We start from the raw sequence: 72089 nt of genomic DNA, 5'->3' as shown, positions 1-72089 counted from the left end.
CACGGGGGTCACCAGGTGCTGTTCATGTGAACCCCATGCGGCACAGGATTCTGATTAGGTGAGGACCATTATAATCTTTTACATTGTTGTTTGTTAAAGGTCAGTGGGTGCTGATTGGCTGAGCCTCACATAACTTGTAACTTTGTGTTTCTGTGTGTGGGTCCGAGGGAGGATAAAAGAGGGTGCATCAGGTGTGTGTGGATTCAGGAGAGTGGAGAATCGTGCGCTGTGAGCTGTGCTACTTGCTGTGAAACTGCTGCTGCAAATAAAGAGCATGCCGGCTATTGAACTGTGTCAAAACTGTCTTCTTTTTACGACAGCAGTTTCATCCTGTGCTACAGTACATGCCGTCGGTCTGGGCAGATTCCATCCAATCATTTTTTTATTTTTTTTTAACGAAATATTTTAAATTATACAAACAAAATGTGAATCAAGAGGTTTTTCATTTTCTGGTTTTAAATATGAAATGAAAATAATTGTTTGACCATTTCTGATATTGCTTGTTGTAATCAAATATCTGAAAAAAACTATGATAGTCCATTTATGAAATCTGATTTGCAATGCATGTTAAGTGTAGTAAGACCGTTGATAAATTAATTCTAAAATCAATTGTTATTTGATCTGAAATACAGTATTCAATTGTAACAAACAATATCAGAAATGGTCAAACAAACCAAAAACATTATAATTTGTTGTTATGTATTTAAAAATCGTAAAACGGAAAATCACAATGATTCTCATTTTTTTGACTTCTCTGCACAAAAACGAAAAACTAGTCAATTTTTCAATTAAAATTTTTTGTTTAAAAAATAAAAGATGTTTTTGCAGAATATGCAGCCCCAGTTCCCTGAAATGAGCTGTTTAATTTAGATGTATATATACTGGGGTGGGACAGAAATCAAGTGGATAATAAAGCTGGATAGATCAGATACTATTGTTGGACAGTGGATTGGCTTTAATCCCCAGCTGTTTTATGACCCAGGATACCGGTGTGTGAATGGAAATAGCAAAAACAAATATCAAAGCAATGAATCTAGGATACACCCTGAACAATCGTGTAGTACTGCAGTTACTCCAAGGATGAGGATAGCCAAACAGACCCTGAGCCCCTTAAAGGACTATGTGAATGTTCATGGTGTACTCTGTTTACAATGTTTGGAAAGGAAGTAAGTTTAAAGCTGTATTTAACAGTTGATATCAGATACTTTCCGTCGATCAAGTTCCACATCTGCTTAGCAATGCGAGATTCCAAAATGAGGCCCGGTATGAAAAATATTCACTCGGGACCACCAGCTATGAAAAGGTTATTAGATGCTAGATATCTCAAAGCGTTTTGTATTATATGTTTTAAGTTTTGTTATAAACACTATCCTATTTAGTCATACTTTAATCGAACATGGTTATATGCAGCATGATGTTAGCGTAATGAAATTGCCACAATACTTTGTGGCTCAAGGAGAATTGTTGCAGACAGCGTGTTGGATTTTTACTAATATGATAATTAGTTCTTATTCTCTGTAATAATTATTCATTTTTAATATATGTAACACATTGTACAACTAGAAGTATGGTAAACAGGAATTCAACATTCATCAAATTATATTCTACCATGACATATCAGATTACTGTATAACATTATTATGAGAAAAATGAAGATTAAATAACAATATATCAGTATATCAAAAACAGGACACGGGACCCCACCGAAAACAGGTTTTACAAAAAAAGCAGAGGTTTTACAAATTAATAATTGTAACAATGTCTTTCCAAAAACATACACACATGTTATACAGTTATAGAAAATTAACCTTATTCCAACACTTAAAACACACACACGCTTACACAGATTATACAAAGTGAACTGTATATAGAAAATAAAGCTCATTGCAACAAGGGCAGACAGAATTTGTTGAAAGTAAATGTTATACACACAAATGACAGTGTATGTTTTTGTAAATAAATTGGTGTCTCTGTTTTCAGTGCCAAAACATACAGTAGATTGAGAATATAATACTTCCTGGTCACTAAGGTGTAATGTGATACAGCACAAGTTTGTTTTGGCAACCTGTTTAAATCTGTCCCAGTAGAAATCCCCAGTCAGGTTCTGGGTCAAAGAGAGTGGACACGTTGCCTCTAATTCCGTCCTGGCTTTAAACAAACATCCTATAAATTATGTCTTCAGACATAAATACTAGTTATTTACTGGTGGTTTATATGGTTGTAGTTGGAACCAAAAGCATGCAAGTATGCATAACATATTTTTGTTATGTGAAAAAACAATGTATGCTAATGTTATGGGAAACTAGGCAGTAAACAGTGCAAACAAATTCAGCTTTTTGTGTGTTGCTATTATTTATTTATTTATTTATTTCATTTATATAGCACCTTTCATACCGAAGTATCACAAGGCACTGTACATAACTACATAAAAATAAAATAAAATACAAAATATACAAATAATAATAATAATAATAATAATAATAATAATAATAATAATAATAATAATAATAATAATAATAAAATAATCATTAAAAGCTAGCAATTATGTTTCATTAAAACCACTAAGATAAAAATGTGTTTTAAGTTTAGACTTAAAAATACCCACAGACCCAGCTTCTCTAACACATGGAGGTATTGTGGTGGTCTGTACATAAGAATCCGCTGGAGTATCATTAGAAACTTAAAATTGGGATACGATATATTGCAACGGAATTGCACTGACGGTGGCTTTTTTTGTTCTTTTTTCTTGTTACAGCAGGTGCCTGGGGTTTTGGGCTGACCCCTGTAGGACAGTGACCAGCAGGACAGCATTTGGGACGGGGAGAAGCTGGCCCTGGGTTTTGACAGGGCCTGTCTGTGTGGGGCTAATTTATAGCGATGAGGACAAGGGCGATTTTTGGCCTGGAATACAAGCCGGAACGGAAGGAATACAAGGTTGTATCTTTCTGTGCTATGGCCTCTCTTCTTGCGGTTGAGAAGCACTGGGACCCTCCTTGCCTATTTGCACAATTTAACTTGTTTTTAGATGGTGTTAATCTAATCCAATTGTTTTAGTAAATTGATATTTTAGATACTTGTCAATTAGTTGGCTGGGATTGTATTTTATTGTGTAAATTGATATGTTGATAGATTATTGTGGCCATTTATTGCAATAAATATTAAAGCTTACTTACCTGTTGTGGTACTTGGATGGGGTTGGTGTCACAGAATCTCAGAAAAACGTAGAGTGGAAAACGGAGGGGTTAACATTTGTACACAAAGTGTTTGGTTTATTGTCACCTGGTCTGCACTCTACCAGTTTTGTGCATTAAAGCACATGACACTACTTTCACATCAGGTCACCACAGCTGCTGTTCAGATCTGTTTCTATAACTGCTGCAGCAATTAATCTTGACTTTCTGGATTACTTCCTCCAAAAGGAAGTCAGTGCTGGGAGCTCCTGCAGCTTCTTTGAGTTGTCTGCATTGCTTTGGGAGTTGGTTCAGGGGTTTACCAGGAGTTAAGAAAATATTTGAGCTAGGGTGTTTTTTTTTTTTTTTTTTTTTTTTAATTTATTTAATATAGAGGTGCCCATGATAGGGCAGCTGTACATGTAACATGTACCAATTCCTGTTTCCCTTGGATCTCTGCCTAAGCCAAAGCAATTCTCAAGGGCCAACCCTGCCTGATTGGACACATATTAACTACATTTCAGGAATGCGTTCTTGCCTCCAGTGTCTTTAGGAGGTCATTACTGCCCACAGCATGAAAAAACCCTACTTTTCTTTCCCAGCATTTGATAATTACATCCTTGAGCAAAATTACAATTAGTTTCTCAGAAGTGTGTTATTAGGAGCATGTTTATAGGAAATTAAACCTCTATAGGAAATGTGGATTGCTGAAATTGACAACCGTTTTAATCCTATTGAGTAATGTTAATTTATAATGGTCAGCAGTGTGGAGTAGTGGTTGGGTCTCTGGACTCTTGACCGGAGTGTCGTGGGTTCAATCCCAGGTGGGGGACACTGCTGCTGTACCCTTGAGCAAGGTACTATATAAATCGCTCCAGTAAAAACCCAACTGTATAAATGGTTAATTGTATATAAGAAAAATGTGATATCTTGTAACAATTGTAAGTGGCCCTGGATAAGGGCATCTGCTAAGAAATAAATTTAATTATACAAACACTTCCATAATTTCTATGCTGTAATGGGTAACCTTATCTAGTAACTTGTGTACAATTGTAGCTGTAACGCTATGACCTTTCTCAATGCTTCCGTATTCAGGACAATGTACAGCAGGATGGGTACTTATTTGCATATTTTGAAGTTCTCACATGCAAGGGAAATAACAAATGGTACATTCAGGGTTAATGGAAATCTCAGATTTTATTCTGTTTCATTGGTTAATTCTGTGATGCAGGTATTACTTCAACTAAATCAACTCCTGACGATTTGTCATCTTTGGCCCTCTAGGTTTTTGATATCTGAGCATGGTGGCAATGTAAGGTTTTTTAAATTAAAGTAAACATGGAATTTAACTATTTATGCTATAATGATGCGACCAGACAATGCTTAACATTAAGAATATTTACCATATATTGGTTCCAAATACCCACATTGCATTCTATATTGAACGCTATTGTTTAGATACAATGCGTGCCACTAGTATTAACAGATAAGCAATTGATCAAGTTACCAGCACCCCTGGAGAGAGCCTCAGACTGATTCATCGATGGCTTGCAGTAAATCCTAGAGGGAGCGTCTCTGTCTGTGTATGCCTTTTAGGTCGTATTTATACTATAGTAGACTCAATACATATGTGACTACAGTCCGTCTTTTTATCTTGCTAATTATCAATAGAAATTATTCAGTTGTTACTCCATTCAAGTACAACCAACCATTATCTAATCTATTTTACAAGGTTACTGTGGTTACTTCTTTACCATATTTTCCTTCCTATATATTTCTGCACATTCCTGATCTCTCCAATCATTTTAAACTTAATTTACCTTAGGAAGTCCCCTCCAGCAAACTGGTATAACATTACCAAAACAATTCATTTCTATTCTACAGCAGGTACCGAGTACTGACTGCTGGGTATTCTGAAATTACACAAATTGGCACCCAACTTGTTGCCCACTTACAGCCCTTTGTGAGAGCGTGTTTCTCTTATGAAAACTTCAATAACAAACCAAAATGGATTCAGTTTAACAGGGGCCGAGTACCAGATTTGACTCATCACAGCATGTAATTGAGGTTTTTTTTTTTTTTTTTTTTCTACATCAAACCACCAGAAAACTATCGCCTAAAATACAGGGCCTAGCATAGCCAAAGCACCCAAACTATGCTCTTAGCTCTGTAGGAGAATCCAGTCTAGCTGGCAACAATATAAATAACCCCAATTTATAAAAGGGTGCTCCAATGACTGGAGTAAAGGATTTGGAGAAATTACAAAATCATGAAATTAAAATTTGAATATGGAGCACTTGATTCACTTAAAGAATGATTGGTTGATCTTATCCAAAGAAATATTTTCTTTGTTTATTACATTAACTTATTAATTATCAAAGCGCTGTTTCCCAGCTAAAAAGTGAATTGAATAAGCCCTAAGAGCCGAGAGACTGTAGTGCTGAGTCCCAGCTAATCCACTGATTTACTGACCTTGGGAAGCCACCTGACCCAGTCCTTCAGTCCCAGGTGTAAAATTAGATAGAAAGAGAGCCCCACTATAAACCACATGTTGTATTTATATTGAGTTATCATAGATACACAATTTATAAAAAAAGAAAAAAAAGACAAACTGATTTATCACACTTCTTAGTGATAATAAATTGAAGAAAAAAGACTATGCAAGTTGCATTTAACTGCAAATAAAACTATGTAATTAGTATTAAAATACAATTTTAATTTTAAGGTGTCCGCATGAAATATTATGTTAAATCATAAGAAGGTTAGTTTAAAACCCAGTTTAGTAACTACAGTAGCACCAAAAACAGGAAGTGAAAAAAAGGAGTAGGAGTAGGAGACCTTTTCTGGATGTGTCAGCAGTTGTAGTTGGTTTCCAGAGACCTTCTCAAGATACAATATCTGCCCTAAAATAAAACCCTGAATTCAAGTCAAGAACAAATCCTAGTTGCTCCCCTGATCTGAACCCAGCCGCTCTTTAATTCCCCAGGGGTGAGTTACTGACCATCTTATTACCAGTATTGTTTTGTTTGTTCTTCTTTATTGTAAATACATTTTTTTTTTAATTTGTAAAAATAAAACATCACAGAAAAACTGCATGTGAGGGAAGTGGTCAGACTCAAATGAGATAATTGATGGCCAATTTGAGTCTGACCACATGTATAAAAGAGGAGCTAGGAACCAGCTCCTTTGTTCCTCAGCTAGGATTAGTACATTTTGTTAAGCTGAGAAGCTGAAGTGGCAGTCTCCAACTAAAGGTAAAGATTTCGTTTTAGTTTATAAAAGTATATTTAGTTTAGTTAGGATCGAGTTCCTGGTGCAGGTAAACTTTGTTACGGGGAGTAACGCACAACCAAACTAGGCCACCTTTTATTTATCGCATTGTTTTGATCAATATTTTGGTAACTTTTTTTATTTGATTTTGCACACTTTGAAGTGCTCGTTTGAAGGAGCACCACCACCCCGAATGATACCATTGTTGGCAGCTCAGTGGTGGTGCATGGTATTGTATCCTGCACTGTTTTCTTGTAAAATAATCAAATCTGGACATCTGTGTTGGCATTATCAACCACAATCCCTCTTTCTCTCTCTCACTCTATCTCAGCGGACACATGTTGTAAGAAAGTGGATTCAAAGATACACATGTGTAACAGAAGCTTTATTGCTCAGGTGTTTGTGGAACTAGGTGTCAGAGTTAAAAGGATGCAGACAGGGCTCTGACCTTACAGTTACAGTGTGTTCAAAATGAGTGGCCAACTAACTGACATGAATGTCTTTTAAAAAGAAGTTCAACTTCACGGCTGTGAAAGTATACATAATGTGATGTAAAGTGATAATTGTACCAAACAAATTCTGTGAAACACTTTTAATAAAGTAGCTATTTTAAAATTGTGTTGGTAACTACACAAAAATTATTTTACACAACCTATTGTTGTGAATTTGGTACCATTTTAATTTATCGCTTTTTTTGAACATTCCGGAAATATCAGTACGTTTCAGAAATCTATGTAATAGACCTAGTATTTTGTCTAGTTATCGGATATCTGTATTGGTAGAGTGTAAGTGAGTTTAGGAAGAGAACAAGAATGTTGAAGAAGAGCACTATATCTCTGTGAAACTAAGTTAATGAAAACATATGTGTTTTATTTTGCTTCAAAGTCTCTAAATGACTGTTCATTGGAAATCACCTCCAAGTCTTACAAATTTAGTTTAAACACTGGATTTATTTTTATAGTAAATAATTGCTTTTGTAATGCACGTGTGCAATATACATGTGGCCTTGCAATAGGTAGTTAGGGTTTGGCAAAAGTTGTTTAGTGTGGCATTTGGGTTTCTTCAAATAGCGTGGTGTTCTTGTTGGGTTTAGTGGTATTGGTCACATGCTGTATAGATTATAGTATCGTTTTGGTAAAAATGAAAATACAGGAGAATTTAAATTAGAACATGCCTACATGCTCCATGTTATTACTGGTTAACTTGTAACTCCCACTGTAGGACCCACCTTTTAAGACAGCAATAAGCAAATAAAGTTAAAACACTTTCCCCAACTCTGCCTAGTTTAGTGCAATGTATAGAAAAAAAGTCTCTGGGGGGATTGAACCTAATTAATGACCCCCTCTGGTATGCTGTTCCAAACATTTTAGAAGGAAAAAATCAAAAGAGTTTGTTTGACCTTGACAAGCACCCATGTAAGGGACGGCACTCAGTCTCTAAATTCTATGTATTTTTACAAAACCCTGACATATGCTTTGAAGTAATTTCTTTAACTACAGGGTCCACTACGAAAAAACAAACACCAGATAAGTTTCACTTGAAATCTGCTATACAAAGCTTATGTTACTCTTAGTTTATTATAGTAAACTAGAACAAATGGACAAAATGAATAAACCTAACAATTAGCCCACGTACCATGTCACACAAAAAGCACCATTAGACCTCTGAACAGGAAACACAGCACATATATACAGTATTAAGTGACTGGAGCTGACACAAAAACAAGGTCCCAGTGTGGAGGCTTTGTAACATGTATGTAAACAAATCAGGCTGAAATATGTTCCTGGCTGGGATACAGAAAAATTCGGAAGACTTTCTGAGAAACAAACATCGTAAATCCACAAACTTCGATCTAATAAAATAATTATGCAACAGTTTGTTTTCCAATTGTCCTTTTTAATCATATGAACTATTAGCACTTTACAAAAAGTAAAGGAATTTAATCCAAGATTAATCTGGATCTGTATATCCAAATTTGGTGCATGGATTTTTATAAATGTAATAGTCATTTACAATAATGGGCCCAGCACTATATTATAAACCATCATCACTTTCAAAAAACCTTTTTAAAATCCTACTATGTGTGATAAGTACATTTCACTATAGCTGTTTCTAATGACCTTTTTCAACCATGGGAGCTGTATCTGAAACGACTCAAAGAGCCTACTTTTTCAAGCGATGTAGTTTTAGTGCAACTACTATTTCCCTTCTGCACCCGCTGCCTTTCAGATACTGATGGACCAGGTCTTACGCCCACATCGTGAATATGTGTTAGCGTATATTGACGATGTAGTTATTTACAGCTCCACCTGGCGAAAGCATTTGGCTAGGGTTACAGCCGTCTTTCAGTCTCTAAGGGTAGCCCAGCAGACCGCTAACTTGCGAAAATGTGTGTTTGGCAAAACAGAGACTCAATATTTGGGAATTATAATGGGGAATGGGCGAAACCCGTTGTCACCAAAATCCAGGCTTTGGTAGACGTGGCAATCCCCAAAATCAAGACTCAGGTGAGGTCTCTACTGGGGTTAGCCGGTTATTACTGAAGATTTATCCACGATTAGTTGATAACCCATTAGTTGACCTCACCAAAAAGAGTGCCCCAAATTCTATTAAATGGTCAGTAGACTGTCAGGGGACATTTGATATTATCAAGCAGAGACTCTGCCAGGCCCCCACTCTCATCACCCCATCACCTTCACTAAGAGATTCATCCTCCACACCGATACGTCAGATGTCAGTTTGGGTGCAGTCTTGTCCCAAAAGGTAGACGGAGTAGAACATCTCATCCTGTACCTCAGTAAAAAGATGCTCCCTCGGGAGCGCAACTACTCCGTGGTCCAAAAGGAGTGTTTTGCCATTAAATGGGCTACTCACTCTTTACGATATTACCTGCTGGGACATTCATTTGATCTCGTCACAGACCACGCCCCACTCGCGTGGTTAAGCACAATGAAGGACAGCAATGCCCAGATAACTCGGTGGTATCTGGCATTGCAGCCCTTCGTATACCACATGGTACACTGTGCAGGATAAGACCTCCAAAATGCGGACTATTTTTCCCGGGAGGGGGGAGTAATGGGAAAGGTAGATTTAGCCAAGTGTTCCTTTGGCTCCACTCTGAGCAGTGGGAGATCGAATGATTCTTAGTGTTGGATCTCCCCCACCCCAACCTGTGTGGGCGCTGAGGGAACAGAGTACCCTGGACTGGTTGGCCTGACAATTAATTTCCAGGGTTCGGCAGAAGTCGGACATCTAGAAAGGAGGCAGAGCTACGGTACACTAAACCATTGACCTGGAAGGTTAACAGCGTGGCATCCGCGGATTGGAGGAGCGGATGTGCTAGTTAACCAAGGGGTCATGGTTTACGGTATAAAATAGGGACGTAGTGATGTGATCTGTTCCTTGTAATGGTTATGCTATTACCGAAAGGTCCCAAGTTGTAAAACTAACCGTGAGTGTTTTTGTTTGTTTTGTCTGTCTAAAGTCTACTATTTGTCTTGTTTCTTAGACTAGACGGCTAACACAATCCGGAGCTGTTGCCCACAGCCAGCACAAAACCCGGACAACAGAGCACAAGTAACCGTTCACAAATAAATTGTACTTTCACCACCCGCACTGCAGCACTCACTGGGAGAGGTGACCGTGTTTGTGTTTGGTGTATTTGGACTTTGTTATTGTTTACGGGACTGCAACTCTACATGATTCCCTGTGCAATCGCTGTGTATTGCCAGTCCTCCTGTTTGTTTTCTGTTTGGTCATCAGACCCATGGAATAAAATGAAACAGAACTCGTTTTCACCCGTACTTTGTTGTCTGTCTTTTCATTGTTGGATTACTACACTGCACCTGCAAGAACCACTTACCTGCAAGCAAGTCCACAGGTGGAAATGTACGATTATGCACTTTGGGAACAGGGAACATTAAAATTAATTTACAGGTAACTTTAGATAAAACAAAACTCACTTGATTTAACAATTGGGGAAACATCTATATAATGTGGAGTTGCACTAATGTAAGGCATAACAATTGTGGGCTACAATCTGACCCTTCTAAATTGAGATTTGAAACAATTCAGTTCACATTTAAAATGATCAACAACCCAATGCTCCAAGAACAAGTTTGTATGGGAAGTGCTAAACATCTAAAGTGGAAAGGTTAGTAATGCGCTATCTGAAAGAGACTATGCGTGTCTGCATTGGCTTAATAAAAGCATCTACATGATTGTGCAGATTAATTCTTACTCAACATGTCAGGAAGGGTTGCATACTAACACAAAATCAGATACTTCCCAAGGGGCTACAGTTACATCCACTGACAAAAATCACATCTGTGTAAGGACATTGGGTCAGAATCCTAACCTTGTAAACCCCCTTCTGTTTAGTTTCAGCCCAACCTCAAGTTCTTTTTGTGTGTACAGTAGGTGCAGTGTTGTCTTTTCCTTTCATTATCCTGTGGATTTCAGATTTGTAAGTATTGCCATTTTCCATGAGATGCATTTTATTCCCCAAAGGAACATTGTTCATTTCTACTTTAGTATTGTATTGCGAACCCTGTAGGTTTATTATAATTTTCACTTCATATAGTGATCGTCCTACTGTCATAAATAACTTTGTATATAATTTTAATGATTTGTGTGCAGGTTGTATGTGATCAGCTCTTACTAAAATAAATAAACTATTCACTCTTAGATGAGCTTCCAATGGATCATTGTAGGGCACCATTATGACCAATCAGGAATCTATATGAATCTATTTAGATGGACTGGGTCATAATTTACACAACCACTATAAACACAAAAGGGATAGGTTGGCATATTTTAATGATAGAAACACTGTCATTTATTTATTCTATTTTAATCCAGCTGGGGTTTTCTCCAACCGGGTGATTTATAGAACCACTTATTAATTTTAACATGACAATATTGATTTATAAAATACAATGGAGTTCATTTTGCAATTTTTATTTATTTTTAGGACGACTGTATTAAGATCAGCCACTGTTGAACTTATTAAAACAGACCCCATTGTAATCAGAACACTTCTACTACCTCTGCATTTTACAACATAGATATAGAATATTGTTATTTTAATATCGCTAGTATTTTACTAAGACTATATTAATACTTTTGCTTTTGGACATTCCCATCAGATTGTACAGAACTGATTGGAAATGTAACCAGTACATAATTGAATCTGAAGAAGCCAGGCTCTGACCAGATGTTCTAAATCTGGTCCCCTTTTGAAGTCTCTGTTTATTTTAAGGCAATCTGGTCTCTTGAATATTGGGACTCCTGATGTTCTCTTCCTAAAAAAAGTTCAGAGATCAACACTAATAAAAAAATTAAAATACAAGACAAAACTTGAAGGATAAAGTTTGTGCTTCACATAAACATTCTTTGAAATAAAACAGAAAACATAATTTTAGCATATAAATTTTGTTTCTGTCCGTTTCCTAATTTAATAGATGCATTTCCTGTACCTTTTTATCACTTGAACTTGATTAGTCATTAAACTTTAATACAAGGGACGCCGGGCTTTTTTAAAGTTGAACATACAATGGTCAGGAAAACATCATTGAATTAATTGTCTTGGCTCATCCAGCAAAAAATATTACTTCGTTAACATAAACACTGAAGGCCTTGACCTTTAGAATGTTTCTTTGACTAGGATGTCTTAATAATACAATGTGAAACCACAGGCCTGTTTTATGTGGGACTTCGTTAAACTCTGAGGCACCACTGAGGAAGTATTGGTGCCATTGTTTGTTCTGGGAGAATATTCGACCTGAAAAAAGAAACAAGGACCAGGGGTCACAAATGGAGATTAGATAAAGGGGCATTCAGAACAGAAAATAGGAGGCACTTTTTTACACAGAGAATTGTGAGGGTCTGGAACCAACTCCCCAGTAATATTGTTGAAGCTGACACCCTGGGATCCTTCAAGAAGCTGCTTGATGAGATTCTGGGATCAATAAGCTACTAACAACCAAACGAGCAAGATGGGCTGAATGGCCTCCTCTCGTGTGTAAACTTTCTTATGTTCTTATGTTCTGTCCTGTTCACTATACATTGTGTATTCCTGTATGGCTCCTAAGGCTTCCATTCATTTAGATGTTCACTTTAAAATAATTCTGTGAGATGTTGGAAGTTGTGAGTAAAACTTAAGAGAAGTATTAGTCAGTAACTGAGTAGCATCTTAATGATGTCTGTTGTTACTAATAAAAGCATACTACAATTAACACGCGCAGCAGTATATCATATAGTTCTCTGCAGTTTAAAGGTTGACCTATTCAAAAGCTGGAACAACTTGAACAAACATTTATTAAATTAAAAATCATGTTGTGACTGGTTGCTTTACATTTAAAACGATTCACTTATGATGCACATATTTATTATATTTCCATTATGAATGACACATGTTTCTGAGTTTGGATGTGGGTTAAGTGTGAACGGAATGGAAGTATGGATATCTTAGCAGAAGAAACACAAATACTACGATAAAGACTCACAAATAGGAACAAAAAACAAATAGCTATTTATAAACACCAACTTAACCATGTAGCAGTTACTTTATTCATAACAAGTTTGACTGATTTCAGACTGCCATTAGCACTACCTCATGTTACCTCAAGTAGGGTAGCCCAGTAGTCTGTGAAATAATTCATAATGACTTCTTTAGATTACCATCAGATCAACAGAATAATCCATCTGTTTCAATTTGAATGTGATAGAATTTAAAATGTTTTATATAAGCGATAACTACACGGCCCATTGAGTTTACTATGATAACAATTTTCCTGTTGGATACATTCTGAGAGACAAGCATTCTGTATTAGCGAGGAAGACTGTTGTCTCCAAGCACACTCAATGCAGCATCTGGTTATAACTATTATATAATAGTTAAATAGATTTACTAAGAAATAGTCAACTTAACGGTAAGACCAAGCTATTGTTTACAGTGGTGTCCTAGACACAAAACAAAATACAAAGCCTTACAATCAATACAAATACAAAACAATCAGATAGAAACAAACACTCAAGACAGGGCTAAATAGAAAAACAAATGTATTTAGATAATAGTTTATTTAGATAAGATTAATTTGAAACCCTAATTTGTAAAGTTTAGCTATTCTGTCCGCAACAGTTTCATACAATAAGCACCTTGAGAGATAAACAAAATTAGATGCTCCAAGATTTTGACAACTATATTAATTAAGGACTTGCTGGGCTGAGTAACAAACAAAATATGATCTTAAACAGACTTTTGAAAAATCTGTTTCATTTTTGTTTTTATGTAAACATGAATCACACTTCTAATTACAGCAAAATACCTATCTAACCTAAAACTAGGCACTGATTAATTTGCTCCAGATGTTGGCTATTCTTTTCCCCATGACACTGCATTGTTTCAGTACTGATCACCCATATTAAAGATTGAATACTACTGTACCATATGTCAGAGAACTGCTGGGCTGGAGCAGGAAGTTGAGGAAGGTCTGTGAAAACTATGCCGAGAACAGTATTTTGGTGATTGGGTAAACACAGCAGCTGAGAATGAGAAGCATATGTCCAACATACAAGAAACACCCGACCCCCTGTGTTATATTTCACAGTTTAACCTTACAAAACATTTCTGCTTATACAACTTTCAAAAGCAGGACAGGGGAACAACTTACCATGACGAGAAACAACATGTAGAAGTTACCGGAGCTTTTAAATAAAAATAAAAAACAGCATGAAACCTGGAATCCAGTTTTTATTTATTAACTCTATTAAAATTCGGGAAGTTCAGACAATTTATCTCAATATCACACCTGTTGCACAGGCATCATTTATCATTGGATCGAGTCCATAACAGCAGACCAGACTCCACCACACCATCACAAACCCTGTCATCTCCCTGAACTGGTGATATAATGCCGGTGGGGTTATATTCCTCCGTGGCATGACACAAGATCACAAGTCACTGAATCAGGATGAAATGCATTAAACTGCATCATTCATTACTAGATCCTGCTGTGAATGTACCCCACATCCCAGAAGAAGAGTGCGCTGTTGGTCTCCAAGCATTTCCTTCCAAATAACTGCATGTGCTTCCCCATGGAATACTGTGGTGGATATCAGTTATCAGACATGGCTATACATTGCATTTTTAACAGAAGTGTATTTTTCCTGCATTGGTAATGGTTTGGGTAGTCACTTGTAAATGTAGATATTCTATCAAATATTAACATTGCCACTGTAATTTAAATGGCTACAGTAAGTATTATTCTGTATTACAGCCTTTGTTTTTAGCAGGAGTAGTGTGTGAGTACAGCTTTGAGTTGTATTGCGGAATAATCTTTGACCTTTCTTTTAGTTTCGCCTCTGCATGGTGCACATCCTGAATTAAAAATAACTTTTTTTATTTGTGTACTTCTGTGGTTGAAGTCTTTGCACATTTAGCTGAAGGAATAAACATGTTACTCTACTGATGACTCAAAGTAAACTGACAGAGGCCAAGACAGACATACCCAATAACACATTCATATTACTTTGTAGTGTATTACATTGTAGGACTGTACAATGATATATACTTCACTTGTGCATAAACAGTCCTGTTGTAGCACTTTAACTTATAATGCTGTCCAAAGTTCCATTATTCCATCCATCAACATCACTGGACGCTGCATCAAATGATCAGAATCATCATATGTCAAAATGCTGTTCCCTGATTGGTTAATGCATACTACGAATTCTAAGTCATTGTGGGAAAATAGAAATCCTTTGCTCCTTCCATAATACACAGGGCTCAACATGGTAACTAGCCATTAACACAACCTCATTCCATAAGACAAAGATTATGCTTTTTCTTATTATTTAAAAAATTTGACAATTTTGTTTATAGTAATTTCTGATTTTGAAACGGCACCAATTATTTGTCTGGCTGATGTTCCTCAGCTGTACTGGTTGTATAAACTGACATTTGACATTTGCACGCTGAGCAATAAAAACACATTAATCACTGGATGTGGCAGTGGACTAGAAGTGGAGCTTTTTTCATTTTCTTGACTATTTATTACTCTTTCCTTTTTCACAACAGGGTGAAATCTTTGGTAATATGCATGTAATTTGTCACTGTTCCAAATGTTTATTTGTTAATGACATGATAGATTTCCTTTCAATAGTGTGTTTGAGAGCTCTTTGTATATTTTATCCAAGGCTGCACAGGAATTCATGTACCATGGTGAGAGGATAGCGTCACGGCCCAAGCTGTTACCGACAGGAATTAGAGACTCAGAGACAGAAGCTGCAGTCTAAAGCACAAGCTCACATTTATTAAACACAAAACAAATAGAAAGGCACAAGGGCCAAAATAAAAGGCACAAAACAACACAACACAACACAACACAACACTCCCTCCAGCAAACAAAAGATTTCTCCTTCCTTATATATATATATGAGGCCACTCCCCAATTAGCATCAATTACCTAATTGGGGAATGGCCACACCGGTGATTGTTACATGGGCAGCAGTGTGGAGTAGTGGTTAGGGCTCTGGACTCTTGACTGGAGGGTCGTGGGTTCAATCCCAGGTGGGGGACACTGCTGCTGTACCCTTGAGCAAGGTACTTTACCTCGATTGCTCCAGTAAAAAAACCCAGCTGTATAAATGGGGAATTGTATGTAAAAATAATGTGATATCTTGTAACAATTGTAAGTCGCTCTGGATAAGGACGTCTGCTAAGAAATAAATAATAATAATAATTAACCCCATCCCTGCCAACCTTACATTCCCCCCTACACATGACAGACAGGCAGGGCTCGTGCCCTGCCACACATGGTTTATTAAAAGAAGGTGATGTACAATATGTAAGTACAGTATATGTAGTCCTTCTGATATACAGTTCATTATCTAATCTCATTCAAAACAAATTCAGAAATAAGATTTCATAAAACAGTTTTACATTTGTACCTGTAGAGCCCTCTTAAAATTCAGACAGATCCAGGTAATAGTAAATAGGCAACAGGGGGCGTCCACACTAAACAGTGGGAGTGGGAGACTAGCAGAGTGCCTGTAAGGTCCTTGCAGATTGGTTGGGGCACATGTTATCTTATAACAGGCTTATAACAGTAACTCTAATTATTCAATTGAAAACAGCGTTGGATCTAAATAGTTCTGTCGTTTAATGTATTGAAGAGGAAAATCAACATCGCTAACTTGTTTTATTGTTGTCCTTAAACTAAGTAAAATGCCAGGTTTGGTCCTGTTTTTTTTATAATTAAATAGTGTTAATGAGATCTGCCCTGGTTTAGATCAATGTAATAGACCCCAGTGAGGAGATTCCACCTCGGCATAGTTAAATATACCTGATTTACCTCTGTGAAGAAAGCTAGATCCAATAGGGCCTTCAATTAGTTGTGTTAATACTAATTTAAAAATTAAGTAAAAAATAACAAAGCTTATGTCACTATTTTATTAATGAATAATTTTAGCTCCCCATTTACATTGTAAAACTGGTATATGTAGAAGATCTATTCTTTATTCTCTTCATCAAGAAAATATGCACAGTTGGACGTTCAAGTGCTTTTTTGGCATAACTTCAGCTTTTTCCCAGCAAATGATGATTCACCTTTAAATAACCAATATGCTTCACTAAACATTTTACCAAATGTTTACATTACAGTATCTGGAAAGGCACTGAATACATGAAGCTAGAAACACACATTATATACAATTATCATTCTCTAACTTCTACTACAATATTAATGTAAACCAATGCAATCCACACAATAAGCTACCTTATCACTGCACTTTTTTATTTTCCTAATAATATTTTAAGAGAATAGATACAAAATTGATAAAAACAAGCTGTTGTGGGAAAAAAGAACAGATGATAAAACTAAACAAAATGATATTACATGTCAGGGTCTGGTCATGAATGGAAACTAAACCGACATGTGTTTGAACAGCCTACGCCATGTCTGTTATATACAAGGCAAACTTGCATAAAGTTCCTTTCAGCTATGTGTCACATGCCATTGACATAATCTCAGCATAACAATAAGAGAACCAAAGCTTTCTTAAACCTTCTACATAATTTGGATCTACACCAAAAAACAAGGAATGATTTCATTACATGTATTGAGGACGACATATAATTGTTTTAACAAAATTGTATTGGCGTATAAAAAACACCTTGCTGTTTCATAATTATCATAACTTCCAAACGTGAATAAATAATTGTATTTCGTATCAGGGTTCTCTGTATTATAAAGTTCTACATGGAGTTGATTATTTGGTTACTTCTCATGGACAAGGTCAAGTTGAATTGCATCTGCAATTTGTATTAGAATTGTTAAAAACATGTACCCCTTTTCCAAGTCTCTAATCCAGGGGTCTCCAGCCCTAGTCCTGGAGAGCTACAGGGTCTTCTGGTTTTCATCTCAACCGAGCTCTCGGTTACTTAATTGAACCAATTATTGGCTTAATTAGTCAAGATTAACATGTGTTCCAGATCTTTAGCCATTGATGATGTAAAGATACCTATGAAACCTGCAGGATTGGGGCTCTCCAGGACCACGGTTGGAGGCCCCTGCACACTATCTGAAACTGATGGAGTTTTTTTTTTTCTATGAGCTTTCATTAGTCCAAAAATAATCAGAAAAGCACCCTACACAAATCACATATTTTATTTGTAAACAAAAGCCTACACATTACATCAACACCCTGGATAGTGTGTGTAATATAGATTATTGTACTCTGCTTTGATATCCAGACAATGTGATGCTGATTCAGTAGTGCTTATTTATGTATTTGTCACAAGGTCATGGGCATGATTATTCCTTTCTTCTGACACGTATTCCTAAGTACAGATTTAATATAAGACACAACATATATAGCCTTAATTTGTGTCTCATACAGTTATTGACAAGCTGTGACAGGGCAGAAGCCCTGCACGTGTAGATAGTGTGTTTTGTTTGGCTTGTATAAATAAAGTTTATATACTTTGAATTTAAGTTTGTCAGGGATGGGGTTAAAAAAATCTCATCCCTGCCAAATCCATGTGAAGAATGGAGCCGAGGCTTAATTGAATTATGAACCGAAAACCTGCATATAGGATTGGTACCGTCTACTTGATGACTCCTTTGATTTGTAAATAATGGTTGTTTCTTTAATTTCCAATTTTGCGTCTTACCTTTCGCAGACAACAGGATGCAGTTCTGGGAGCAAACAAACTGAGTTCACCAATGAGTGTTGCAATAATCATAACATTGGCCAAGGATTGTGGCAAATTGAGAAACAATGTGAAACACAAAAAAACCCTGAACATTTTTTTAAGTTCTTAGCACTTTATACACAACTACATACATATACAAACAAGCATCTGGACACTTAGTAAACATGGCGGGAGGTCTGGCTTCATATTACATCATTTACTGTTAAGGAGTAAGTGTCTATGCGCTGTAATGTAATGCTAAGGATCTTAAGGCTATTTCAGTATTTTTTGTGATCACGCGACCCCCCTACAATAGCCTTGCGACCCCCTTTTAGGTCGCAACCCCCAATTTGGGAGACGCTGGTTTAGGGAGAAGACGGAGCAGCAGGTTGTGTTCCCTGTCTATGAGAATGTAGCTTGGGTGCTGGTTTTGATTTATTTGTTTGTTTAAAGCTTTTGTTTGTTTTGTTAAGTAATAAAAGTGTGCAAAAGCGCTGAATTGCGGTGTCCACCTTTGTGTTCACTATTTCTGCCGCGGGCCAGACTTGACCGCACGCCACTTTACCACAAAAGCCAATAAATGAAATGCTGTTTTTTTTTTCCTTGTTTTCTTTTTTAGGGTTTATTTTTCCAACAACGACAATTTGGAGTAAATAGCTTTCGAAAATTCCTTTAATTTCATATGGCTGTTGATGGATAAGATTGTGTCAGATGATTGGAATCACTGATAATGATCTAAGGCCCATGCAATCCAGAGAGTAGGCAGCATACTTGCATATGCCACTAGGTTGTTAATCCTTGATGATGTTCCATTGAATAGGTAGTTTAAAAACATATCAGGGACAGCACATTATATAAGCAGTGCTCAAATGCTTGGACTGTGCCCATGCATTCCTCAAGTCTTCCAGGAGTCAGCTAATCAGGGGTTTTAGGTCATGCTTGAAGTTTGTCTGGTGCCAGCTTTTGGATCTGATCTCAATAATGCATATGAATCCAAACATAATAGCCTTCAGGTATGTTAAAGCTTACATTTTCCATTTCACTTAAGCTAAACTGAGGTCTCCAAGACTGTAGTATGTTTAATATATAATCTAAAGCCATTTAAGTGAGACCATATGTAGAAAAACAATATTGATTACACATCCATGTCTGACAAACAGGGCATAAATAATAATAATAATAATAATAATAATAATAATAATAATAATAATAATAATAAAACTACCACTTGCAGACATGTGAAAGAAAGCCATATAAAAGTTTATGAAGCTGTATTCATTTTATTTTATTTTTCAATGTTTTCAATTGTAGTTTAGAAAGTTCAATTCCCATATTAATAATGCAGAATCCTTAGGGCTTCATTTGGAGACTCAAAAAGCTTAATTAAATAAACTATGTCTGGTGTGATCCTAGATGGAAACTAACTGACAGCAGTGAATGTCAAGTGTTGATAAACCAGTTGTTAAAATACTAAACTCAGAGAAAATGCAGATTATAAGCTTTAGCCCAGTTGACACAATGGCAGATCAATTCCCCTTACTTCCATTTAGAAAGGATCAGCTTGACTGTAAACCAGCTTGCAGACTGTAGGAATCAGTATTCACTGCACAACTGGATCTTTAAACCAGCACAAGGTTGGAAAATTGCTTGAGCACAGCCATTCCTTATTAGGGTTTCCATTATCGTCCCCTCTGTAGTTACTGGCTGCTATTAAATTAAGCTTACGTTTTAATAGTTATTCAAAACGTGGTTTAGAGCAGCCAGTCATGAAGAGTCTCAAGTGTTCCTCACTCAAGTATAGAAGTCTTGCTTGCAATGGGATTCGGACATCTCTAATATCCTGCGGGCATATGGCTGTCTGATATTTATGGTATGCCTTGGTCAAAAGCGAAACATCTGCAATTACTATTTAAAAGTGAATGAATGCATCTTAACATAGACTTCAAAAATAACTGGGCCATGTCTGTTCAATTGTGTGGTGAAGGAACTGCTGTGGAAGTTGGCCATTGGTGTTTTACTTGTAACAAAGAATGCTATGGGTCAAAGTTTTACATGGGAACCTGACCTCCTGCATAGGCAAACTGGCTAAGAATTGGAATTGTAAGCTGTGTTAGTCAGTTAATTCTCCACAAAATGATCTCCACGTGTTTTATGTGAATATAGAAAACCCCTATATGTCAGAGCCTGAGAAACTCTTCAGCTGTTTATGTTTTTGTGTTTAAAAGATAATTATATTTTAATTATATTACAATATATATTTTTACTTTCTGAGTATGCAAGTCTAAAGTTATACAAATATATTTGAATGCCATTACATGCTTTTTTTGGAGTATTGGTTTCCATGGAGTATTGGTTTCCAGGGAACATGGAATTTTTAGAAGAGCCATTTTACAGTGTTTAACACAATTTGACAATAATTCTGATCATTTCGTAAGTGTCCTAAAATATGTAAAATGTTAATCGGTATCATTACTCTTTTATACAGTACTTGTTACTCGGCAAATACGTAGTCAATACATAGTAAGCCCCTTAAAAAATATTTATTGCTAGTGTATAGCACCTGTCAGCTTTTCTGAAAAAAACAGCAATTACAATACAAAAGTGTTTCATTAACAATTATGGGCAATAAAATCCCCACACCTAGCATTGCTGTAAAAATCTGTTTTTTTCATGTTTTCGTTCTTCTAAAACAAATCTTGATCAAATTAATTAGGTTTAAGAGATTTTACTTCAACTCTAGGTGGTTGCTCAAGTCTGGTGCAGTTGGTAGCCCGCAGGAATAATACAGGAGACCACTGGCACCAATTCCCAGCTATGCTAGATTAATACATTTTGGGGTGCAAACATGACTTTTTAGTCCTTTGTAGGTATCCATAATAGATGCTACTTAAGGCTAGTGTACAATTAATTGCATCGTATTGCTAAGGGATAGAAAAGTCTAGACTAAAAGCAATCAGCTATCTGATGACAAAATACGAAGATAAGAAAAGTGTAAAGGATAAAAAAACAATTATTTCCGTGCTTTGCTAAGGGCTTCGTTATTTATTTATTTATTTATTGCAAACAGCTGCATTTTATGTCTAATGGACATAATTTGAAAAGTTGAATAAATGGTGTCACATAAATACCACACTGAATGAAGAGGTCTCTTAACCCCTCGTACTGTATGTTTTTTCTTTCCTATTTGGTCAAAGAGCTTGCCAGGGTTACTTCCAGCAGACCTCACAGCCTTTAGTTATAGTAGAAGGTTGCGTGAGGTTACGCCATAAACAAGACCTTCACTGCTGAAGTCTTGTGAACATAATGTATGGCTTTCATACGTGTTTCTATGGTTAATAAAGGCGATTTACCCACCCTTTTAAGCCGTACTATGCTTTGGCCACACATTTCCTATAGCATGAAGAATGTGTGTGATATGTGTGTGCTATGTCACATTCTTATGACAATGGAGAGAGAATATGAAGTTTTCTGAACTGCATGGAAATCCTGTCTTTGATGTATTTTAATGATCTAACCGGGATCTACATACTGTCATTTTAACTTTGTATTAATCTTTGACTCTGTATTAATTCCAATGGTCTATTGAAATACTGTGACAGAGAAAGAATGAATCTCGGTTATAAATCTCCCTCCCGACCTGTGAGTGCGCTGTGTAAAGGGAACAGTGTGCCCCGGACTGGATGGTTTGACAGTTCATTCCAGGGTCAGTCAGAAGTCGGCCATCCAGGAGCCATAGTATACCAAGTCATTGTCCCAGACGGGAAGCGATGTGGCAATCGCGGATTGGAGGAAAAACGATTGCACTCGCTAACCAAGGGGGCGTGGCTGAAGGTACAAAAGGGGATGTGGCCAAGCGAACTGCTCCTTTTTTACGGTTATGGACGAACCGCTGAAGGACTGTGATATACCGTGAGTGTTTAGTGTTTGTTTGTTTGTCGTACTAATTGTAAAAGTTTGTTCTTGTTATACAGCTAACACGTACCAGGAGCTGTCGCTAAAGGCCAGCACCAACCTGGTCAACACTGCACTACTGTTCACAAATAAATGTATTTCACCACTTAAAAAGTACTCACTTTGGACTTGTGACCATGTCTGTGTTCTGTGTGTGTATTTACTGTCATTATTGTTTCGGGACTGAACCCCATGGCCAGTGATTATTATTTACAGTTGTCAAGTGACTTTGGATTATAAATAAATCATCATTGCACCGTGAACGTTATTGTTTGTCACTACTTGAGCACCGCATCACCTCTACTCCTGCGTACTTCAAACCACTTTGCCACAAATACCTATTAACATTCATACATACAATGGAAATACAGTGAAATGTGGACAATAGAAAACTGGGTTGATACATTGTATAGTGGTGGTATTATAGGCCTTTGCCTACTGCAAAAATAAAACAAAACAAAAATACTGACACCTCAGCGAACCTGTGATAGTTACTCATGATGAAGGAGAGTTTGCCATTGTATGAACATTGAATTTTCTGAGCTATTTCTACTGTGAGACACAAACTGGACACAGAATTTGCTTAATCTGAGTAACTTTGATCTGAAAATATGACCACGCACTTCTCAAACAAGCTTCTTTCAATGTAAAATATATTGTGTACATTATATTTTGTGTTGTGTATAATTCTAGTGTTTGTTTATTGTTGCAATAATACAAAATATCATAGGTACTTCGAATCAATGTGTGCAAAGTTTTTTTGTAAACGATACAATATAAATGCACTTATAAGTGCTGATATTCAGCATGTCACATACAGTAAGATAAATCTTTGCGCGCCCCATTGGCTTTTAAATTAAGATATTAACAGTTTCCAAGAACTGAACACAGTTAAAGTAAATGTTTCAAAGATCAATAGAAGCACATGCACACCATTCACTTTGTATTTGTGCATTTCATAATAATGTATCCATATGATTGCAGTAATTGTACAAATGAATTGTCATTTTTGATGGATATACATGTTTTTTGGCTGTATACACATAGCAGTAAATATTCATGTTGGGGTGTGCTTTTCAGGTGTGCTTAAGTGGGAAACAATTACAGTAAATAAAACTCGGGTTACAAAAAACAATTTATACAACCAGCATTTGAGAAGTAAGAACACACAGAATCACAAAAAAAATAAATCAATAAATAAACAGTTCCAAGCTCTACTGTTGTAAAAAAATATCTCCATGGAGTTCTGATGAAGTTCTGTCTCCAATTATCCCCAATATGTCATGGTCAACTGTTTCATCATACTGATAGCCTTAATTTTGAATTTACAACCATGACGGGGGAAGTATGTTCCTGACATCCTTGTTACAGTTGAGGGGATATAAAATATACAGAAAACAGTGGTGGTGTTTTTTGTCAGGATTAACAGTTTTCATACATATCTGATTCCAAGTAACTCTTTACTGTAATGCATTACTTTAATAACCCTGTCCACACATGCCAACACAGTGTAAACAAAATTATGTTTATAAAACAGCTATGATTACACTTACACAAACATGTTAAATGCTGCATTTACATTGTTATGGCTTTATATGTTAACATATTTTGAAATGTTCTCTAAGGACTTCAGTAACTCTGCCAATGTTTAGCTGAATATATTAGCATGCTACTTAGTTTGATGGCTCACCTTCATAATGGTTGCATATGGGATATAAAAGTTTCAGAACACATTACTTTAAGTGGTACTCTGGAACAATCAATGTCATTATTTCCCCATTAGGGTTACATCACTAAATCATGTAAATGGGTGATGGTCCGAGAATTTCTAAAAATAATTGTTCAAAACAAAAAATAAAATAAAAGTCCCTACCATTTCATTTTGGAATACTGTGAACCGTATTCTTAATTTAAATTTAATGAAGATTACATGTATCACAACTACTAAATCATATAGCCCATTTCTTCCTTCAGTCTTCTGCATTACATTTGTTGAAATGTAATAGGACTGAAAAGGCTTGTTCGGTTTTGTCAGCAAGGTAAATACACTTACTTTGTAAGCAACAAGAAAAATCTTATCAGAAATATATATCTTCTAGACTAATCATAATAAAGAGGGTTGGATTCTTTATTTTATCTTAATAAATGCTATACACGCAGTTTCTTAAAATAAACATTGATTTCTAAAATTGGTTTGGCGGGAGGGTCTAGAAATTGGCCTCTGCTTTCTTTGGGTTTCGGAAGCCTCATAGATTGTTATTCATGTGCTTAAATAACCTTGGCTGGCTGTCTTGGTTTTCCCAAGATTCTATTGACCAACCAGCCACCTGTCCTCCAATAGCTTTAGAGGATTGGGCCTTGTTGAGCCATGGTAGAAACATGAAAGGAAATGTGTTAGAAAACTATCTTAAACCTTTCCTGCTTCTTGGAATTGCTTTTAGAATTAAATTTCAGGCAGGAGATGGAGATGATCCCTATAAGACCATTCTCATAAAGTTACTCAGAATGCACTGGACACAGGAAATTGGACCTGGGTTTTAACTTGAAACAGGACACTTTGGTTATCTATAGCTAAACTAATGGCAAACAGATGTAACGTTTTAGCTAATATTTGTCCTTTGTCTAAAGCCCATTTTGCAAGGGATTAAAAATCACAACATAAACAGGTGGCCCCTAAATTGTTACTGACATCGTTGAAATTTAGTCCCGTGTGAACAGTCCATTTCATTTTATCACAGATAATTCTCAGAGGCAAAAGCAATACCAGCCTTTAAAATAAACCATAACACAATATTAAAATTGTTACGATCTGTCCTGAGATTCTATAGCTCAGTAAAATGCTATAATTGTACATATCCAAATTGGGATGTGCGAAAATACAAAACATAATTGGCGACTCTTAAAAAAAATGGATGATTTGAACAAAGCATTTGAAAATATGTATGGAAATACATTTCACTCCAGGGACAAAACGGTTATTTGATAGGTGCCGGTAGCCTTTGGAAAAGAAGGTACAATTAAATAAAAAGACACTCAGTTGATACGCTTTGTTCTTCCTCCATCTTGCATTCATTGTTCATTGTTTACAAACCACGCACAAAAGCACTCTCTCTGTCCACTACATCGTATTTCATTTTGAATTTATCGACTTACCTTGATGAAAACTAGTCCACGTCTGGGATTCAAGGTTACAATACGTCCTCTGCTTTTGACTAACTCTGAGGACACGTGATTTTTTGTCCCCTGCAAATCATACTTAAGAAAGAATACCCAGCTACACATACTTAGATGACTTATTGGAATGTGTTATAAATGTATGGCATTGAAATGCAGTCTTTAAAGGGGGCGGATCCATTGTTTCTTGACTATGAAAAGTAAACCCATCACAAAATGAAAACTGGGAACACCTGGCTAATGATCTGGGCTTATGATTTATAAAACATGTTTGCTCTCTTATTGTTTTTAAAATAATTAGATGTGCAACTTAAATACATCAGCATGATGTATTTAAGTGCCACAAACAATAAATACATGCAGTATATTCAAAACACAATACTGACAGCTTTCTGTTGACTGCCCAAACCCTTCATGGCCCACAACTAGCTAGGGAGCGGCAGTTTCTGCACCTGCCCTCCGTGAGATATACTGCACCACCAATGTTAACAAATCAGTGCCTCTTCCCTGCTATCGATGAACATCAGTGGCATAAGGGTAATCATCAATCGCACCTGTCTCTCTCTTAGAGGTAAAGCCACATCCAAGGTTTGCCATTGATATATGCGTGAACTTGAACCATTAGCACAGACTGCAGGAAATGGAAAACAAAACGTAATAAACAAGATTGAAAGCGAAAATAAAATAAACCGTCAGCAAGTTTTAACATGATGTAAGTATGTTGCTTTTAATGGACATTGATCTTTGCTTTGTAATATGCATTAATATGATTGTAATGTTGTTTGATGTACCATATTTAATAACCCCAATTGCATTATATCCAGAACATTATGCACTATTGCTGTGTCTGTGACCTATGCTATTCCTCTGAATATATAGAGTGTTATTGATTCAACAGAAAGAAAAACATCTAAATAATTAACAGACATTTTAGCTATAAAATACTGGGGTACAAAAATCAGCAGGGAATACAGTACAATCTGCTGCAGTTTGTGACGCTCGCCTCCCTGATATTGTTGTGACATTTTGCTGAATGTTATGGCTGCCTAAGTACCAGAAACAGTACTGTACACTGTAACTTCAATTTTGATAATAAATATCTTACATGTTTTTTTTTTTAATCTTTTGCCGACAAATGCTTATATTTCGTATCAGGGGATTAAAAGACCCTTTGGTCTTCATTAGTTTAAACACAGTAACAAATGTACTAGATACATAGGTTGCAGATATTGCAACAAAATACAAAGGCCTAGGCAGCTTTTGGGTTCTTCTTTTGTTTGTGTTTTCTGTGCTTTGCAAACGTGGGCGTGGACCCTCATGACTGCAGGTTTAACTGGGATCCTTAGGACCAATTTAAGGGATTTATTAGTCCTACCCAAATTTATTTTAGTTTATGTAGAGAGAAGGTTCCTGAAGCGGGACCTCCCTTTTAGTGGGAGTAGTGCTTGGCCCGAGCTTGGACACCTTTTATTTCCTAGTTGTTTTTATACAATGTTTCATTTTGCGTTTTTGCTATTCATGTATTGCAATATAAATATCCTCCGCACTAGGGCTGTCATTGCTGGTACCCTAATGGCGGCCACCAACACTGCAACTGTCTGCTGTAAATAGATAAAACCTGGACGCCTGAGCGATGTTTCAAAGTCAAACCCTCTGTGTCTCTCGTTTCTCAACGGATACCCACACTGTAACAGGACACCCCTGTTACAGCGTCTCAGAGTTAGAGGACATTTTTGATCAGAAAACTGCAAAGCTGCAGTAGCTCAACATGGATTCTGTGCTGCGAGTGACACACACTCAAGAGAAATCATGTTACTTTCCTTTTAGATTAAAAACTACTTTTGTTTTTACAGTTTTGTATGTACATAAACCTATTTACACACTAGTTCCTTTTGAAATGTTTATTATATATTTTTTTCATTTTTTGAAGTAGTGCCTTTTATGTGGTAAGTTTAATTGTTCATTTAAATACTGCGTTTCGGCTGTGCAGATGTTTGATATGATGTGCTTGAATAAAACTTTTGGGTTGTATCCGATAGTTTGTCTTTTTAATATTCATGATTCAAATGTACCGTGATAATGATTGCCGTCTATGGTTGTAGGTATGAGTATAACCGCGGCGCTTCTAGTGTTAAAGCAGTCCATAAATGTACATTTGGTGTGTGTGTGTGTGTGTTTTGTACAGCCTTTCTGCTGGAAATTACATGAGATTAAGTCAGAAGAACTGGATCTTTACTGCTGAAACCTCGTGAGCCACAAGCACGATTCCTGCTCCGGTTTACATGGGTTTTTACAGCTATTTTTATCGTGAGAAAGCGATTGACCCTGCCCTTAAAGTGACGCTGCCAAAAGGACGTCCTTTTGCTGTTTCACTATGTATTCGCGTGACAATTTTCTCTGGAGAGACGATTTTCAAGTGCATGTAAACCCAGCCTATGTTGTGTTTCTGAAAGGAGAATCCACCCTCTAATCACATCCGTAATCAAATGTAATAGCCCTATCTCCTATGCCCCCTCGTCGTTTCTTTGTTTGGTCCTCCTCCTCTCCTGCCTCCAGCTTGCAGCGTGGCTTGTCCAGGGGGAAGGTGGCCCAGAGTGCCACTTGTCCTGCCCGTTGGCATCAATCGATATATATTACATCATAGTTCGGCCACCATATAGGGGCGGCTATCGAGCTCCAATGGACAAGGCCATGGGCCAAATTATATTAAGTTTCGTTATGGGTATTGCCATTTGTCAAAATTCAATAAAGAATTGTTCATTTCAGCCTTGTGGATGTCATCCTTTCTGAAATGAAAGGATGACTTGTGGGATATATAGTTACATAGCTGTGTTTCTGCATTAAACAGCTGTCGAGTTAAATAGCCCAAAAGGGAAATCAATGATTGTGGGAAATACCTGACATGCATATTCCCACACTGAACAAGAATGTTGTTCAGTGTTTCATTTTGATGAAATAGAATTAATTAGCAAGAGTTAAAAAAAAAAAGTGAATTAGCAACGTGCCCTACTAATGTTTCATAGACTCACATTCATTCACCCACCACTGCTTCTGAAAAGATGAACAAATAGTGTAAATATCACAAACTATTTGACTCGCAGTGACTTTGTAATGCGATACTAGATGCAACACAATGATGCAACATGCCATAGCCAATCAAATACCACGCCAGCCTATATTGTTAGTAGTAGTTTTTAAATGTGAAAATAACACTCTTTTCCATAAAAATGTTAATTTCAATTGCATTAGTGTTATTTATTCTCTTTACCACTGTAAAAGAAAAACATTATCTCCAAATCAGATATTCCATTACAAAATGTTATAAAACAAACTAATGCCATACCTTTGTTTATATTTCCAAGGATAAATGAAAAAGGTCCACTGTATTTTTACATTTTATTGCAATATAACCTACACGTACATCTATCTTCTCATAGCAGACAGATGTTCTGTGAATTCAGGGTGTAAACCTAGCTTTGTTCCCATCGGCAAGAAGTATAAATGTAACATATTTTGGGTTACCCATATTTATTACGTTTTGCTTCATGTTTTAAAAATGTTGTGTTTAACGTTTCATTTTGTGTTGGTACATCAACCAAGGTTTCCCTACAGGGCAAATGAATATTTATACAGTAGTCTTTGGTTAGTAAGGAAACATGTACAGCTGTAAACTAAGGGTTTAGTTCAACATATGGCTTGTACTATACATGAACTAATATATTTATTATTAGAATGTGCTCTGTTACATTAAGTAAATATTTTAATATACAGTAAAGTACAAGCCTAGTTACTGTATATAATGTAATATAAACAACTCTCTTTAGAGGCTCAACATCCGCTTGAGTGCTTTAGCAGATGTCAGGAATTCTTTTTTTTTTTTTGGTTTATTCTGATATGCAGTATAAAGGACATACAATGGGTTTCAGCAACATTGAAGAAAAAAAATATATATTATATATATATATACACTACCGGTCAAAAATTTTAGAACACCTCCATTTTTCCAGTTTTTATTGAAATTTACGCAGTTTAATGTCTCAATGTACTCTGAAATTAATGCATAGAACAAATAAACAATTGGACATAAAAAAGAAATCATGGAATCGTTTTGTTTAACAAAATTTAATCTAAATTTTTGACTCATCAAAGTAGCCACCTTTTGCAGATATAACAGCCAAAAACACTTGTGGCATTCTTTCTACAATGGAAATCAAATATTGTTCGGAAAGTTCTTCCCAACACTGTTGCAGAAGTTCCCACAAATGTGTTGCACTTGTAGGTTGCTTTGCTTTCACCCTTCTGTCGAGTTCATCCCAAACCAGCTTGATGGGGTTTAAGTCTGGAGACTGTGCTGGCCATTCCATGATTTGAAGCCTACCGTCTTGTTCTTTTCTTCTAAGGTAGTTCTGACATAGCCTGGAGGTATGTTTTGGGTCATTATCTTGCTGTAGGATGAACCCCTGACCAACTAGGCGTATACCAGAGGGTATTGCATGGCGCTGCAAAATGCTGTGGTAGCAGTTTTGGTTCAGGGTGCCACTCACTCTGTGCAAGTCGCCGACTCTGGATCCAGCAAAAGAGCCCCAGACCATCACGCTTCCTCCTCCATGTTTGACAGTTGGTGTCACACCGAGGAACCATCCTTTCGCCTACTCGACGGCGTACAAAAACCCTGCGTGATGAACCGAAGATTTCAAATTTTGATTCATTGGTCCATAAGACCTTCTTCCAGTCTTCAGTAGTCCACTGGCGGTGCTTCATGGCCCAGGCAAGCCTCTTTTTCTTATTTTGCCGTCTTAGCAATGGCTTTCTTACTGCCACTCGACCTGTCAAACCTGCAGCTTGAAGTCTTCTCTTCACAGCTGAAACTGAGACTTGCTTACTTCGACCAGTGTTAAGCTGTGCTTGAAGCTGTTGTCCTGTGAGCAGCCTATCACGCAAGCTGTTGACTCTCAGAAACTTGTCTTCTGATTCTGTTGTGGCTTTGGGTTTGCCAGACCTCTTTCTGTCAGAGTTTCCTCCAGTTTCCAAGTGCCTTTTGATGGTATAGGAAACTGTACTCACTGACACCTTGGCTTTCTTTGCAATTTCTCTAAAGGAAAGACCTACACTTTTAAGGGTTATAATGGTCTGTCTGTCTTCCTTTGTTAATTGCCTTTTTCTCGCCATTATGAGAGCAATATACTACTTCCTGCAGTACAATACTGTCCAAATAATGCTTAAGAGGGTGTAGTAACACAGTCTGTTCCAACACTGCTTTTATACAGACAGAGAGTTTGTAAGTAATCAACAAAAGTTGGGACACCTGTAGGAATTGTTAGCATCAACTTTCAAGGCTTAATTTACTTCCATTGCTGCAGAACAGCTGTAAGTTGTTAACCCATTACTTGTTCCCTGAAAAAGGCCTTTTTGTATAACTCTGAAATGTACATTATTTTTCAGTTTTTGGTAACCTAAACTTTTTTTTTTTAACCTCTGGCAGTTTACCGCTTACCTTTGTACCATTTCAGGTTATTCACTGGACTTGAACTACTTAAATTTCAATAAAAACTGGAAAAATGGGGGTGTTCTAAAACTTTTGACCGGTAGTGTGTGTGTGTATATATATATATATATATATATATATATATATATATATATATATATATATATATATATATTTTTTTTTTTTTTTTTTTTTTTTTTTTTTTTTTTTCAGGGTAATAAAACACACTGCTTAATACTCTTGAGAATTATCACTCCTTACTCAAACTGCATTGGGCAAATGTTATACTTACAGCATCACTTTTATTCCAGTCATCAGCTACAATATTGAATTAATGAAATATTTATTTTGGGTTTGTGAAAAACAATAAAAAGTTCTAAAGAATAGTATTTTAAAACAAAGAAAGGAGGTGGGCACCCTCAGTATTATGCACGGCCAGGAAAAGGCAAACAATGATTCTGCTCAAAGACATCGCCGCAGGGAACTGAATGCAGTCGCTTAATTAGTCCCAACAGATTTCTGTATGTTTTAAAAAAAAATACATATTTGACGTCTTCTCTCAGATTTATTGTCATAATGTACTAAGCATATCAACAAATGAGTCAGGCTGTTGGTACTGCAACCCCCTACTGTAGAAAATGTCATACAAACAAAATGCTTTAAATAAGGAAAAAAGAAAAGCAACATTGGTCATTACATATTTCTACCTTTTCACATGGTGAGTGCTGGGAAGTACCTGTGTAGTAGTTTCTACTCTAAGCGGTGGTCCAAACGAGGGGGGTGGTTTTGCTGATGGCCCTTGTTTAAACAGCTCCTTACTAAAAACATACGGATTTGCAGTGGAGTGAAAAATATAAAAATGGAAATCAGTATTATCTTATCAGTTGGACAGCTTAATTCTGCATCCTGCTTAATTCTCAGTAAGGTATCTCTCAGCACAGGTTAAGAGGGTTATTGACTGTAATGCCAACCCACTAACCTCCCACTGTACACAAACACACAGGTTAATACATTTTGGCACTGAGACTCAATATGCATTCTTTCGCTCTTGACAACCAATTAAATGCTTGCAGAAATAATTTTGGTTGTGTACTTTTTTCCCTTAGCAATGAGAAGAAATGCGAAGAGAGTTTAGGGTGGATGATTTGGAAAAAACAAGTTTAATTTTGTACTGTATACAAGACTGTTCTGTTTATTATTAAAATCTATCTACAGTGACACCAAATTCATTGTGAAAGCTGGATGTTTTTTTAAGCGAGGCACCAACTGAAAACAATAGATGAAATCTGTTCCTTGAAACTATTAAATATAGTGGAAGACTATTGCCCTATAGATTGAAAAAGCAAATACTGATCTTCTTCTAAAATAAAGTTTCTTCCATTATAAGTTGAAAACTGCAGTCAACATTTTATGAAACCTGCGATGTCAGAGCAGTAGTGTTTTGACTATTGATTGCTGAGTGACATCATAGGGAGAGGTTTTTTTTTTACTATTGACAATGGCCGGATGTGGGCAGTGCAATGCAATATAAGCAACTCGCAGAAAACGGTACTGAAAGCACACTCTGACTCACCCTGCACTCCATGCAGTGCTGTGACTGGGAGAGCCACAACTACTGTGTACATCTTAAAACATTGTGCTATTATAACATGTATGACTTATTTGGGGTGACCCAGGGGCCAGTGATAGAAGAATAATATTTCATTTTGAGTTTCTTAAAAATCAGGGGAAAAAATGCAGATAAAAAGCAGTTTACGGTATGTGTATAAGAAGTATCCCATTGAAGTCAATGGTGGCTTCAGCAGGAACACCCTTTGAAAAAAGAGGATTGCTTTAGTCATACATAGTGAAAAAGGGGATGATGGCTAGTGAGCAGTGTTTACTTTGGCATAAGGGTTTTTTTGTTCTTCGGAGCTTTGTATGGTGCTTTCCATTAAAAAAAAAACAATTCAAGTTGTTATTACTTCTTCCCTTTACCTTTGTTTGACAGTTCTCTGGCCCACGGTCACACATCATGTCTTTTATGCCAAATACATTACTAGTAATTCTTTATAGAAATCAGGAAGTTGGCACATACCAGATGCTTCTTGCCTCACAATGTGTGTATATTCTTGGTAATCCCTGAACAACTATAGGAAATCCCCAGTGAAATCAGTATAAACGGTCAGTGCTACACCTCAATATATACAGTACTGTAGAGAAAATATCCAATTACTGTATAATAAAAAAATACATCAAAAAATTAAATAACACACTGTTGTGTAATATTATTAGAGAATAGAAAATACATAGCAGTATTTAACAATAGTAACATATCGATATGGATCACTAACATGATGCCGGTATGCAGTTATAGGAGATCATTAGAATGAGGAATCGGGTTTGCATGTATAATAAAACATAATAAAGTTAATAGCTGCATGATTTAAAAGCAGGATGACTTGGCTTTTAGTCTAGGATGCCTGAACACAATGCCTCTGACTTTCTTTTATTGTTCTGTTTAATATTAAACATAATTCATTTTGTATGTGTTTATAGTGACGGTGGTGTCCATTGCTTTTCTCTATGAAGTTATAGTTATATTCATGTGTTTCCTCAAAAATGTATTATTTTTGTTTTAACCACACAGGACCATTGTGTTTTCTGTTAACCCTACTCAAATCTTAAATCAGATTTCTTTAAAACAGAGATTTTTATAGTTAAACTTTCTACTAACATGGTAATGTTTTAACTCAAATTCTCAGTTGAAACAGCTGAAACTCTTCTTGGCTGGTTACTGTTTTGCAACATTGTGGGCTGACCTTTGCAAAATGGAAACTGTCATGTTAACTTTTTACCTTTCTGAGTCCAGACAGTCTGTGGTCAAACCCACGTCTGTCTAATTCAAAAGCATCTGTGAGGTAACCACATAGCCATTATATTGGTGCATACATTAAGGGTAGGTTTATTTTATTAATGTGTACTTTGAATTGTGAATTTTGAATTGGTTATTAATAATTGTATTTATTTCTCTTATAAACTCAGAGCTGAGTCAAGGAAATCTATCTACTTTTCAAGTCACTTTCAACTGTCTGCAAATGGAAGACTTTTGAAAAGTGAGCATTAGAGCTTCAAGTTTCTGAATAACTGTTTCAGCATCAATATATGGATTTCAGCTCCCTCCTGTGGTCAACCAATATAAGTGTAGCTTATGCAATTCTGTGTGTCCTCATTTACACTGCAACGTGTTAAACAGAATGATTTAAAATGGAATTATTTTTTGGTAATTCTGCAACCCATATATATATATATATATATATATATATATATATATATATATATATATATATATATATATATTATAATGCATGGATCAAACTGTAAAATAAAAGGGAAACATTGTTGTCATGGCTCTAAACTAAATTAACACACCCTAGCATAATTCACTGTGGTGATTTGTCAGTTTGTCCCAATATCATGCAAGTCACAATATAGCAACTTTATTATAAACCCTGCAGGTTGTCTCAGCCAACCAGGTTCTGAGTAGACTAAGTGCTCATTATATTACAATCAATGCCCTCCAAAAACAAACAGGAAACATACTGCTTATTTCAAGAAGTGAAAGGGACCCAGTCCACAACTGAACATAAATCACATAATAATAATAAAAAATCTTCATCTACAAAAACATTTGTTTGGTTTTTAATATTGTTAATATTCTCAGTCAAAACCCAGTAGATAACTGACACTGTATTTCACTGAGGGCCCTCTTGCCTACCAGCCATGCTTAATTAATTCACCATTGTGTTGATTAAATAATAATAATAATAATAATAATAATAATAATAATAATAATAATAATAGTGTTTAAAGTAAAATCAACAAGTTGTCCTTGACATGGAAATACATTTTAAAACTTTTTTTTTTTTAAATAGTCGTTTAAAATAATATTTTATATTTATCAAACCATCATGACTCAGAAAGGCCCAAAAGCCACTAGTTTAGTCAGGAAGGTCACAAAGTGAGAGACGGCTTCACATAAAAAATGACAGCATTCCTTACAGGGTGCCATCTGTTATGCAACAGAATACTCTGCAGCAAACACTTAAACATTTGTCTGACCCACTATTCTTTAAACTGTGTCGTCTGGTGGTTAAAGAAAAGGACTTGTACCCCAATTCAAATCCCAGCTCACTCAATGACTCACTGTGTGACCTTGAGCAAGTCACTTAACCTCCCTGTGCTCCGTCTTTCAGGTGAGACTTTGTTGTAAGTGACTCTGCAGCTGATGCATAGTTCACACATCCTAGTCTCTGTAAGTCACCTTGGATAAAGCTGTCCTAAATACAATTAGTTGCAAGTGGTAGCTGTTATGAGTAATTGTATATGATATTATTATTATTATTTGTTTATTTAGCAGACACCTTTACCCAAGGCGACTTACAGAGACAATAATAAGTGGACAGTGTCCAATATATTGAAGGCATACATATTTTGAATCCTAATAATAGTCATCTTATCATATAATTGTTTATGTTTTCCAGTACCTGTTGAACCCTATACATCTGACTTTGCTTACATTCTATATGGAAGATCACTTCAGGTACACAATGATGCACTAAGCTTGGTGGTATGTTTGAATTTTTGGCTAGTCTCAGAATTAGGGTCGTCTGGTAGCAGCACAGTGCACGACGAAAAAAAGTGAGTAGATTCACTTGTTATTCTCACATGAGAATTCCCCAAGCGAACTTTTACAGACTGCTCAGGCTGCTGGGATACGGTCTGCCTGACGTCACGTGCAACAGTGTCACCTGGGAAAAATGAACTCAACAGGATTGATTTTAGAAATGAAATATGAAGTGTGCATTTTGCTAAGGATATTTTGTTAACGTTACTATCAAATACATGTTTGAAGTATTAAAATATAAAGTAACTTGTTGCTAAAAGTATATTTTTGCATACTGTGGGAGCAATAAATAAAACAGCACTTCACTTTTAAATGTGTATAGTTATTATTATAAGGGCTACAACATTTTAATAACTGTCGCTTGACTCCCGACTGTGGTCAGGACCATGGGTCTTGAAAGCACATTTCTTAATTGCAAATGAATAGTTGCAATTCATTTTAGAATAAAAAGCTGACCTGAGTGTCGCTCTCTTACACTGAAAAGGTGGCAGTATGTGAATGACAGGTTACTTCTATTGCGGTAAGCAGACAAATCATGATTCCTGCAGTCTTTTGTAAACAAGTCAGTGTTATTTCACATAGCTCTTTGATGGCTGGAATTTTATTGCTGGGACCCAAATCAAAGATACACAAAGGATTAGCTCTGGTAACCCAGCAAGAGGCGGGTCTCCAAAATGGGAAAACAAGAGAACGGTACAATGTTGAATGAATAAGCAGAGATCTCCAACACATAGCTTTATGGGTGCTCAAAGTTAACCATGTGATATAAACATGAGTTTCAAAAAAATATATATTTTCAAGAATAATATTGTCACCAAGATCCAGTTTCTATTTGAAGGATTAGTTTAACAATAAGATTAAATCTATTAAGATGATTAGTTTGTTAAATCTGATTATTTTCTCAAGAGCATTCAAGGTGTTTGTTGAAAAGGCAATGCTCAATTGCTCTATATAGCAGCACTATATTTACATACTGCTGTCCAAAAAATATACAACAGAGACCCACAAATGCTGGGATATTTTTAGAGCCCTGTCTTATCGTTTTTCTGTGTTTATTTTTGAGGCGTGCAACTTTGAGGGCAAGACATTTACATTACTTCTAACAGCCGTGGTAATAAAATCCATTGTCAATTGGATCAACTTGGGTTATTCTAATACCAAGCTCTGCAAGCATTACCCAAACTCAGCTGTTTAATTTAGGTTAAACATGATTTATTTTCCACACAATGCAGTAGTAAACAGAATACTACATGGATGTGCCTGGTGTAATATTCTACATGGGGTTAGTTTAAGCACTTTTAGATGTTGTTTTCCAGGGAACCAAAGTCATTTTATACAACAGGATAAGAACAAAGACAGTCTCACAAATGTAGATAAAAGATAAAATGCAAATGGCAAGTAACGGTCAAGTGGCTGTTGTAAGTTGCAAGAATCAGTCAGAAGACGAGACTAAAGTGCCAATAGAGCGTTTTTATTTGAGGCAGACTCTATACTACCTAAATCTGATTGATATATCTAGCCATACCTGTCATGTGGGAGCAGAATAGTAGTGGTTTTAGCTACAGTACATAGATTCAGTTGCAAACACTGGAATACATTGAGGTGATTGAAAGGAGAAATACTGTTTAACTATATATTGAAACTGTTCATATCTGCAACAAGTGGTTTCTTGCTAGTGTTATACCATTACCATATATGTATGTATTGGTCTACTGGAGACAAACTGGGGGTTTTTATGGTAGTGCTCTTAGAAAGTATCTTGAAATCAGAGCAAGTATAATTCAAGGTTCTGCTTACAGAAAACAGGCTATTAGCTGTTCAAGCATTTTTCAAAACAATTAACTGTTGTCAGCAATCTCTCTTTGTTTACATCAAGACAAACAAACTCTACGTGATCCCTTGAGGCAAATTAACTGAACACAAGCTAATTAATCGGACTGAATTGTTCCAAAACAAAAGCAAACCCAGACTGCGGTTCACTGTATGCCCTTCAGTGCACCATCAACACAAACCTGTAAGTGGGGTTAGGTTAGGTTTTCCGTCAATTGAGTTTAATCTCTAAATCAAACCAACACCATGTTCTACCACCCAGACTGGTTCAAATATATTTTTTACACCAACTTTAGTATATTATAGCCTATTCATATTTAAAAATAAGTGTGACTCTGTCGTACCATTGTGCAGTGTGACTGCTTTAAGACTATAAACAACAACTGCATGTTTAAATAAATAGTTATATTTATTGAAAGCAGCAAAAAAAAAAACATTTCCAAAGATTTGTTTTTCACATTTGGTGGCTACAAATATTATTAGGAAAGCAGTACCAAGAAATGTACCGGTGATCATACATTTGTTTCATCTTACATATAACTAAATACAAAAAAGGGAAGTATTTTTATTACTATGTACCTGTAAAGAAATATATGCCATGCTACTGCATTATGTCAATACATTTAATTCCAGCAGATAGACGGATGCCAATAGCTTTCTTACAACTAGCCTATACATTAATTACTCATTCCTTGCAATGGGCGACCTTAAAAACATGTCAGTAACATCTGGCATTGGACTGGCAAGAGCATTTTAGCTTAGATGACTGACATTAAATGTTACATTTTTTGATGAGAAGATAATATCTATCTTCCATCCACTGAATTCCATTAAGACTGCTGGATGTTTGATTAGCTAAGGAAATCAATATAAATGAGACATTTGAAATAGGCTCATTTAATAGAAACTAACTTTTTTCACAGTCCTTGCCAAAGTCCAAATATAGGTTTTGTCTATGTTTGTCATATATAATTTAATACATAAATACATTCCTCTGCAAAACTCTTTGGACTATCTTTTTGCACATGTATCTAAAAATACATTACATAATAATCTAAACATGTCTAAATGTTTTGTCATATATTTGCATAGGTGTCTATTAAAAAAAAGATGTGTTAAAACAATGCGCAAATGTACATTCTCAGTATGCTGCAGAGCTAACTCATACCATAACTTATGTTCAACCTGAAAAATTCTGGAAAATATCTGCCACGTCCAGCCAGTTTTTGAAGCAGGCTAATCCTTGATCCCGGATTTGTTTTCGGCCTTTATCAGTAATGACTTCTCCATTTTCTTTCACAATTACCAGCTTTGGTATGGCTGTGATGTTGTACTTCTTTTTTAATTCACTGTAAGAGAAGAAAACGTTTAATCCAAACAGTTAAGTTAAATTCCTTTTTTTAAATACAAGAATGTGGTATCTCTTCACACCTGTTTTATTTTTTTTAAAATTTATTTATTTATTTATTTATGTTTAAATATACACTTTATTGCTCAAAAGGGTTCAATGTTTAGTGATTCCATAAATGTTAAAACTAAACTCGGACGTGTCACCCACTGCTTTCTATGCAGGCATCTGGGTTGAACCTATTTTTAGACTTAATTCCATTAGTGTTTGAATCTTAAAGAGCACATACAGACCTTTTTATGTTATTGTGTTACGTGTTCCCATGTGTTGCTACAACTGTTTACGTAAGGTGTGTGTATTGTTTTAATTTTATTTATTTTTTTACATTTTGCCCATTTTTTTAAAAACTTTTAAATTGCATTCCCTGCCTCAAGATTGCTTCACATGGACCTCTCAGAACTACATTTCCTATCATCCTCCTGCTCACTGGTAAATCCATCTCAGGGATTACATGCTTGAGATTTAGCATTGACAGTGAGATTGACAACATTTAATACATTATAGGCATGCATCTAATTGCATGGGTTCTGTTTTTTTTAAATGACTGACTCATATACTAATTTAAGTCAACTATTATGAATATAATACTGCTACTATACACAATATCATCCTTACATTTTCAATGACACCTAGGTAGGCACACATGGCATTTATTTTAAAAGCTAGACTGTAATGGACAGCCGTGACCTTACAAAAACTGTAAATACAGTTAATGTGAAGTGCCAGTGTGCTAATGAACATAGATCCAACACGCCCTGTGTTTCAGATGTGTGTCTTTAAAAAACTTATGGAAAAAAAAATCTAATTTACGCTAAAGCTGGCCGTTGAAACTGATTTCTACTGCACTGTACTTCCAAACTTGTATTAAGCGTTTTCTAAATGTCAGGTATGAAAGTGTACACTTACTGCCTATACGGATCACTCCATGGCAGCGCCAACCAGTCTCCGTGCAGATCATGCATGTACTCCACCATGTCCTCTGCCGTCTTGTCTGAAGAGATAAAAACTATTTCGAACTGGGCAGGTGGGTCGTTTTCCTCAACGAGCTCCGTGTGGAAGTCACAGAGAATCGGCGTGAAATCTCTGCAAGGAGGGCACCAACCAGCAGAGAAATACAGGCCGACCACTTTATTTCTTAGAGCCTCTTCAGGGTCCACTGAATCCCCATCCTTATTCAGAAGCGTCCGACCAGAAAACACATCAACCATATTCTTCTTTTGGTCTTATTAAAGCGTTACCCACAGATTTTGTAGTCAGATTTTAAGCATAACCTACACCTACAGAGTAAGTGTTAACTGTTTATCTTTCAACTTCTTTTCGTCAGACTTCTCTACACATCGCTTTCAAAATTAAAAACATGTAATGAACTTCAGCGCACCAGTTACCTGGTACAGATGATCAGCGATCTTGTCCTTAACTAATTTAATTGAACTGTAAATTAATCCAGGATGACGAAGGTTGTTGTCTGTGAAAAGGATAGAGTACTGACTAGTAATGTAACACGCTTCTAACATCAACATTGGAAGAAAACAGCCTAATACTAGCTAGCTAAATAGAATACATCTACAGATCTAAAAGTACACAGTATACAAAATGTAATCTAAAAGGTTCATAGACTGCATTTTATGTTATCAGATGTACATCCGTGTTGCGTTCAAAATGTGCTTTTAATAGTAAGTTACTTGAGGAATAGAAATTTGCCTGGTTCAAGAAAGTAACGCTTGCCCAAAACATTGGCTTTATACTTCAGCTACAATTTATTTAGAGTTACAAAATTTAAGCACACAATACATTCTTGCGGTTGGTGTTTAACGTATTAAGTGCTGTAAAAATATAAACGGTTACCTCATTTGGTTTAAAATGCACTTACTGTGGTGATAAAGTAAGCTTTCGTACGGTGCTGTTTTCCTCTCTCTGTGTCATGTCAAAGTAAATTCACCACAAACCAATAAATACAAACCCGCCTGCTTTCTTTATGCTGAGCGGCATCCAAACACACCAATCAATGAACGCTGTTTCAACTAGAGGAGGTATACCTTTCAACAAACTTTGCCAGTGAACACATTGAAAATACAAGGAGGAGACTATAATCCAAAACCGACTGAATGTTACAACTCAGCGGGTTAGAGGGTCGTTGAGAATGGATACAATAACTGTTTTTCATAATATTCCACCCATTTAAACAAAATTAATAACTTGAAAAGAAATACTACATATGTTTAAACATTATAAATTAATTTGTTTTCAAATAATCTTCAAGGGTCTAAACCAAATCCAATAATTATGTAAATCAACAATGTATACAATGTTTTGATGTCAGTCACTCAGAATGTTATTCCCGTTAATTTAATGTTCTTATATATATATATATATATATATATATATATATATATATATATATATATATATATACTGTAAGTATTTGCATTATTATTTTGGCGTACATTCATCACAAACTGCCTGCCAACACGCATAAAATACAAGTTTTGATAGCAATACTATTTTCAGCGTCTTGAAGTTGGTGGATTAAAACAAATGCAATAACTGTATTTTGACAATCGCGAATTCATTATTCAGAATGCAAAAGAAAAATAATAAAGGAATGTATCCAAATTATATTTTCTAATCTGCTTCAAAAACCATTACGTTTATATACCCCACCTTCAGCTTCAGCAAAAAAAAAAGTGCTGCTGCCCTCACCTGGCACAAAAACGTATTACATATCCATGTTGAGTCTGAGACAAACACGTGACATGAATCACTTTCGGAAAACCAAGAAATCTAAAACAATGTAGGCCTATCTGTATTTTTTGTGTGTAAACTGCGACTATATTTGTTTAAATAAATAAATAAATAAATACCACAGCTAAGTCAGTTATTCCTACTGTAAATAACCGATTTATAAAAGGTAAAACTATGAAATCTGAGTCTTGTATAAATACAGTAAAACTGAAATCCCAATTACCTAGAAGTGAACCACCCACTCGGCTTGTGGCACTGTTTCCATACACACATCAGATACACACTTAGCCCATTTGAAACACAGCCTTGTTGAAAATGTTGAAAATGTCTTTTCTTGCGTTAGCTGTTTGTTTAAATGTTGCTACTGCTTCTTTGTAAATCAGTAGATGTTGCTGGAGAAGCGATGTGGTCTGTTTAAACGGAATTTTAAATTACATTCAATTAAAATGAATAATCTGCCAAGCAATTTATAAAGTTTCAGGTGTGCACTAGTTTAAGCCAATAAAAACATTTCATACTGCAACAAGGCAGCAAGAGATAGCATCAGCACTTACATTAACACAGAAGGAAAGTAGAACACAGTCAAACTGGTCATTGTTCTATATGCAGATGAGATAGGAAACACACCGCATGCGAATTCAACAGCGTAATCTTTAGACAGGCTGGCCTTACAGTATACATGGGTGGTCTTTATACAGGGTTGACTACAATTCAGCAGAGCTCAAGAGTTAGGAGGGACTTCAGTTTATGGCAGAACTGCAATACTGAGCTAGTTCACATTAAGAAATGGAAATGCCCGTATGTATGGTCTCGGCCGAAGAAGGGTTCTTAAAGTAGTGTACAAGAGCGTGTCTGTCATGGTCTTTACTGGCGTCCAGCCAGGTCACCTGGTGCTGCCTCACAATTGTGCTTGACATCCAAGAGTGAATGGAGGTAAATTCAAAGCACAGCCCTGACTGCCAAGAGTTTAAATTTTGAATACTGTTGGCAACTTCCACTGATTGAAGGTTGACAAATATGGAAGTGAATTCCTTGTCCGGCGCTTCACTTTTGGCAAGTTAGTTGCTTGGATTTTCCTACCAATCAAATAACCATATTTTCAAGTGCATTGAGAGCTTCCTACCTAAAATTTTGCATAGCTTAACATTCTTTTTAGTGCATTTTCTTAAAAAAAAAAAAAAAGTGCTCCTGAATTTCTTGAACTACAGCAAAGCAATGCTAACTGTACCCATTATCTCATGCTTCAACAAGTTCACCACTAGAGGGCAGCTGTGTGTATTGTTAATTCAGTTAAATGTTAGATGAGTGCAAAACCATCACACAATAATGAGCCCTTCCAGACAGTCATATGGTCACGCAGGTGGAAAATAGACTAGCAGTACATTAAAACTTCATTTTGCTCAATAGCCTTTTTAAATTAAAGTCCTGAGGATAGTACTTTTTCATAATTTGTGGAAAAATCTAGACTTTGATACCCTCTTTTTCTCAGAGAACTAGGGAATAGTCAACACATAACTCCTCTTTTCTTTAAGGCAACTGCAAAATGGTTGTAGAAAGCAGCAGGCTATTATATTTCAAAGCATGATATATATATTTTTTTAATTGTTTTATTAATATTAATTGTTGTTGATTATAGATCACAGATACAGTATTTTTAGACAAAAGGGAAGAGATGGATATAATTTAAGTTTTCAGTTCTAGATTTATATGAAGATGTTTTCTTCAAAAAAGAAAAAAGGCATTTTAGCACATGCATGAAATTAGCTTAGGTGTACTTTCTTTACACAAAGATTCTCTATTCACAGAATGTATTCAATTCCCATATTTGCAAATACTGGCAAGGGTGTTGCTTTTGGATGTTAATGAGGCATTGGAGTGGGGGGGGGGGGGTGTCAGATTGCACAACATACAATTTCATTGGCAATATTCACAGACTGGTATTGGAGTGCAGGTTGTAAGCATGTATTTATTAAGGATAAAATTGTAATTCAATTACAATGAGATGAACAGCATTTTAAACAAAACATATTTAGAGTACACACACAGCAGAAATAGGCAGATGAACATCATTAGGAAATATTACATTTGAATTAACAAAGATACACTGCCATTTTCTGCAACTGAACAATTTTAGTAGATCAGGTTTTCTTTACAAGACATTGGACACATGTGCAAAAGTCCTACTTTGCTTGTTACTGGTACTGTGATAGAATACTTTTTTTTTCCCCCCAATTCTAAACTCTGGTAAATTATCAAGGGTACTTCCAGGGTTACTTTTATTAAAAGTAAGATATGCATCAGCAAAACATAAGAATCATTGAATTGAATTGAGATTATAATGGACCAACTAGAAAGACAGATAGAGGTTTGACAACATTGCTGGATGAGACGGCATTAACAGGCACGTTGCTGTACGAAAGATACCTATTATAAGTTTTAAATATGACCTCCTTTGTTAAATGTGCAAATTGTAACCATCTTGTAATTATTTTTACGTGTACTAAGGGAACTCAGACATTATTATAACACAAGACTAACTTCAAAATATGTTCCTAGATTGTGGAAAAGCCCACCTCCCGGTCTTAAACCCAGAGGGGTAAAGAAAATACAATATGTTGGATGGTGCAAGAACATTTTTGTCCCACCCATTAATACAACTGCCCCAAAAAATGAAATGTATACAGTCCACAAGAGTAAAGTTTGATGGGAAAATAATCCCACGCAGCTCTTGTAAGGAGGGAATGGTAAACACAGTCCATGTTCTCACCACATTGAGTTAGCCTACCTTTCATTCAAGCGATTAATACGTACTTACCTTAACACATTTAGCCTTGAAAAATGTATCAATTCACTAACCAATAATTGTTTTCATTATGTGAACAGCTTTGTCTTTGCTCATAGTGTGGAGTTTTTCTGTGGACATAACCAAGACAGCATGTAATTCAACTAAATCATAAACGTTTCCAACACTGAACTGCACATTAAGTTTTTATTATTTTTTTAATGTTATAAGGATAGAGTTACATCATAATTATAAAAAAAAATTACTTACAGAATTAAGTAATTTTTTTTTTTTTTTTTAAAGTGTGTTTATATTTCTAAATGCAAAGGATATGAACTATCTACATTTTTTAAAAACTAAACAAACAAAAAAAAAACAAGTGGCCAAATTGAAGCCATTTATCTAGACGCAAAAGAGAACATGAAGACCATTGAACTCCACATGTATCTGTAACCATAAAACTACACTGTATAATTACACAAAAAAAACAGCATCTTAAAGGAACCAAATTGGGATATATTTTGCCACTATCTTTCATTTTTGCAAGTTCTAAAAACAAAACAAAAAAAAAAATGCAAAGTCATTTATTCTGATATGTAATTTAAAACTTAATGATTTTTTTTTTTTTTTTTTTTTTTTTAAATATAATTCTTGTTCAACTATTTCAGTATTTTTGTCGTCTTTGATTTTGGCACTCAAAAGAATACATCATTTTTTTCATACTACCAGTTTTTATCAGTGAACATCTATGGTCCCTCAAATGCTGTATGACACACACATACCACTGGCCTTAGTTGGCACTTTGCTTGCATCACCAGTGCATTTGATCCTACCAAGAATCATAAAAAAGCACAATAAGATACAAAAGGACATAAAATAAAAGTAAATTAAACAAAAAACAAATAAAAATCCTGTTTAACATGCAACTCACTAGTTACATTAACTGCGCTACCTGAACTAAGCATGCAAAAATAATTGTCTGTATTTAAAAGCTTCCAACATGGACCGGACATCAAACACAGTACAACAATACTACAGTAGGTAAATGAAAAAGGCCAATAATTCTATACATTAAAATATATATATATATACTATATATTTTAGACTTGCACTGTTAAAAGCCCCAAGACTTCCGGAAAGTAACATGGAATCCCTGTAACAAGGGACTTGCATTTAGTTACCAAGGTAACACAAGAACTGCATACAGATCTGAAACCTGAGCCCAAAGCAGATGGACAGGGACTACAAATTCCGTATACTAAATAAACCAGTTGTCACTAGAAATAGATTTAGTATCCAGGAGTGACTGAAGGTATACATCAGCAGGATCCATTTATATTTACTGTACAGTAAGCAAGAAGCAGCATAACAAGGGGGTCGGGTTAAGGGAATACAAAGAACCTTGCTTTGTAAAATAAGTACTGTGTAAATATTGTAATACTTACGTATCAATACAGTAATATCTCACAATGGACTGCAAATATTCTGAATGACTACCTTAACTCAAGCAGACTTTGTTTCAAGTATTATTCTGAAACGTAACCATTAAGTTGTTCTGTTGCTTAATATCCACTTAAATGCTACGAATAACATTGAGCTTCATCTCAAAAGGCTCAGGTTGGAGATTCACACGAGTATTTTTAGCGTCATTAAAAAATAATAATAATAAAAATAACAATAATAATAATCCCCCCCCACACCCACCCCCTAGAAAAAAAAAAAACCTTGACAAACAGCAGGATGCAGGGGATGAATTCCAAGATTCAACACTGTCCTGAATACAATGAATCACATTTACAACATGGATATTTAGTGCTTTATAAATGTTCATGAGAATCAATTGACCTGCCTTTGGTTACCCATTTTACATACTGTAAAATACAACGTGATGGGAATGCACTGAAAAAATGATACTACTGTACCAATACTGCAATGTTTATTTACCATTCAACAGAGTAATGAGGCACGCTCCTTAAGGCTCAAATAGTAATCCGGCAAAACAGAAAAAGGGTCATAAACAACAGATTCCAAATGATAATAAACAAACACTCAATTCTGAGGGCATCCGGTGATTCCGTATTTGCTAAAGAATATCAGACAGCTTTACATTGACCTGCAGGCTTTTTATAATTACCTTTATTGCTCCAATGATTATTGTTTTAAAAAAAAAAAAAAAAAAGCTATTCTAGATGAGTGCATTTTTTGTGGGTTCAAAAACTAAAACAGGGACCAAGCAGTTTTAAAAGAACACTTGTTAAACTAGCTTAAACAAGTATTTTTATTTTAAATGGTATCCGGTACCATACTAGGTTAAGGAAAGCAGTTTGCATGCCGTATTTGCAGGTATTCTTGATGTTAAATGCCCTGATGCTGAAACACTGACCTGGGAAGGGAAGCTGTCTTGAAGCAAGACATACAAACAGCTTTCTTTAATCCAGTGTGGTACCCGCTTTCGTGATACAGGTTTGCTATAACGTGCTTATTTCAAAACTGCATATCTAATAATATCAAATGTATCTAATAATGACCAAATGGAAGTATGACAACACATGACAGGTGAGATATGTGGAATTATTTAATGTATACCCCTTTTATTATACTTTTTTTTTTTTTGAACTTTCAGAAATAGAATGGTGCAAATTACACTAAATACATACTAGAAATTAACCTTCCAAATTGGTTGTAACCAGAGATGTTTGATTATTTATTTATTTATTTATTTTAAAACAGAACTGCACTGAAAATTTCAAGGCAAGTAGGATATTTTGTAAAGACAAAAAAAAGGTATTCTCTACAAATTCAAGGTGAATTAAGGCAAAATATTACACCAGCAAATAATTTAAACTGATGTAACAAACCTAACAGTTATTAAATTTATATGGAAGTGTGTATGCATTCAGAAAAAGGTTTAAAAATGAGCTTTTATCCAATACAAATTGCAAGCTTCCACATTAGATCTTTTTAATCCTTTAAGGACGTGGTTTTAAATATGTCAAACAATCACATTTAAAAAGAGAAAAAAACAAAACTTAAAATCATAATTAACAAAAACTAAAAAGGTTCCTCTTGATTTGCCAGAATAAATTCTCCCAAGGTTACTTGCTGTCTGGTTATCTTCTGTCCGCTTTTTCTGTTCTTGGAGTGGTTTATCTAGTACATATACATCTTGAAGAATGAACTTAACTTAAAACAACGTGTGAAGACTGCATCCTCCCGAGGCGTGTTCCTCTGTCCAATGTGTTTAACATCGTTATGTTGGGCAGTGCCATCACACCCCCCCAAATAAAAAGGAAAAGGATAGAAATAAAGCTATGCTGGATGGCAGGGATTGTGGGCTGGCGGAAACAGCATGCTTCTATGAGCCTGGAAAGCAATATATCCATTTTGCCCCCTCAAGTTGTCCAGAGAAAAGTTCAAAACATTTGGCAAAGTTTTTTTCTTTCTTCTTTTAAAGGAAGCCTAAGATGTTTTTACTAAATCATAGACGTAAATGTGGAAATCGTCATCAAACTTGATGAAATAAACCGATGGTTTGGCTTCCACCTGATGGATGACCATGCCAGTCCTTTTAGAGCCATCTTCTTTGGCATATTCCACTTGCTTCCCCACAAGACTGTCAACAACCTCTCCGGGCTCTCGCTCAGCAGGAGGCGAGTCATCTGTAAAATTGAAAAAAAGTTCACGCACCATTTCAAACTGATGATACCAGCTTTGGCCTCAGGGCTTTTGGCCTTAGCTGTACCTTATACTTCTAGTGTGGAACACACACATTTATTTCTGTTACACTTGCTTTAAACAAGCACAGAAAAATGTAACTTAATTTAAGTGACGGCCCACCTTTTCCAATCTGTTACTGGATAGCTTAATGGATCATTACGAGTTAGAAATAAGCTATGAGCAGACAATGTATGAACATAATTCTTATCTTTTGTTGACTGCTTACTTATAAAACCACAATAATGTATACAGTATAGCATATGCATTTTATACAATTAAAGAGAAGTAAAATGCATAATTACTGGAGTCTGGCATTATCCGCAGGTCACCCTCTTTATAATCATCTAGGAGTTGGTACATGTATAAAACAGGATCCTTTTCATAAGTGATATAAAACCATGTGTTCATAATTGGAGCGCGGGCTAGAACCATGCCCCTCCATTCATCTTTTGATCCGTCTTCTGTTTCAAACATGTGCTCCACAGCTTTGCCAATCATTGTATCTGCTAGGTGTGCGTCACTGATTCGAGAAGAGGCTATAAAAATAATAACATTAAGCAATATCAGTGACATTCTTCTTCAACCACGGCTGTAAATACAAAATTAGAGCCATTAGTAACATGGCAAACTGGCTTGCCAAAGCAAGACCAAGAACTAAGAACCACTACATTTCTGTGTATCAATACCCATCGATCTAGCTCCATGTCTTGAGGAAATCCGACTGAAAACAAATACCATTTATTTGCAGTTTGCTGGATCTATATGAAGTTTCAGACTTGCTTTTGCAGTAAGAACACAACACTTCCATCTGCTACAGTTTACACTTGGTCAAACAAGAATTTTGAAATATACTTTACTTCATCATTTAATTGTTTGAGCACCATTTTAAACAACTTCAGTATGTTTAGATTGTGTATATATATATATATATATATATATATATATATATATATATATATATATATAGTTTAAAGATGGCACTCCGTAAAAATGGACGCAAGGTAGGAAAAATGACCTTAAAATAAGGAAAATGGCAAAAGTGGGCCTACTGTACAATATAATAGACGAGAGCAAATAAAGTTAATTTCTGCAAATATCTTACGGTACAGTAGTTGGATTAAAGGTGAAACAACTTCCAAAATAAATATTTCATTTTGGCCATCACTTGCAAGCAAAATCCCCACCTTATAGACCAGTGTCTTAAAAGCAAGATCCTGTTTAATTGGATTTCTTTTGTTCTACTGAATTGTATTAAAAGACAAACTGTACCTAAAAATTGGCAAGGCCAAAAAAACACCACAAAAAAAAAAATAAAACAAATAAAAAGCACCTTACCTATTCTGTCTGGCAGAACCTCGAGACCTTGAACCCTGTCATCTTTGTGAAGCTCAAGTCCATAGACACAGTCAAATCCATCGTATTTAATCAAGTAGAGAGAGGGGTTAACTGGAACCTGATCTAGAACGGTTCCCTTCCATTGTGTTACAGGTCCACTTCCTTCTTTCCAACCATGTTGTATTCTACACCCAACAATATTCCGCCGGGGCTGAGAAACAGGCTTGCTGGGCCCCACATTGTTGCGATGCTTTCTGTATCAAATGTAGAAATTAAAACAATTTTAAAACAGAATTTTAAACTGAAAAAAATACAAATAAATACATGACATGGTATTCACAGTAATTGAATTCCATACCTCTTTTTTTTTTAGCATACTTTACAAGGCGTTTTTATTGTTAATAACAAAAAACAAAAACCTAGTGCTTGACTCTATTTATTTTAAACCAAGAGTCTATGCCTCAGTGTTCCTTCCTTGTTACTATGCATCACTGCATGAGATTCAAATCATTCTAAAGCCAAAACACTTTTGCAGATTGCAAGTGGAGTGCAATCATTTTACAGGGAAAGCCCTTGCAAAATAAATCCCAGAGACACACTAAGAATAAAATATCAGTCTTGCTTCATTAAGCATTTAAAGGATTGGAAATGTGTAAAATGTTTATTCTAAAAAAAATACTTTATATTATTATATATATATATATATATATATATATATATATATATATATATATATATATATATATACACACAAACACACACACATATATATATATATATATATATATATATATATATATATATATATGCACATATATGAATGACTGGGTGAAGAATTTGTTCTCCATTTTACCCAAAGAAATATTTTCCTAAGTGGTGACTTCCAAGACTACTGCAATATTCAATGTAGTGTTGTACAGAAACCTATTTAAGGGTAAAATGAAGAGAAAATATAAAACTCAGATAAGAGACATATAGCTGATATTTTGCATTGTGTGATTTTATTTCTAGTTTCTCACACTGAATGAAAATATGACTGTGTCAGGTTTATATCACCAAGTGTTTTTTTTTTCCCCCGTTTTATTTTCATTTTCTTGATCTTTTCAAAACGTCTCCATAAATTCTTCCATCACTGGACTGAACCTCATTGTTTCCAAGTTCTCGTCATTGTCTGGTTGAATGTCCACGTCTTGAAGTTGTTATTTATTCATTGTCTGGTTGAATGTCCACGTCTTGAAGTTGTTATTTCTTCATTGTCTGGTTGAATGTCCACGTCTTGAACTTGTTATTTCTTCATTGTCTGGTTGAATGTCCACGTCTTGAACTTGTTATTTCTTCATTGTCTGGTTGAATGTCCACGTCTTGAAGTTGTTATTTCTTCATTGTCTGGTTGAATGTCCACGTCTTGAACTTGTTATTTCTTCATTGTCTGGTTGAATGTCCACGTCTTGAACTTGTTATTTCTTCATTGTCTGGTTGAATGTCCACGTCTTGAACTTGTTATTTCTTCATTGTCTGGTTGAATGTCCACGTCTATTTTGAATTTGATATTTCTTCTGTTGTACTGTGCTTGTCGTGGAGTGATAGTAGCTGTGGTTTGTTTTTAAATGAAGCTGCCAACTAGGGAGCATCATGACATAGGAACATGTATGTTATAGTAATACATTTATTGCACATACCTACATTATTATTATTATTATTATTTATTTCTTAGCAGACGCCCTTATCCAGGGCGACTTACAATTGTTACAAGATATCACATTATTTTTACATACAATTACCCATTTATACAGTTGGGTTTTTACTGGAGCAATCTAGGTAAAGTACCTTGCTCAAGGGTACAGCAGCAGTGTCCCATACCAGGGATTGAACCCACAACCCTCCGGTCAAGAGTCCAGAGCCCTAACCACTACGCCACACTGCTGCCCTAGAAGGATATATTTCTTTCAATATAGCGGTCTATTCCCATGGCAACACACACATTTGTCTTGTCTTTGGATCAATTTTATTTCGCACATATATGGGGCTATTTATGCCTTTTGTGTTTTGATAAATCACTATCTAGTTATATAATGCTTACGACTGTATTTAAGTCACTCACTCTTTTTCCATTTGTTAACTTTCTATTCAGTCGACACAGTAGATGTGTCCTAGTAATCAGAAAGAACATGTCCACTTCTATTTTTACTACACACCATAGTAAGAAAAAATTATAATTTTGTGTTATCTGACAACACATTGTCAAAACAAACCACATTTTGAAAAACTTTCATTTAGAAGTCTATCAAATTATTATTCTTTTTTATTTCTACATATCTAAAGTTTGAGTGTTTTTTTTTTTTTTTTAAGTACCAAGGATGGAGTAAACATTTCTTAGCAGTATACACACAAATGTAGTCCAATATAGGCAAATGGAGTGCATTATTTATGGAAAGTAGGTTGTTACAAGCCACTCACATGCTTTATACAACACCCTCGCTATAACGAACCTGTTGGGGTCCAAGCCTTTTGTTCATTATATCGAGGGGTTCATTATAGCGAAAGGACAATCAAAATGAACGATAAACTGTTGGAGTAAGTTAATGAGAGGAGATTGTGAATAAAAACAGAATTAAATGTACCTGTTCGTCTTGTGTTTAGTATTCTGCCTTTGCTTTATCCTATTCGTTAAAGAATTAAAATGCAAATCCTGAATTGAAGCTGAACTTTTATTCAAAATCAATCTGACATGAATCATTTCAAAGTGCACCAAATCTTAATCCAACACGCAAGAATCCCAAACTGAGCTTTTATTCAAAATCAACCCGACATGAAAAGTTCATCAGATCCTCCAAGTTTTTGTTGTTTTTTTCTTCAATTAATTTTACTTTGCCGCATGGTTGCTGAACAAGCCACAACCTATATTCACGACAGAGATATGCCTGTGTTTTTTACCCTAAACGATAAATATAGTTTCTAGCTTTGTTGCAACATAAAATTTTTGTTTCAGAGGCGTAGTTACACAGCGAGTATTTATTAAGACAAAAGAGCTGACTTCACTGCGGAGGCGGCATCCCGTGTGTACAGACCGGGATGTTGACAGTGTGTGAGACAATTACGTTTTGAAGAACACTTTTTTTCTTTTTTAAAATCATTATCACTGTTATTATCCAAGACAAGTTTACCTTGTTTTGTATTTTCCAGACCAAGAAAAATGTCTTGTCATTCTTAAATGTTTGAAAATAAATTCTAAGGAAGGCTTTCTTATTGAGTTTATGGGTTCTTAGTCAACATATTTCTTCTCTAGGACCACATCAGCATATTTAACCCTTTGCGGTCCTATGTCGGACCTGGTCCGACATTGCAATTTTCCCTTTCCGGTCCAATGTCGGACATCAAAAAGACGCAAAAAACAGGTCTCTAGTCGTTTTTTCTCCGGAAAAAGCTGAGAAAAACCATTCAATGGCTGAGTGAGATCGATAGGAGCCGAGAGAAGCCGAAAAAAAAAAAAGAGGGGGGGCGTATCTCATGAATACAGATAGCCCCGGCATCACATAGATAACACGAACATAAACAAACAATATAGCTGCTTCTGCATCCAGCGCTCAAAGAAGATCACAGACGTTTGCAAAGCTTTTTTAGAGGTTATAGTAATAAAATAATGACTTGGATTGCATTATTGAGGAGTTTGGTGATAAAACGAGTAATCAGGAGATGATTTACTATAAAGAGGTATGTGAAAAAAACAGCGAACAAGGGGTGGGGCGGGGCTGGAGATGCAGTACTGAGTGTCCTGTTGATATGCAGTGCCTTTTAAACCTGTTTTGCTGTGAAAAAAAATAATTTTAAACAGCGCGTCTAAAATAAACTGCGCGTTCGAAAATAAATTGGACCTGACATGCCTGAGACGCGCTGAATAAATGGACCGCAAAGGGTTAATGTGGTTAATATAGGATGAGACATAACAAAGTATATCAAGACTACCTGACAAATACTACTTAATTACCTGTAGTGATATGTAAGAAATGAGTCTCGCTGACTTTTTAATACTTGTTTTACGCAAAATTTGTGGATACCCTTGTGTTCTCCCACACATGTGCAATCAATTCTAGTCAAATTAACCTTTCTGCTGCCAAGTTAGTAGGATGTTCCCAAGGTAAAAATGTCAACTTTACATCGTTCTGTTACACTTTAAAATAACGGCTGCAAATTCCTGTGAATCCCAGTGCATTAGCTGATATTCCTGTGGTGTTTCACTTAAATTAATCTGTGCCCATTTTTATTTATTTTCAGGACTACAAAAATGATAATAAAACAACAAACCATCCTTTGAAACTACTGATTTTCATATGAATCTGCGGCCATTATTTTAAACTATCTCCCATAGTTCTATTTAACACACACACACACACACACACTTTGCAGTGATAAAACCTAGATTTTGGACAGGATAAGAAAACATGTAGCAGCAACAATGCTGTCAAATTCCTATTGCTTAAAAATAACATTAGACAAATTAGATTTCTCAAATGTATTTTATACATTTATAATGGGACACCGTCAAAAGTTTTCTGAAGCAGAAGTCTGAAAAAATTCTCGTTTAAGAGTTCCATCTTGACCTGTATTTTAAACCTACCTTTGTAAAACTTTATCGCTGCTCACAAGATTATCAAGCTCTAAACGTGACCAGAAATAGTCACATTTATTTTACACACTGTTGCAATCTTTATTTGTAACTATATATTTATAATAAAATCTCCTGTCATTGGTAAAGTACACGAGGACATCCTCATGAAAAAAGCGCTGGAACATTTTATCTTTTATTATATATTTTTGTCCCTGTCTAATCTATGGACATCTCTCTAGTGTACTAACACTGTTGACTTAGCTAGTCAAAGTGGTGTAAAAAGACTGACTATTCTTTTGAGATGGTACAACAGTACACAGCTTTGGTCAGACAAACACCACATTATGACCCTTTTACTATCTAGGAAAACCTAAATACTATAAATGTAGGAGTAGCATTGTCATGCTGAAATTACGATAGCTTTGTTTTCAGCTGTATTCCATTACACTGTCACAGCAAAATAAAATAAAATGTTCCAGACTTACTTGTGGGAACCTTTTTTCTTCATCATACTTGCAGAAACACCTGTGTGCCCTAAAATTGAAGAAATATGAACGCCAGGGGTGAATAAACTGCACACCACATCAAGGTATATCAGCATCACACAGAACCTGTGCCAAGGGAATACATAACCCAATACAGCTGTCAGTACAGTATCATGAAAAAGAAGGTCATGTTTGTAAAACAGCTAACAAACAGTTTTATCAAAGTAATACAAATGGCATTGCTTAAAATATTGAGAAATTACTTTGTAGTGTGGTCGAGAGTTCCCCTCTAAATATGTACAGAATACAATCTGTACTCCAAAACGGGATCAACCAGCATCCGACATCCAGAGAGGGAAATTAAACATGTCTGTTTGACCTCCGTTTGAGAGCCTCTGTAGTTGTGAGTGTATAATGGCCCACCGAAACACACTGGAACTCCACGTTTGCAGCAAAAACTTAAAAACAAAAAATCAGATTTGGGCCTTAACACCAGCTGAATTAATTAGAAGGGAACTAAATTACATAAAACAAGTTATTTGGTCACAGTTCAAGTGACTGCAGTTTTTAGGCACAAAATAAAAATCTTGCCATTGTTTATTCAATGGAGCCTTCTAGTTTCTAGTGCACAGCAACGCCACTTTGCATGCAACGCGAGAGCCAAATGGCACAACATGCCACCTGAAACACGGAAGATCAATACTAGGTGGTCCTGTAACACAGATGGTTTATAACTCGCGGCTGCCATCAGCGATGTTGGATTTCATTGTGGTCTTTGGGCAGTCGCCATCGTCTATGTTCATGCATACAGTATACTGTGTAAAAAATGAAACGTGGCAGCGAAAGGGTTCATTTTTAGTGGACTAGAAGAAATCTACATTGAATCACAAACCTACAGTAAACTTATTTTACCTACCTCAAAACACAGATCTCAGGGTTAACAGAAAAGTAGTGACCCCCAACCATGAGCTTGGGAATAACGAAAACAACTACGGTAAATTTGAAAGCCCATAGTCAAGACAGAATACTCTCTAATTCTTGAGGCTTAAGCCAACAACAAATGTCTTTAAAAACTGGGCTAAGAAAGTTGTGTCTCTCTCCCCCCCCCCCCCCCAAATTCCTTAAGACTAACACAACTCAAAATTGATCACCCATCTGTACCCTGTTCACCAATTTATCAACGGTAATGTCCGACCAGTTTTCTTTCCTTGTTTAGTCCCATTCATACCAGAATTGCCACAATTCAACTTGCATATTTTGATATGGATCACTATTGAATTTGTTTTCAAGAAACACACAAAAAGAGTGCCTACCTGCATCAGCTCTGGATCTCTGGCCTGATGTCTTCCCAAATGGGGTCTTCATTCATCTGTGTTTAGATGAGCAGCAAAGCTGCCAGACTAGGGTGAAATATCAATAATAACCAATACTGAGAGGAGACTACAGCAAGAGAAAGCTAATTTTCTTTAATCCAACATGCAGACTGGCTGCATACAGTAGCGTTTCCCAGGGAGGATGCTAGATGTACAGATGGGTTTTCAAGGAGCTGCCGAGACAAGGTTCAATCCCAGGTTCCTGTAAAAGCAATAATATGACTTTGTATCCTGACTGGTACTGTAGATGAAACTAATTATATATATATATATATACACACACACACACACACACACACGTACTGTAGGCCTAAAGTTTAAATCATCTGATGCAGGAAAAACAATATTTAAAACATAATGTCATCCAACTAAATTATGAAGTTTTTGTTTATGATTAAGGCATTTTCTTCTTGTTTCAAAAACAGCAACATTGATTTTTTTGAAAGCCAGAATTTATGCATAAATAACACTGTAAAAATGTGACCCTGGATGCTTTCATCCTGACATGTGTGATCCACAAGGATAATAAATACATGTCCTTGCAAAATATTTAAATTCAGGCAAAATGTTCCAAGATATAGCCAGAAATCATGCACAAGTAAGTCACCAACTCAACAATTCCAAAAATGGAAAGCAATCTGGATAATAATAATAATAATAATAATAATAATAATAATAATAATAATAATAATAATAATAATAATAATAATATAGATAAAACAAGAATATATTTTGTTGTTTTGCTCAGTATTCTTTCCCTAGAATGAATGAATTAATAAATAAATAAATCAATCAAGTACTGCAAGTTTATTAACAATCACAACTTTTGCATTATCAAATTACAGAAAAGCCTTCTTCCCATTCTTCATATACTTAAATTGGTCCAGTCTAGGCACTTCACTTACATTTATTATTTTTGTTTCAATTCTTCTAATAACTGGGTAAAATTACAAAATAAATAAATAAATAAATAAGTCCTAGGTTCCCTGTGTTACAGTAGAGTAAATATCCCATAAAGATCCGGCAAACGGGGGGGAAAAAAAAAAAGTTTAGAACTGCAGCTCAATGTCAATGGACAGTGCTCAGTACGTCTGAAAAGGGCCACCAAAAAAACAGATGTTTATAATTCTTCTTAAAGGGGCCAAAATGCAACCATCATTCTTTCATTGCAACTTACTAAAACAATGTGATAATTGACCCTCCAATAATGCTACATTTCCATTTACACCAAAAACCCATTCATTTAAAAAAAAAAGAGAAATAAAACAAAAAGGAAAAAGAAAAAAACTCATCTTCCAATATGAAACTGCCACTGTTGCCAATTGCTCCAGTAATCTACAATTCATATGCACAAATGTTAAAACAAAAAGTCCAAAGAGGAAAACAGTAAATGGAGAATGGAAGGAGGTTACCAATAAACTAAACTATCGCTGCAGACTTGGAGCTAAAGTACAGGCTCATGTGCAGTCTCTCATTCCACCACAGTCTGCCTAGACCTGCTCTGTGCAGTCTCTCATTCCACCACAGTCAGCCTAGACCTGCTCATGTGCAGTCTCTCATTCCACCAGATAGCCTAGACCTGCTCATGTGCAGTCTCTCATTCCACCACAGTCAGCCTAGACCTGCTCATGTGCAGTCTCTCATTCCACCAGTCAGCCTAGACCTGCTCTGTGCAGTCTCTCATTCCACCACAGTCAGCCTAGACCTGCTCATGGGCAGTCTCTCATTCCACCACAGCCAGCCTAGACCTGCTCATGTGCAGTCTCTCATTCCACCACAGTCAGCCTAGACCTGCTCATGTGCAGTCTCTCATTCCTCCAGTCAGCCTAGACCTGCTCATGTGCAGTCTCTCATTCCACCAGTCAGCCTAGACCTGCTCTGTGCAGTCTCTCATTCCACCACAGTCAGCCTAGACCTGCTCATGGGCAGTCTCTCATTCCACCACAGCCAGCCTAGACCTGCTCATGTGCAGTCTCTCATTCCACCACAGTCTGCCTAGACCTGCTCACGTGCAGTCTCTCATTCCACCACAGTCAGCCTAGACTGCTCATGTGCAGTCTCTCATTCCACCACAGTCTGCCTAGACCTGCTCACGTGCAGTCTCTCATTCCACCAGTCTGCCTAGACCTGCTGTGAAGTCTCTCATTCATATAAATTGACAGATTATATTATCTCATTGTATATTTCAGACCACATTTCTCTGGTTCTACATTTTGATTTCTTTATTTTTTTTTCCTTTTTGATTTGGATTTTTTTTTAATTGGTATTTATTTATTAGGTTATATCTTTTTTTCACCTCTCCCCATTTCTCTCTAGGATTTCACAGTAATTATTAGGGGTTTGGGGGGGGGGGGGGGGGGTGTTTGATTTCTACTGTATAGCTGTAAAAAAAAGATTTTTTTACAGTTAAGAGTTATTGGATTTAATTTATTTTTCATTTGATGCATTTTAAATTGATACGGCTTTACAATTTATTTTTTTATTTTTATTTTTTTTAATTGAATTATCCTCTCACAACACACATCGCATTTGTATAAGGTATACATTTTATTATTGCATTTTTTTCAATTTATAATTTGTACTGGGCAGTGGAGGTTTTATTTTGGTCAGTATGGGATTAAACTATACAAACTCTGTGAGAGCTCCACTGGGTGCACTCATTGGTTCACAGTGTTCTCAGATTGAGCCGCCTGGCTGCCCCCCATGGTGCCAGACCACTGAGAGAATTGTGTGGGATATGGTTTTTCCCCTCCTAACCCTGCGCTACCATTTGTACGTAGATAATTTCTGCACAGGAATCCCTCTGTTTAGGGCCTTGAACACATCCCAAACTATGGCTTGTGGCACAAGACCAAACAGGAAGGGATTTCCTCGTCAACTGGTAGGCAAGAAACGTGGCGAAATCAGTGCTCTGCGCTGTGAGCAGTCTAGGGCCTGTAAAAGCCTGAAAAGCTATATAAAAGGTGCACATATTTGGTATTTTTGAATTTGGGACAATCGGGGCAATTCAAAACCACTGTCCTTTTTAAAAGTGGAACAAAAGATGTCAGATTCACAGGTCCAAATATAAGGAGAAACAATAGATTTTTGCTATATACAGTGGCATTACCTCAAATTGCAGAAGGATTATGGGTAACACACCATTGACATGCAAGGTCATGTTACCCATTTTTAAAATCCTTATTTTGTTCAGTTTTAAAAAAAGTATACTTATGCCAGGGTATCTCATTCTTTAGCGGCATACTGGGGTGGGTGCTATGGACCGTGGGCTGCATATTTCGAAGTGGAAAAGTCAAAGTTGCCTGGTGTCTGTCTAGAGCAAGTAAACCGCCCAAAACCAACGAAAAGATGCACACATAGGTACAGGCACATCCGGCAGCTTAAAAGTTTCTACATTCTTATACCAAACATTAGCATTTTTGGGACTAAATGTGATGCAGGTATAATACATTTTATGAAAAAGTAGCATTTTGTTTACAATAACAGCTGTATTTTGTGATCACATGACCAATAAACCACAAAAACTTGGCACCAATAGAAACTTCAGAATCTGAAAAAAAAAATTGATGTAAAACAAATTCATAAAATGCCTCTAGCACAGGGAATTACCAGGGCCTTAGCAAAGAAGGGATTACTGAAGACATAAGAGTGCATGTCTGCGTGAACAGACAATCTCAAAATATCAGATTATATATCTGAAAAAACAAAAACAAACAGAAATATACGTCCACACCACCAGCTCTTTACAGTAAACAACAAACTATTCCACTACAATCAGCACTCTTTTGGTTTGTAGTGGGAAGCAAAGTACACATGCGTTAATGGCATAAAATAAATACTATTTACCATGTAAATACAGAATGAAAGGAATAAAAGAATTCCGTTTGCATGTATACAGAGCATTCTGAATATTCTAGTATTCCAAATACTTAATATTCTGAATACTTGTGCCATGTAAAACGTACTGAATGTATCTTTAGGGATCATTTCAACCATAATGTTCATTATTTGCTCCTTTGTGGAGTGCATTTGGTGGAGCAAGCTATAGGCCTAATGGTTCGTTGTGATTTACCGGTAATACTGCTGCTTGTGCAAGGCATACTCTCAGTCTCACAGTCAACAGAGCCCGAGGCTTGTGGCTGGACCTCTCTCTGTGGGTAGGTGGATACATGCTTGTATGACATTGTAGGTGGTGATTGTCCCTACTTTGTTCATACAGCTCAGTCTTTTATTGCAAAGTGTGAATTTTACTGTTTTAGTGACTACTTTGGTAAAATGTTCCCAAACAAAACGTTTTATTTAATTTTTTTTTTTTTCAAATCAGACTGGAATTATTTTATTGGCTGCAATCTCCCTCATGTTCCATTTCGCATCGGCTTGCTTATTAATATTAACCACAGCAGTTCAAGGCTAATTATACCATGACCGCCGACAATACCGCATTGTACGATCTCTATTCTTTTGTGTAAAATACCTCCATTTTGTAGTCTCTCATATTAATTTAATTGAAAAAGTGTACACGTGCAATGGTGCATTCCAACCACCTCCGTTACCCATAGCTACAGTTTTGGTATCACCCTGCACTTAAGAATGCCTGTTTGTTTTTTTTGTTTTGTTTTTTTAAAATCTCTGTCAGGAGTAATTTAGAGACATAGAAAGAAAACAGTGATTTATTAATGTTATTTATTAATAATACGCTGTGCAGCAGCAGCAGGCTTAGCGTGGTTAATGGGTCTTTTCAGACCATTAATACGTGTTACAATAAAAGACAGGATTATATTTGAAGACGATTACATGTGCCCATCCCTAGTAAACACGAGTGTGATCCATTACATACAACACAACCTCAAAGGGGAAAGCTTGATGGGAGGAGCACACGGTCAGGAAGTCTAAAGGCTGCTACACACCAGACGCGATGCAGCATGCGAAACTGTGCAGCGATGCGGCAAAATGAACAGAACCTATACTTTTGGGAAATTTCTTTCACACCACACGCAACGTGACAGGCGACTCAGGAGCTGCACCAGGGCGGCGCAAAATAAATGGGATTGAATCATATTGTTGTGATTTGTCGCACATCAACTAGGGCATTGAGCAATCAGAGAACAGCTTTAATGCACGTGGTCCAGCAAGCAGTATCCAAAATGACGGAGAAAACAATAATACTTGTCGTTCAAAAAATACCCAGAGCTTTATGACAAAGGGCATCACAAGTATAAAGATACAGATTTGAAAGATTATATATGCAAGTGCATTTCGAAGGAACTGGATAAGCCTGGTACGTATGATTTATTGCCATATATGTTGAAATACTGTCAGAGAAGACACTCATAATTTTCACATCATGTTGACGAATATGTACCAGTGTTGATCATAGTTTCGTCAACAGCAATTTTGAACAGTTGTATAGATCTGGCAGTTTTGAAACCTGTCGCATCGGCTCTGGTGTCGCTTCTGGTGTGTATGACCGTGTTGCTGGGAAAATGTCTCGTCGCCATTTTTTTAAAATCGCATTGCGTCTGGTGTGTGGAGACCTTAAGACAGGCAGTGAGAGCATGCACTGACCTGCACCACTGGTAAACTCCATCAACCACAGAAATTACTGCTGCAAACAACAGCACACAGAGGTCACCTAAACCTGCAGAATGATGTCGTCTCCCTGGGAGCTTTCCATCTTTAAACAAAGTCACAGAGACTAGGAACAACTTCTCCGCCATGTGCATAGGTTCATCCAACACTTCATACTGTACCTCTATTCTGCTTGCAGGCATCATTGCCGATCCTACCTCCGCTCACTGCTCCTCTTCATACTGGTTCCAATATATCTAGATTAACAAAAACAAACTGAATAAGTATTCAAATACAACTTTCTACTGCAAATGCACAGCAGCTTTTCATTTTCTCTCTAAACGTCACTCCCAATATCTTACTGCAGTACCAAATCTGTGCATGCCCAGATAGTCAAAGCTTGATCTGCGTGAATGTACTGTATGTAACTTATATATCAGGCCTTGCAGGCATTATCTAAAATGGATGGTTGAAGTAAGCTGCTGCTGCTGCTTCTATATGCACTATGTTACAGGTATTGTGTTGGGGGCCGACAAAGAAGAAATTGAAAGTGGTGATGGCAATCTTGGTGCATCACAGCAAAATGAGACTGATCAAGTGGATCGAGGAGGAGGAAAGACAGGAGCATAGTCTGGGTAAAAGTAGGAATTTTACAGCTTCTCAGAAAAGCCTACAGACACACTGGCTGGATAAACCAACATTAAAATTACAATTAGGGCTTTCCTCAAACCAACATTAAATTACAATTAGGGCTGTGTTCGAAGGGTCGTTCACTAGCCAGGAATTTGAAGGTAGTTTTAAACCTTCAAAAGGTTCGTCAGGTGGCATTCACACACTGCTTTTTTTTTTTTTCTCTGTTAACAGGAACCGTTTGAATACTATAAAATCACACATTAAATGTCACTCACTTGCAAAAATTGGATCTTTGGATTTGTATAATGCATGTTATAAATTGTAAAATAACAGGATTTTCAATCAAATAAACAAGTAGCTATGGTGACGTCACCAGTAAATTATGCAAATTAGTATCATCGAAGGTTCGAACCTTCCTTCGGTAATGTGTCCCGAACCTTTGAAGGTCAAAATGCACCCTTCGTTGCAGCCCTAATTACAATGCTGTATGTTGTTGACTACCCAGTTATTTGGGTGGTTATACTGTATAAAATTATGTGGGAAGTTCAGTTAACAAAAGATGCTGTGTGGAAATTTTTAAATAATCAAATAAAACAGTCAGTAGTTTAAAAGTTGTGTTTATTGTATAAATTTGTTTAAATATGTCAAACATTTGATGTCGATTGTACTTTTGTATTGGAGAGTAATTTTAGTCAGATTTAATTCAGACTAATAAGCCATCCAAACCTGGAAATTATCTTGATCAATGTGCCACCGCAATTCCTGAGGTCTGGCCAAACCCCTTTTACACCTGTAAACCCAACTGATCCCAAGAGGTGGGGCCCAGCCTAGCTAGCTGAAAATATACTGTAAATTGCAGTAATATTAAATAATAAACAATAAAAATAATATTTCACCACCCTCCTGATACCATACAAGAGACATTCAATATTAATAAACAACGATATGATGGATTTTGTGTTGTGTGTGGCCACACCCAGTCAAAAATCGTGCTGGCCGGAATAAAACCGGAAGTTACGTACGAAAAGGTAAACACACATGGCGACTGCTGCTGAAAACAGAGAAGACGAAGCCTACATTTCTGAACCAGCGGCGAGGCAGTGGGATCCCACTGATCAACAGAGGGAGCGACTAAATGGGGATCGGCAAGAAATAAATCTGTGGCGGATCGGCAACATTGCATGGAGAGTGTAATTTCCAAAATTGTCATTTGTTTGACTACCAATAATATACGCTTCAGTGTCTATACTCTGTAATTAGTTTATATTAGTTTAGAGATTGTCTGTTATGGCCAATACCCATTTTTTGTCATTCTGTCTGTGATCACAGGCCACACTGTGAAATCTTTTCAAAGACGATAAATTACAAACATTACAATAATGTACAGTACACATAAGGACTGATAAGATGGCATTATATAAAGCTGATAGGACAACTTCAGCAATGAATATGGAAAAATAAACGTTTCTTTACTCACCATTAAGTCAGTGGTACAAATTTTCTGATGCAGTAAAGTTCGGATAGTTGTTTGTAATCCAGAAATACAGGTTTATACTTCAATATGGTAATGCCATAACAACTATTTACATGTTTTGTATCCTGATGATGCACACACAACAATTAAAGTCTCTACATAATTTTAAAAGTGAGTGCCGATATTGACTAAGTTTGTCAAAAATAATGAAATACTGTAACTTACTTACTCGTTACGTAAACAAGGAAATTAAGAAACAGACAACCCAGTTCACAAAACTATTTCCTCTGAGTGGTGATTCAATAGCAGTTTTGTCCCCGCCTGTGTTGTTTTAGGTGACACTAATTTTTCAGCAGCACGACAATTGCTGGATGAATCAGCTTTTCTGATAACCACGATCTTAAAAATCGCATCATAACTTCTTCGTAATCCCTTTCAGCGCGGGATTGCGGGAATCACGCATTTTCCAAGTTGCACCCGCATATCTGCAACTTTCAGTGCGGGAAAATCCTGCAGAGATATTTTAAGACACCAAGCTACTGTATTTTTCACCCAATTTAGAATGCCTGAAACGCTACAACAATCTCTAAGGGAATGGGGATCAGTGACGAAAGCACTATGAGCCGCATTCTGAGGAGTTCTGGTTAAAATAAATAAATAAATAAATAAATAAATAAATAAATAAATAAAAGTAGTGCTGGATATTTTAATTACCACAAGACTATTCTCTCGTACGTGATTCTCGGCCGCTGTCTAAGGATTATAGAAACTCTACACTGCAGTAAAAAAAAAAAAAAACATTTGACATTCACTGAAGGTCTGACTTCAACCTGACTTGTTCCTTGCTTCTAAATCCCATGCTATATTCAAGTAAGTCGCTCTCAAGATAATCACCGTTGATAAAGTGCGCGCCACAAACAACAGAATTGTTTTGGTGAACGGATTTCACAGTGAAGTCCTCTCTTTTGACTTGTACAAACTGCGCCCAGGAGCAAAATACGGTACTCTTTTTCCTTTGAATTATTATTTACTACTATTATCTCACAAACCTGTAGGCCAGACATACAGACCAAGAAATGCCTCCCTTTTGATACGTCACGTGTGACGTATTACAAAAAGGTCGTGTTTTTGGTAGGCGTGGTCCGTGATCCACATTAATCGCATTTTAGTGGCCTATAATTTATTTTTCTTTTTAAATAATAATGCTAACATTCTTAATAAACACTGCTGCATCCATTTCAGTGATAAAAAAAAAAAAAAAAACTGCAAGATACACTTTAATCTTTCCAAATCTCAGCCTTGACATATAGGACATAAAAACACATAAAAGAGAGCGTCCATTGACATCACTATCTTATCTCAGAATTCTTGCTACTGCTTATTCAAAATTCTGAAAACTTTGCAACCAATCACTTTGTATTATCATCAATCGCCAAAGAAAAAAAGAAAGCTATTTTAACTGAATTGATCTTACAACAGAGAAGGTCAAATCTTTTTTGCTTTCCACCGTCAAGGTCTCTACATTCCTAGTCTCCACAAAAACAACACCAAACAGTACTTACAGTATAAGCAGCCTCTTTGCCATGACACACGTGTTCAGTATAAATTTAAAAGGACTGCCACTGACCAACGTGTTCACATGTATTTACAGTTTGCAGGTTTCAGCAATTAGTACTGTATGTATATTTAGTGACATGCTCATGCAGAGGGATTTCTAACAAAATAAATAAACAGAGGTGGTTTAAACTTAATTGAATTATATTGTTCACTTGGCTCAGTCAAGGACATCAGGTTTGATGCTTTGCCTCAGATTTTTTGATTGCTGAAATCATGTAACGGTCATCGCATTACAACACATTAAATTCAGGTGATTTGTATATTATTAAGCACCCCTGGATAACTTTTGTACCTTCTCGATAGAGTTTAAATTTTAGTTACAACTATAAGAAAAAGTGGAGAATTGGTTGCCTGTCATGTGAACAGCAGGCTAGTAAAGTGTAATGAAATGCACAGTAAGCAGCAGGTCTTCAATACCGCAATCTTAGTGCACAGTAGGTTGACTGTACTAGCTAAAATTGATAATTTCTATTGATGCGTCTCAAAAATATTTAAAAACTGATTGAATCAAAAAACTTAAGTAACCTGATGCTATTTGACATCTATTTTGAATACCACCAGTATATCAAATAAAATGCATAAGCGGATACTATACTATATCATTAAATGTGCAGCAATACCTAACCCCACTTCTCTATGAATCTAGAATGTATTCGACTACATCTGTAAACATTTTGACCTACTCTACAGATATGAACAGAGGAGATATATCTCCAGTCAACCGTAACCCAAAGTGTTTATCATACTGCCAACAGAAGACAACTATGGTCACAATCTTCCTAAATATATTAAGAAAAAAAATGCCAAGTCTAAAACTATGGGGCAAAATTTAGGGAAACAATAGTTTTATAACTGCCAAATCCATATTCATAGTTGTGCCCCTCCCCCCCCAGAAAAATAACTGTACATATCTGTCAGTATATCTGTGGGGTCAACAGATCATACTATGGGAAAATTGGAATTGTATGCAAAAATGGGGCGTGCAAAATGTCCTCAAGTATGTGTTCATCAGTCTGCAAAAATAAAAGCTTTAGTGAAACAGTGTATTTAGCACTTTGGGAACTTAATACATTGGGTAACAGTAAGGGAAACATATTGGCAAGGAGGGTTCCAAGAATGTGGACTTCAATTGTTCTGCTGTTTGACAGCACCTCCTCACCGGCAACACAAACGTTAGCTTTCATGTCACCATCTTACCAGTATGTCAAAAATCACTAAACGCTGAAAAATGCATGCATGGCTCGTGTACCTGTACAAAAATCACTGTAAATGGTTAAAAATCAAATCAGTAGTTAGGTCAGCTATGATTTACTGTACCTACTTTGACCTTTAGCTTGAGCATTACATTAGTGTTTGATTACCAAATTATCAAAAAACGTTATTGGTACCACAACTATACTCTTGTTTATTTTTTTTTCTAATTGTTGCTATTTATGGGTTAATAAAAATATATCACTAGTGTTATTTTCCCCACTTTGTTTGAATAGAAATCTTTTCACATAAAAACAAGTCCCTCAATGACCGTTTTATCCATAGTGTTTTATTTTTCACAAGGACACATATTCAAAACAATGCTTGCTGAACTTCCTCACACTCAGGCATCTGTCTGCCAACGTTTTTGCTGCATTCTATGAAAAAAACACCAAGAACAAAAACACTAATCTCGAGTATGCTTATCTACAGCTTTTCTAGAGGGACAGACTTAAAATAGGGAAACTGGCAGGTTAATTAATGATTTGCATTAAGTTGACAGAAAATATAGAATACAGAATTGTTATAAAGCTAAAAAAAAAAAAAAAAAAAAAAAATACCACCGCCTGCAACAGCAGCCAGTGTTTTTATTACAGCAGCAGCAGCGTCAATGTCAGCCATGTTGCTCCACTATTTACAAACCCCGCAGCAGCAGAGACCAGCAGAACGGCACAGTCGAACAAAGGAAGGACTGTACTCCCTCACATGAAACACATTTTAAATGAACACAAAACTACATAAACAACCCCCTTTTCCACAGAACCACATACACACAAACACCTCTCAATCTACCTTTCAGTGATTTCCTGTGACCATATTCCCTTATCAATATTTCGTGTCGCTTACCCGCTGCTTTGTTAAATATATATAGCTTATTTCGTCTGCCGCTCTCCCCAGTCTCAGCCTCCGTTTGCAGGCAACTCAGATAGATTCCACGGCCGAACCCTCCCCTTCTTTTTGCCAGATTGTGAGATCACCAATTCAATTGGTTGGCGCGCTGGAATCACCTTTCCTGCTAAATAGTGAGTGATTTTTCACTGTTTGAAGCGGCCTGGTCTGCGTCTGTTTCACATTTGAATGCGACAGGAAAGGGAACTAGCTTTGGAGCATGCGCTCATTTGGGGTGAGCAAATTATAACAATTCACGTTGGTTTAAATTCAGATTTTTGCAATTATAAAACGTGCTCGTATATTTTTGAAGAAGTGCAGTTTTAATGACATGACATGACATTTATATTCCAAAGTAAACTTGTCATATTTCAAAGTTTTTCAACCTGGATTAATGGCCTTTGGATAAAAAAAAAAAGTAATTGCACAACTGTGGGATGTAAACTGTATGTCACTAATGTATATTGTTTTTATATTGTCTTGTAAGAATCTGTTCTGTCATTTTGATATTACAGGAACCAGAGATATTGCTTATGAAGAAAGGGATACCGTTTCTGCTTGACCATGAAGCTCCTCACCACATGGGACAGAGACTTTGCTGCGCCAAAAGGTTAAAGCTTTCCTATTTTGTTTAACATATAAATTAAAGAGAAAAAAAAAATATGTCAAACAGGGAAACTGAATAGTTTTAAAACTATTGGATCATAGTCCAGCTTTTCTAATTGGATAATGAATGTAAATTGTAGGTCATATTGCCTTATTTTAACAATACAAACAGGCAAGTAATCTAAGTAATTACTTTAAGACAACAAATTCAAAGACACTCTGACCAGTTTTCCTATAAAGGTTCCTTTAATCCAGGTAATTTATTCATGAACTAAACCACACCTGTGTAAGCATAAGCCTTAACACCTTTGCTTCAAAGGAAGATTTCTTGGCAAACCTGATAACCACCCAGACTCCCTGGCCCCACAGATGTTTTGGAAGGGCTAATGGAACAATAGTAAATGGAAAAGACATTTAGGAACATTTAAATATTTCAAACAAAATAAGTAATAAGGAAAGTTCATAGAAATTAAGAAGACACTGAGACTAGATAAAGATATCCTGAATCAAACAAATAAGTAATAAATCTGATAACATTAAGAATAACTAAAATGAACTAAATTAAACCTCTGATCTGCCAGCATTTAACCATACCATGTTATGTACCAAAAGAAAGGTACATTTTATAGGGAGGTATAAATTAGACCTAATATAAACTAGGAGTGATATGTCAAGTTTTATTTCCTAAAAAAGTTATAATCATTCAGAAATTAATACATACACAAAGAAGACAGTGCTTAACACCTTTAATACTCTGATGTGTCAACTCTGATATGAACTAGCCAATCAGAAACTTTCCAAAATCATATAAAAACCAGAGCTTTAGCCACTAAAATTGTTCTTCAAAAATGGCTTCCAAGCTCATTGCTGCATCCAGAGAATGTGAGCGGAGCGGTGACAAAACTTCGTTCAGTGCTCATAATATCCACTCCGCTGTTTCTTTCATTCCATTCCACTGCTTGCGATTCCCCCTTCAGACAAAATAGGCATGCTCCGCTCCACTCCGCTCACTCTGCACCAGTCTCCAAAAATGGCTTCCAAGCTGTTATTGTTTTACAGCAGCCGTCAAATTGCTACACGGAGGAATCCAGTCTTGCTGCCATAAGTCCTTACTGCTTTAGCTAGAAAATGCTAACTATACTACAGAAACTTCACACAAGTATAACTTAACATTAATGCTTCTTAAGGTTACCTAAAAAGAGAGATGAGCCATGGTATAGAGTTAAAATCCATGCATGTATGTGATTATGTAGGTAGAATTGCCACACCCCTTTTATACATTTCACAATATCAGCCTTTCTGCAAATATGAAGAGCAGCGGACAACAACTGGAATTGCCAGCTGTAAGAACGACCAGAGAAAACACCTAAAATGATTCAATAAACTTGGAAGAAGACTTTTAAAAAGACTTAAGAAGGAGCTCCATTTCCAGGATCGCCATTGAGAAAAAAAAAGAAAATGAATAAATAATGAATTAATTGAAAGGCTGAATTGGCCTACCGGAATTTATCAAGTTTACTGGAAATATATTTGCTCTTATTAAACAAAAGCGTGAAAGGACATCACCCCGCCAAGTCATCACACACTGTATCTATGCTGCAATCTGAATTAAGCATTTTCTCCTATTGAAATAAAGAATAGAGAATTACAGAAACCATACCTGGAGAATGTAATAAATGGATTTCTCTGACTAACTAGGCAAAAACTGAGAAAAGAGAAAAGCATGTTTGCTTGTAACCTTGACTCGTTTTTCTCGAAATTCATTACTACAATAACCCAAGTTGAATTTCCACTCTGGAATTCTAGGGAGTTAACAGAAAAGATGATGGGCCCCAAATTTTATCAGTGTTGCTATGGAGATGAGGCCAGCTTATCTTCAACTCGCATTTTATCATAAATTACAGATGCTGAAGTTTAATTATAAGGATGCGTGACCTTTTACCTACTTATATGGTCCTACAATTAGATAACACATACCTTAATGTATAAATGTGAGTTTAAAAGTTGTTCTAGAAATAATTACGGTACTTTTGTTAATCTGATTGCATCGAGTACAATTTGATTTGCTGTTAGGAAACTATGAAAGAGTTCCTATTGTATTTTTGGTAACCTATGGTATTTTAGAGAATGTCTTATATGTATTTGGGAATATTGGGTTGGCAGGGAGGGGGCTGGAGTTGTAAATTGAATAAGTGATTAATTAGGCTCCAGTCACAGGTGTATAAAAGGGGTGATCACGGGTGTTAATGTTAGAATTAATGTTGTTGAAGGTACGTGTTACTGTGTCACTGTGTCGCTGTGCTGGCTTTATATCCGTGAGTTTTGTAGACCTTTTGTTTTGGTCCTTGTGCTGTTTGCTTTGTTAATGTGTTTTGTCTGTACTGTGCGATAGCGCTTCACTGCAGCTTTCTTGTCTCTGAGTCTCTCTTCCTGCTGGTAACAGTTTGGCCGTGACGCTACCCTGCCGCAGTAATACTAAAGTTTTTCTGACACACGCTGTAGTACTGGAAAATACCTTAAATGGGAAACTAAAATCTTGCTCTCAACTAGGGGTTTTAATCTTGACATTTTCTATCTACGATTGATTCATCGATCAATCACACCAGTTTGCTAGTGATATGAAATTGTATGGAAAGACAATTACAAGTAATGACTTTTAGTGACATAATCTGATATTTTCTTTTGAAGTGTACCGTTTGCTTTTCCTTCAGCCAAATGCCATCTCTAAAAGAAAAAGAGTAAAAATACATCAAGAGAGTATATATTACTGTAACTTACCAGTTGCACTACAACCTAGACTACTGTTTTTAACATATCTGCTTTTGGTATACTGTAAGCCAGGGTTTCCCAATCCTGGTCCTGGGGACCCACTGTGTCTGCTGGTTTTCTTTCTCAATTACTTAGCTAGACCCTTTTAAAACTTATTAGTCCTTATGTGAATTGCCCAAGTTGTAATCAACAACAACAGTTGAGGTCTGTGACAGCGAAAGAATGAATCTTGGTTATAAATCTCCGTCTTGACCTGTGAGGGCACTGTGTAAAGGGAACAGAGTGTCCTGGACTGGATGGCCTGACAATTAATTCCCAGGGTTAGGTTGAAGTTGGCCATCTAGAAAGGGGGCAGAGCTACGGTACACCAAGTCATCGCCCCAGAAGGGAAGCGATGTGGCAACCTTGGATTGGAGGAGAAACGGTTGCACTTGTTAACCAAGGGGGCGTGACTGACGGTATATAAGGGGACGTAGCAAGGTGATCTGTTCCTTTGTTTATGGTTAAGCTGAACCGGAAGGAGTACTGTGAATTACCGAGTAATTTGTTTGTTCTGTCATGTCTAAAAATCTACTTGTTTGTTATTATTAGATGGCTAACACGATCCGGAGCTGTCGGTTAAGGCCAGCACTAAACCTGGACAACACTGCAGCATTGTACATAGATAAATTGTATTACACCACAAGCACTATAGCACTCACTCTGGACTTGTGAGTGTGTGTGTCTTTGTGTGTGTTCTACTGTGTTTATTATTTACAAACTGTGTCTTATTATTTCAGGACTGCAACTCGTTGTTTTGGAACAGTGCAATACACATTGCTGTGTATTGCCTGGGATTATTCACCAGACCAGGATTATAAAAATAAAACCTGTTTGGATCATGAACTTTGTTGTCTGTCTTTTGTTTCATAATCACATCACCACTACACCTGCACACTGCAAACCACTTTGCCACAGGGTCCCTAAAAATATTAGGCTTAAATTGTATTTTCCTAAAGAATAAACACTGTTATAAATTTAGAATCTTTTTTTAACAAAGACACCTTAGTAAACGCTCCTACAGATCGATCAATCACCTGTTTGAACCTTGTTA

The 72089-nt window shown here is 36.1% G+C and overlaps 2 protein-coding genes and 1 long non-coding RNA gene across 10 annotated transcripts; 1 reads left to right on the top strand and 2 right to left on the bottom strand.

Moving 5' to 3' along the window:
* Positions 1 to 38143: 38143 nt before the first annotated feature.
* On the bottom strand, positions 38144 to 41148 carry LOC117962602 (nucleoredoxin-like protein 2). 2 transcript variants are annotated; one of them, XM_034920088.2, is made up of 3 exons: positions 41021 to 41148; positions 40057 to 40615; positions 38144 to 39091 (listed from the first exon to the last, which is right to left on the bottom strand). In XM_034920088.2, the coding sequence occupies exons 2-3, from the start codon at positions 40356 to 40358 to the stop codon at positions 38923 to 38925; spliced, it is 471 nt and encodes a 156-aa protein (XP_034775979.1). In that variant the 5' UTR covers positions 40359 to 40615; positions 41021 to 41148; the 3' UTR covers positions 38144 to 38922. The 2 variants fall into 2 exon arrangements, with proteins under 2 accessions (XP_034775979.1, XP_034775978.1); XM_034920087.2 differs by having other exon boundaries at positions 40996 to 41100.
* A 2690-nt stretch (positions 41149 to 43838) lies between these two features.
* LOC117409030 (spindlin-Z) lies at positions 43839 to 67784 on the bottom strand. 7 transcript variants are annotated; one of them, XM_058991987.1, is made up of 8 exons: positions 67526 to 67783; positions 61941 to 62015; positions 56131 to 56392; positions 55081 to 55275; positions 54818 to 54943; positions 49727 to 49980; positions 48694 to 48927; positions 43839 to 48333 (listed from the first exon to the last, which is right to left on the bottom strand). In XM_058991987.1, exons 5-8 carry the CDS (start codon positions 54931 to 54933, stop codon positions 48134 to 48136), a joined length of 804 nt encoding a protein of 267 aa, XP_058847970.1. In that variant the 5' UTR covers positions 54934 to 54943; positions 55081 to 55275; positions 56131 to 56392; positions 61941 to 62015; positions 67526 to 67783; the 3' UTR covers positions 43839 to 48133. The 7 variants fall into 7 exon arrangements, with proteins under 7 accessions (XP_058847970.1, XP_058847959.1, XP_058847984.1 ...); XM_058991976.1 differs by having other exon boundaries at positions 67580 to 67783; XM_058992001.1 differs by having other exon boundaries at positions 54818 to 54866; positions 67580 to 67783.
* LOC131698696 (uncharacterized) lies at positions 67776 to 71881 on the top strand. Its single transcript, XR_009307719.1, has 2 exons — positions 67776 to 67856; positions 68137 to 71881. It is a non-coding gene; the product is annotated as an uncharacterized LOC131698696 (long non-coding RNA).
* Positions 71882 to 72089: the final 208 nt, after the last annotated feature.

This window comes from Acipenser ruthenus, chromosome 2, assembly GCF_902713425.1.
Source record: "Acipenser ruthenus chromosome 2, fAciRut3.2 maternal haplotype, whole genome shotgun sequence".
Lineage (NCBI taxonomy): Eukaryota > Metazoa > Chordata > Actinopteri > Acipenseriformes > Acipenseridae > Acipenser > Acipenser ruthenus.
The sequence above is the reverse complement of the archived record's forward strand: the minus strand, read 5'-3'. Positions and strand labels throughout refer to the sequence as shown.

Excerpts from the sequence above, each read along its gene's own strand:
- LOC117409030 (XM_058991987.1), bottom strand. The coding sequence starts at position 54,933 with ATGCTGATATACCTTGATGTGGTGTGCAGTTTATTCACCCCTGGCGTT. Across the intron at positions 49,981-54,817 it reads AAGAAAAAAGGTTCCCACAA|AAAGCATCGCAACAATGTGG; the intron begins GTAAGTCTGGAA and ends CATTTGATACAG. Across the intron at positions 48,334-48,693 it reads GCGGATAATGCCAGACTCCA|ATGACTCGCCTCCTGCTGAG; the intron begins GTAATTATGCAT and ends TCAATTTTACAG.
- LOC117962602 (XM_034920088.2), bottom strand. The coding sequence starts at position 40,358 with ATGGTTGATGTGTTTTCTGGTCGGACGCTTCTGAATAAGGATGGGGAT. Across the intron at positions 39,092-40,056 it reads TGGAGTGATCCGTATAGGCA|TGAATTAAAAAAGAAGTACA; the intron begins GTAAGTGTACAC and ends CTTCTCTTACAG.